This window comes from Scyliorhinus torazame, chromosome 14 (assembly GCF_047496885.1).
Source record: "Scyliorhinus torazame isolate Kashiwa2021f chromosome 14, sScyTor2.1, whole genome shotgun sequence".
Taxonomy (NCBI): Eukaryota; Metazoa; Chordata; class Chondrichthyes; order Carcharhiniformes; family Scyliorhinidae; genus Scyliorhinus; species Scyliorhinus torazame.
Window position 1 is genome coordinate 208119983 of NC_092720.1, and position 65698 is coordinate 208185680.

The following is a 65698-nucleotide window of genomic DNA, read 5'->3' on the forward strand; positions in this document are numbered from 1 at the left end:
GAGAGTGGGAGGAGGTGCTTTTTCCCCTTTTTGTTTTGTTTCCTTTCTTCTTGCTTTGTAACTGTTAATCTGCAGGGAGAGATCCAGAGAAAATCCTGGGAAGGCAAGTGATATAAAGACCTACCTCAGGAATCTTCAGCGAGAAGTGAAGGTAAGAGTTTAATACATTTTCTTCAATAATTTAATTGGTGATAGAAATGTCGGTCAGTGGGATTAAGTGCTGCATTTGTGAGATGTGGGAGATACGTGACGCTCGACTACATCTGCAGGAAGTGCACCCAATTGCAGCTCCTCACAGACCACATGGATAGGTTGGAGCAGCAGTTGGATGCACTTAGAAGCATGAAGGTGGCGCAAAGTGCCATGGAAGGAGTTTTGCGGTGACACCCGAGGTGCAGGCAGATTGATAGGTGACTGCTAGAGGGGACAGGCCGTCAGTTCAGGAATCCCGTGTGGTCGTCCCTCTCTCCAACAAGTATACAGTTTTTGATACAGTTGGGGGGAGGGGGTGGTGGTGGCCTATCAAGGGATAATAGCAGCAGCAGTCAGAGCAGTGGCACCATGGCTGGCTCTGTTGTTAAGCAGGGTGGGGCAAAGAGCAGTAGACCAATCATTATAGGAGACTCTATTGTTAGGGGTACAGAGAGGCGCTTCTGTGGACGTGAAAGAGACTCCATGATGATGTGTTGCCTCCTTGGTGCCTGGGTATCTCTGAACAGGCTGAAAGCATAGGGGAGGCAGTGATGTAGTGGTATTGTTGCTGGTCTAGTAATCCAGACACCCAGAGTCATGCCCTGGGGACCTGGGTTTGAATCCCGCAATGACAGATGGTGAAATTTGAAAACAGGCAGCACAGTACCACAGTGGTTAGCACTGTCACTTCACAGCTCCAGGGTCCTGGGTTTTGATTCCGCCTGGGTCTCTGTCTGTGAGGTGTCTGCACGTTCTCCCTGCGTCTGCGTGGGTTTCCTCCCACAGTCCAAAGATGTGCAGGTTAGGTGGATTGGCCATGCTAAATTGACCCTTGGTGTCCAAAAATGTTGGGTGAAGTTACTGGTTTACGGGGATAGGTTGGAGGTGTGGGCTTAAGTAGGGTGCTCTTTCCAAGGGTCGATGCAGACTCGATGGGCTGAATGGCCTCCTTCTCCACTGTAAATTCTATGGAATCTATGACGGGAGAGGTTGAACAGTCAGAGGTGGTGGTACCTAATGCTACTAAGGACATAGGTAGGAAAAGTGACGAGGTCCTTCAGCGGCAGTTTGGGGAGTTGGTAGAAAGTTAAAAAGCAGGATCTCTTGGGTTGTAATCTCAGGATTACTTCCTGTGCCATGTGCCAGTGAGACTAGAAATAGGAGGATAGTGTAGGTCAACATTTAGCTAAAGAGCTGGTATAGGAGGGAAGATTTCAGATATCTAGACCATTGGGAATTCTTCTGGGTCAGGTGGGACATGTAGTAATCCCTATCAAGGGACAATAGCAGCAGCAGTCAGAGCAGTGGCACCATGGCTGGCTCTGTTGAATCTAAACTGGAGGGGGATAAATATTCTGGCTGGGAGATTTGCTAGTGTCACACGGGAGGATTTAAACTAGTTTGGCGGGGGAGTGGGTACCAAAGTAAAGGTGAATTAACTAAAGGGGAACTAGAGAGTAGGGCCAGTAAGACTCAGAGGAAGAGCAGGCAGGGTGTGGTTGCTGATCAGAGGGTCTGGTGGACTGAAGTGCACTTGTTTGAATGCGAGAAGTGTAACAGGTAAGGCAGATGAATTTAGAGCTTGGATTAGTACTTTGAACTATGATGTTGCCATTACAGAGACTTGGTTAAGGGAAGGACAGGACTGCCACCTTAACGTTCCAGGATAGAGATGTTTCTGGTGGGATAGAGGGGGGATGTAAAAGGAGTGGGGGTGTTGCATTACTGGTTAAGGAGAATATCACAGCTGTGGAGCGGGGTGACTCCTCAGAGGGTTCATACAGCTAGGCAATATGGGTAGAGTTCAGGAATAGGAAGGGTGTAGTCACAATGTTGGGGGTTTACGATAGGCCTTCCAACAGCCAGCGGGAGATAGAGGAACAGATATGTAGGCAGATTTTGGCAAGGTGTAAAAGTAACAGGATTGTTGTGGTGGGTGATTTTTACTTCCCCTTTATTGACTGGGACTCATTTAGTGCTCGGGGTGTGGATGGGGCAGAGACTGTAAGGAGCATCCAGGAGGGCTTCTTGAAACTGTATGTACATAGTCCAACTAGGGAAGGGGCCGTACTGGACCTGGTAGTGGGGAATGAGTCTGGCCAGGTGGTCGACGTTTCAGTAGGGGGGCAGTTTGGGAACAGTGACCACAATTCAGTAAGCTTTAAGGTACTGATGGATAAAGATAAGTGCAGTCCTCAGGTGAAGGTGCTAAATTGGGGTAGGCATTTTGAGATCAAAAAGGAGGAGGTATTGCGGGGTCTTGAAAATCATTAAGTTAGACAAGTCCCCAGGGCCTGATGGGATATACCCCAGAATATAGAGAGAGGTAAGGGAAGTCATTGCTGGGGCCTTGAGAGAAATCTTTGTAACCTCACTGGCTACAGGGGAGGTACCAGAGGATTGGAGAATAGACAATGTTATTCCTTTGTTTAAGAAGGGTAGCAAGGATAATCCAGGTAATTACAGGCCGGTGAGCCTTACGCCAGTGGTAGGGAAATTATTGGAGAGGATTCATCGAGACAGAATTAACTCCCACTTGGAAAAAGTGGACGCATTAGCGAGAGACATGGTTTTGTGAATGGAAGGTCATATCTCACTAACTTGATCAATTTGTCCGAGGAAGTGACGAAGATGATGAATGAGCGTAGTTGTCTACGTGGATTTCAGTAATGAATTTGACAAGATCCCTTATGGCAGACTGGTAAAGAAGGTGAAGTCGCATGGGATCAGAGTAAAGCTGGCAAGATGGATACAAAAATGTCTTATAGAAAACAGGGTAGCAGTGGCAAGGTTTGTTTCTGAATGGAGGGCTGTGACGAGTGGCGTTCCTCAGGGATCCCTGCTGGGATGTTTGCTGTTTGTAATATACATAAATAATTTGGAGGAAAATGTAACTGTTTTGATTAGTACGTTTGTGGATGACCCAAAGGTTGTTGGAATTGTGGAAAGTGATGAGGCCGGTCAGAAGATACAGCAGGATATAGATCAGTTGGCGGCCTGGGTGGAGAGATGGCAGATGGAGTTTAATCCGGACAAATGTGAGGTCATGCATTTTGGAAGGTCTTATACAGATGGGAAATATACAGTAAATGGCAGAACCTTTAAGAGTATTGATAGGCAGATGGATCTGTCTGGACAGGTATATAGGTCACTGAAAGTGGCAACGCAGGTGGAAAAGGTAGTCAAGAAGGCATACGGCATGCTTGCCTTAATTGGTCGGGGCATTGAGTTTAAAAATCGGCAAATCATGTTGCGCTTTTATAGAATCTTAGTTAGGCCACACTTGGAATATAGTGTTCATTTCTGGTCACCACACTACCAGAAGGATATGGAGGCTTTGGAGAGGGTACAGAAAAGATTTATCAGGATGTTGCCTGGTATGGACGGCATTAGCTATGAGGAGAGGTTGGGGAAACTTGGTTTATTCTCACTGGTACGACGGAGGTTGAGGGGCAACCTGATAGAAGTCTACAAGATTATGAGCAGCATGGACAGAGTGGATAGTCAGAAGCTTTTTCCCAGCAAGTGTCAATTACTGGTGGGCATAAGTTCAAGGTGTGAGGGGCAAAGTTCAAAGGAGATGTACGAGGCAATTGGTTTTACACAGATGGTTGTGGGAGCCTGGAACTCACTGCCGGTGGAGGTAGGTGGAAGCAGATACGATAGTGACGTTTAAGGGCATTTCAAAAAATACATGAATAGGATGGAAATAGAGGGATATGGTCCCCGGAAGGGTAGAGCTTTTAGTTCAGACGGGCAGCAGGGTCGATGGAGGACTGAAGGGCCTGTTCCTGTGCTGTGATTTTCTTTGTTCTTTGTTGTGTAGTTTCAAGACGGAATTAGAAATAGCTCTTGGGGCTAAAGGGATCAAGGGATATGGGTGGGGATGGGGGGGTGGAGGCAGGATCAGGGTATTGAACTTGATGATCAGCCATGATCATAATGAATGGCGGAGCAAACTCACAGGGCCGAATGGCCTCCTCCTGCTTCTATTTACAATGCTTGTCTGTGACCATGATCAAACAGAGGGAATACCACAGGGAACTTTCCTGCATCCGTCACTGCATTGGGACTCACATAGAATCATGGAGCATAGGCCATTTGGCCCATCGAGTCTGCAACGGCCTTTGGAAAGAGCACCCTATCTTAACCCAAACCTCCACCCATCCCCGTAACCCAGAAACCCCACCCAAGCTTTTTGGACACTAAAGGCAATTTTGCACGGCCAATCCACCTGACATGCACATCTTTGGACTGTGGGAGGAATGCGGAGCCCCCGGAGGAAACCCACGCAGACATGGGGAGAAAATACAAACTCCGCACAGTGACCCAAGCCGGGAATCGAACCTGGGACCCTGGAGCTGTGAAGCAACTGTGCTAACCACTGTGCTACCCTTACATCCTACCTAGTGCGGGTCTGCATCACAAAGATGGTTCTAATATGATTTTGGTCTCGTCTCTAAACCTCAGAAAAATTAATTTTTGTTTATGGATCAAATTAGGAACATATTTCCTCTTCCCATGTCCTGACTATGTACATAATTACTTTTGGTGACCGGTGATACATGAGGAAATCCAGCACCACCTCAACCTGTGCCCAAATTAATCCAGTAACCATCACATAAAAACTCTGAATGGACACACCCAAACTGAATATTTATGGCAAACATTACAGATTGAATGTACAGACCCAATAATTATAGTAAAAGGAAGAAAACTGATATATCCTGGTAGTTATGGAATGTTGAAGCTTTCTCAGCCTGTAATAACGACAGCTAAAATCTTGTGGGAACAGGTCTTTGCCAGATGTGGCACTCTGAAAAGGTAGAGAGTATTGTTTAGCCCATTTGATTAGCACCACATCTACAAACATTCACTCCCTCCATCACTGCTGCAGAGTGTCAGACGTGTCACTACACTGCAGCAGCACAACAATACTCTTTCAACAGCACCACCTTCCAAAACCATGATTACTACAGTCTAGAAGGCAATGGCAGTAGACACACGAGAACATCAGCACCAAGAAGTTCCTCTCCAAACCCCTCACCATTCTGACTCAGAAATGTATCACCATTCCTGCAATGTCACTGGGTCAGAATCCTGGAACTCCCTCCCTAACAGCACCAAGGGTGTGAAGACACCACATGAACTGCGGCAGTTCCAGAAAGCAGCTCAACAGCACCTTCTCAAGGGCAATTAGGGATGGGCAATAAATGCTGGCCTAGCCAGCAATGCCCACATCCTAGGAATGAGTTCTAAAAAAATCATGGTAGCTGTAACGCAGCAGCTCTGTCAACTTGATGATGGGATTGAAGGCTGATAAATCCCCAGGGCCTGATAATCTACAACCCATGTTACTGAAGGAGGTGGCTCTAGAAATAGTGGATGCATTGGTGGTCATCTTCCAGGTTTCTACAGACTGTGAAACCTTTCCTGCAGATTGGAGTGTGGCTAATGTAACTTTACTATTTAAAAAGGGAGATCGAGAGAAAGCAGGGAATGACAGACCAGTAAGCCTGACGTTATCAGTGGGGAAAATTCTAGAATCCATTATCAAAGATTTTATAGCAGAAAATTTAGAAAACAGTGGCAGGATCGGACAGAGTCAGCATGGATTTATGAAGGGGAAATCATGCTTGTCAAATCTACTGGAATTCTTTGAGGATGCAACCAGTAGAATTGATGAAGGGGAGCCGGTAGATGTGGTGTATTTGGACTTTCAGAAGGCTTTGACAAAGTCCTGCATTAAAGATAAGCATGTAAAATTAAAGCTCATGTGATTGGGGGAAGTGAATTGAGATGGATAGAAAACGGTTTGGCAGACAGGAAACAAAGAGTAGGAATTAACAGGTCTTTTCAAATTGGCAGGCAGTGACTAGTGGGGTACCGCAGGGTTCAGTGCTAGGTCTCCAGCTATTTACAGTATATATTAATGATTTAGACAAGGGTACAAAATGTCACATCTCCAAATTTGCAGACAACATCAAGTTGGGTGGGAGGGTGAGTTGTGAGGAGGATGCAGAGATCCTTCAGTGTGATTTGGATAAGTTGACTGAGTGGGCAAGTGAATGGCAGATGCAGTATAATTTGGATAAATGCGAGGTTATCCACTTTGGTGGCAAAAACAAGGACGCAGTCTATTATCCGAATAGCCGTAAATTAGCAGGGGAACGTGCAACGAGATCTGGGTGTCCTCGTACATCAGTCACGCAACGTAAGCACGCAGGTGGTAAAGAAGGCAAATGGTATCATAGAATTTACAGTGCAGAAGGAAGCCATTCAGCCCATTGAATCTGCACCGGCTCTTTGAAAGAGCACCCTGCACCTCCACCCTACCCCGGTAACCCCACCTAACATTTTTGGACACTAAGGGCAATTTATCATGGCCAATCCACCTAACCTGCACATCTTTGGACTGTGGGAGGAACCCGGAGCACCCGGAGGAAACTCACGCACACACGGGGAGAACGTGCAGACTCCGCACAGACAGTGACCCAAGCCGGGAATCAAATCTGGGACCCTGGAGCTGTGAAGCAACTGTGCTAACCAATGTGCTACCATATGCTGGCCTTCATTGTGAGGGGATTAGAGTACAGGATCAGCAATATCTTGCTCCAATTATACAGGGTCTTGGTGAGGCCACATCTGGAATATTGTGTGCAGTTTTGGTCTCCTTATCTGAGGAAGGATGTTCTAGCTATAGAGGGAGTGCAGTGAAGGTTTATCAGACTGATTCCTGGTATAGCAGGACTGACATACAAGAGATTGAATCAGTAAGGATTGTATTCTATGGCGAATAAAGGGGGGAGGATCTGATTGAAATCTTTTTAAAACTAAATTTAGAGAACCCAATTCTTTTTTCCCCCAATTAAGGGGCAATTTTTTGTTCCCATTCCACCTACCAGGCACATCTTTGGGTTGTAGGGGTGAGACCCACACATACATGGGGAGAATAGCAAACTCCACACAGACAGTATCCCGGGGCCGGGATCAAACCCGGGTCCCCGGCGCCGTGAGGCAGCCGTGCTAGCATCTCATAAAATTCTAACAAGACTGGACAGGGTAGATGCAGGAAGGATGTTCCTGATGGTGTGTGTGTCCAAAACCAGGGGTCACAGTCTGATGATACAGGGTAGACCATTTAGGACAGAGATGAGGAGAAAATTATTCACCCAGAGAATTGTGAGCCTGTGAAATTTGTTACCACAAGAAGCAGTTGAGTCGAAAACATTGTATTATTTCAAGAAGTAATTAGATATCGCACTTAGAGGATCAAAGGATATGGGGGGAAAGCAGGATTAGGCTTTTGAATTGGATGATCAGCCATGATCATAATGGCGGAGTGGACCTGAAGGGCTGAATGGCCTCCTCCTGCTCCTATTCTTTCTATGTTTCTGATCAGTGTGCTAAAACACATCCACATCCCCTACCACCCAGCGTCTAGTGGGATAGTTGATGCTTTAATCATTCTAACTGAGATCTGGTCAAGGCCAATGACTGAGTCACTGCCTTGCCAGTTCTCTAACTGACCATTGGCTCTTCTCACTCTCTCTTACACATATTTCAGATCGTGTCAGTTTATGAAATGTTGGTTGTACATCTCACCAGGATTCCAGCCGCCATTGCTATTTCTCATGACCAGATTGTTCAGAACTTTGAACATATGTCTGCATCCTCCCAACTACCTGCAGCAAAGAAGATGGGTGCTGCACATCTTATCACCTCCAGAGATAAGCACCCTACCCGTTACGTTCATCCTCCATGGAACATTTTAAAAAGGCACTGGCAGTTCAATTGGAAAGATACATATAATGTTCTGAATAAAATGGGAAACACAAAACTACTGTTATTCATAAAAGCTGAGAAATATTACAGTACAGAAAGAGGCCATTCAACCCATCACTGGTGGGAAAAATAAAGACTAGTCGCCCATTCTCATCCACTTTTCAGCATCTGGTCCATAGTCTTGACGATTCCAGCACTTCAGGTGCAGATACATTTTAAATGAGTTGAGGGTTCCTGCCCCCACCAGCAAACCAGGCAATGAATTACAGGCACACAAGACCCTCCAGGAGATGATTTTCCTCATGTCCCTTTTAATCCTTCTTCCAATCACCTAAACCAATCCCCCCTCGTAATTGACCTCTCAGCTAGGGGAATCAAGTATGTGTTCGCTATCCAGTTCAGCCTCTGTTCTAAGGGAAAAAAAACATAACCTATCCAATCTTTCCTCATAGCTGCAATGTCAGCCCTGGCAACATTCTTGAAAAACTCCTCTGTGCTCTCTCCAGAGTAATTCTGTCCTTCCTGTATAATGGTGACCAGAACTGTACACAAATCTCCAGATGTGACCCAACCAGCAATACATCAATGCTTTTGAATTCTATATTTTGTGCAAAGGAGTGAATACCATATACTTTCATCACCTTACCCACCTGTCCTGCCACCTTCAGGGCACTGTGGACATTTATTCTTAAGGTCTCTCACTTCCTCTGTCCCTTTCAATATCCCCCCATTTATTGTGTATTCCCTTGCTTTGTTTGCCCTCTCCAGATGTATTGCCAAATCAATTACACAGCCAACTTTTGCATCATCGGCAAATTTCCAAGTCATGCCTTCCAAATTTATGTTCAAATCATTAATATATCCAACAAAGAGCAAGAGACCCAACACTGAGTCTAGAGGAATGCCACTGGAAGCTGCTTCCCATTCACAAAAATGTCCATCAACCAATGCTTCCTGGTGCAAAGCCAAAATTGGATCCAACTCACCACATTTCCCTCTATCCCACAGGCTTTTACTTTTCTGACTAGTCTGCCATGTGGGCAGCACGATAGCATTGTGGATAGCACAATTGCTTCACAGCTCCAGGGTCCCAGGTTCGATTCCGGCTGGGGTCACTGTCTGTGCGGAGTCTGCACATCCTCCCAGTGTGTGCGTGGGTTTCCTCCGGGTGCTCCGGTTTCCTCCCACAGTCCAAAGATGCGCAGGTTAGGTGGATTGGCCATGATAAATTGCCCTTAGTGTCCAAAATTGCCCTTAGTGTTGGGTGGGGTTACTGGGTTATGGGGATAGGGTGGAGGTGTTGATCTTGGGTAGGGTGCTCTTTCCAAGAGCCGGTGCAGACTCGATGGGCCGAATGGCCTTCTTCGGCACTGTAAATTCTATGATATATGATACATAAAATATATACATACTGTACAAATGAAGAGTCAGATAATTGGATGAAGAATTGTCCACCAGACTGTTCAACCGTATAATCCTCTCTCAGATTGTTCTGAGCTACAGCCAGGTGATGCTAAACACTCAAGTAGGAAAGACAAAAATCGACAAGAATGTTTTTAAAACAAAGCTGCTTTATTTCACATCTGTCCTGAATATTCAATTTCATTTTAGTAGTTCAAGGGGTTCGAAACAGAAACAAATCCCAGCTGGCGTAGTTCAGTCCTGGATGGGATTAACAGCATGGGAATCCAATCCTTGCTGACGCATGTGACATCTCTTGTGTGTCAGTAGGTGGGATGACTGAGTAAATCCCTTCCCACACACAGAGCAGGTGAATGGTCTCTCCCCAGTGTGAACCCGCTGGTGTCTCAGCAGGTGTGAGGTACAGGTAAATCCTCTCCCGCACACAGAGCAGGTGAATGGCCTCTCCCCAGTATGTGTGCGTTGGTGTGTCAGCAGCTGGGATGAATGAGTGAATCCCTTTCCACACATGGAGCAGTGGAATGGTCTCTCTCCGGTGTGACCTCCCTGGTGAGTCAGCAAATCCCTTTTAGATTTAAATCTCTTCTCACAGTCAGAACATTTAAAAGGTCTCTTATCATTGTGAACAAGCTGGTGTGTCAGGAGGTGGGATGACTGAATAAATCTCTTCCCACATACAGTGCAGATGAATGGTCTCTCCCCAGTGTGAACTCGCTGGTGTGTCAATAGGATAGATGACTGTGTGAATCCCTTCCCACATTCAGGGCAGGTGAATGGTCTCTCTCCGTTGTGAACTCGCTGGTGTATCAGGAGGTGGGACGACCGACAGAATCCCTTGCCACAGTCACAGCAGGTGAATGGTCTCTCACCAGTATGATTATGCCGGTGCGTCAGCAGCTCATTTCTGCTTTTGAAGCTCTCCTCACAGTCAGAACATTTAAAAGGTCTCTTATTGGTGTGAATACGTTGGTGTGCAGTGAGGTGCGATGAACAAGTGAATCCCTTATCACATATGGAACAAGTGAACGGTCTCTCCCCAGTGTGACGGCGCTGGTGTACAGTGAGTTGAGACGATCGTGTGAACCCTGTCCTGCAGTGAGAGCACCTGAATGGTCTCTTGTCTGTATGAACACGTTGATGACACGACAGTTCCTCTGAACTTTTATAGCACTTCCCACAGTCCGAGCACTTAAAAGGTCTCTCATCAGTGTGAACTCGCTGGTGTTTCAGCAAGTTGGATGAATTAGTGAATCCCTTCCCACACTTTGAACAGGTGAACGGCCTCTCTCCAGTGTGAGTGTGCTGGTGTCTCAGCAAATCCTGTTTGCTTTTAAAGGTCTTCCCACAGTCAGAACATTGAAAAGGTCTCTTGTCAGTGTGAACATGCTGGTGCCTCCGCAGATGTGATGACTGGGTGAATCCTTTCCCACAAATGGAGCAGCTGAATGGCCTCTCCCCAGTGTGAACTCGCTGATGTCTCAGCAGATGGGATGAATCAGTGAATTCCTTTCTACAAACAGAGCAGGTGAACAGCATCTTCCTGCTGTGAATAAACCTATAAAGTCCCAACTCAATCGGGCAATTCAGTTCTTTGCCACAGTTCCCACATTTACACGGTTATTTGCCGGTGTGACAGTAGTTGTGCATCGACAGGCCCAATGATCAGTTTATGCCCCACCACAGTATAATAAGTCAACAGTACCTCCTCGCTCTGCATGTTACTTTTTGTTTCCATGTTCAAAGGTCAATATCAGTGAATGATCAGGTTTTGAAAATTTTCTCCCTCTGATATCCTGTGAAATAAATTTTAATAAGTAAATGTGAGCGAGAAAGGACTAAAAAGGAAAGATGTGTAATGGAGTTGAATGGATTGGTAGGACCAACTCTAGGAAAACAGGAGCATGAAAACTATTGATTGTCTTAAAATCTCAAGTGGTCCAATTGATATAGGACTACACAACATGCTGAACTCAATGCGAAAAGAGAGTTGGACGTAGCAAGGAATGAAGATGAATTTAATAGATCCTCAATTGAACCAGAATTTTGACAATCTCCCCAAACCATAAACATTAGGAAGATAAGGGAAACAGCTCCAAGGGGAATCATCACCTCCAAATTCTTCTGCATTTCACTCATTTATATGGTGTAGAGATAGTGTGCTTTAGTAACGTATCATCCCCTAGAATCTAGGTTTCTTGACAGTTGCACACTGGATATTCTTGGGTCCCACTGGGTTCAAATGTGCCCTGAGAGAAAACCAGTAGCTTATCCACTGTTGCCAATACAATTCAAAACAGTGCAACAAAAAAAACGACAGACAGGGGACCGAGTCCTACATTCAACACTCTAACTTGATACAAATAGATGCTTAATTGGTCTATATTTGACGACTCAGTTCAGTGGTGACATGTGCATTAACGCTAAGGGAATCAGAATCACAGAATTTAGTGCAGAAGCAGTCCATTCGGCCCATCAAGTCTGCACCAACCCTTGGAAAGAGCACCCTAACTACTCCATCCTATCACCACACTTTCACCCTATCCCCGTAGCCCCACATGACCTTACCTTTTTTGGACACTAAGGGCAATTTAGCACGACCAATCCACCTACCCCTTCACATCTTTGGACTGTGGGAGGAAACCGGAGCACATGGAGACACAGGCAGAACATGCAGACTGCACATATACAGTGACGCAAGCCGGGAATCGAACCTGGGACCCTGGCGCTGTGAAGCCATTTTGCTAACCACAGTGGACAGCAGGTTAGCACAAGTGGCTAGCACTGTTGGCTTCACAGCGCCAGGGTCCTAGGTTCGATTCCCTGCTAGGTCACTGTCTGTGCGGAGTCTGAACATTCTCCCAGTGTTTGCATGGGTTTCCTCCGGGTGCTCCGGTTTCCTCCCACAGTCCAAAGACGTGCAGGTTAGGTGGATTGGCCATGCTAATTTGCCCTTAATGTCCAAAAAAGGTTAGGAGGGGTTATTGGGTTACCCGGATAGGGTGGAAGTGAGGGCTTAAGTGGGTCGGTGCAGACTCGATGGGCCGAATGGCCTCCTTCTACACTGTATGTCTTATGCTACCGTGCTGAAATTAGTAAGGATGCTAGAAATATGAAATAAAAAGAAATAAATTTGGAAACACTCATTACGTCGGATAGCTTTTGTGGAGAGTTGACATTCCCGGCCGGTCAAATACTTACAAAGAAAATCAACAAAGTAATGGAGGCCGTAGTTCCCACAATGCCCTGTGCCCCAGCAATCCCTCTATACAATGCATTCATTTCCGTTTGCAATCACAGTGCGCATGCTCCCCAAGGTCATTGCTGGCGGCTCCTTTGTCCTGAATGAACTCGGGATAAACGGGAGAGGAAACCGGGAATCGTCAGATCGGGTGGGGAGCCGGTGCATCATCGCTTTGATGGCGACCGATCTCCAGAACCTCGCCGCAGGTCCGACGGGCGGCTCGAATTCCGACCCTCCCCAGATTCACTCGCCCCAGCTCAGCTTTGTGCCGCCACCCCGCGCATGCTCCTCGTAGTCACGTGAGCGCTTAGCAGACGGGCCTTAGTACGCATGCGCGTTTCTGTCCTGATGGAAAGAGACCATATTCCCCAATAGTGAGCATTCTGTGTATTCTCGCGCCATTGATGTGGTGCAGAACAAATAGAATTTAAAGTACTGAAGGAGGTCATTCGGCCCATCGAGTCTGCACCGGCCCTTGGAAAGAGCACGCGACCCAAGCCCACACCTCCACCCTATCCCCGTAACCCAGTAACCCCACTTAATCTTTTTTGGACACTAAGGGCAATTTAGCATGGCCAATCCACCTAGTCAACCTATCGTTTAATTTGATCATAGAATCACAGATTCCCTGCACTGCAGAAAGAGGCTCTTCAGCCTACCAAGTCCGCACTGACCCTCCGAATTATCCTCACAACCCCACCTAGCCATTTGTCACAAAGGGAAAATTTACCACTGACCAATCCACCTAACCTGCACATCTGGATTGGGTTTGGGGTGGATTTTTATTATTGTCACATGTACAGAGGTACAGTGAAAAGTATTGTTCTGCGAACAGTCCAGACAGGTCATTCCACAGATGAATAAAAAACATAGGTCATAAATAAATACACAATGTAAAGACATAGGCTTAGGCGACGAGTGAGTATGCGGAGTTCAGTACAACTCAGTAGAGAAGATGTGTGAAGAGAGCAGATCAATCTATACAAGAGTCATTCATGAGTCTGGAGTTTTGGACTGTGGGAGATAACCGGACAGAGGAAACGTATGCAGACACGGGGAGGATGTGAAAACTCCACAAACCCAGGTCCCTAGCGCTGTGAGGCAGCAATGCTAACCATTGTATGATCGTGCCACCCAGTTTAATTTATACTTTAATTAACATTCTAATCTATAAATTGAATTAGGTTTCTTGAATTGTTTTTAAAACTCATATTCCTGGCCCCATTTTCTTTTCTTCCTCTCTGCCTCTACATTTTAAATGACAGTGAACATTGGTGAGTGCTAATTGGTGGCTCTGGGAAATGTCAGGATGACATTCAAAGGCCTGGAGGACGAAGGCAGCAGGATTTGTAAACAAGTACTGTTTTTGAGGGATGGAACCCGACTCGACTGAGGCATGGGTCTGAGTGAATTGTTGTAAAAGAAAATAATTTTTTGAAAGATATTTGAGATTTCTTTTGTCAATAAAGTTGTATAACATGTTTCAAAATATTGTTCACCGGAGGTTCCTAATATGTTTCAGACAATTGGTGACACATTTACCTGGTGTTTACAGCCATAATTTATTTTCATATTCATAGAATCCCAACAATACAGTAGGAGGCCATTTAGCCCATTGATTCTGCACCGAACCTCTAAAAGCGCACCCCTCTTATGAAAATCGCTTATTGTCACAAGTAGGCTTCAAATGAAGTTACTGTGAAAAGCCCCTAGTCGCCACACTCCGGTACCTGTTCGGGGAGGCTGTTACGGGAATCGAACCGTGCTGCTGGCCTGCCTTGGTCTGTTTTCAAAGCCAGCGATTTAGCCCTGTGCTAAACAGCCCCTCTGCTTATTCTCTGCTTATTTGGATCAGTGTCGGTTCTTCAATGATTATGCTCATGTGAAGCCCTTTGGCACATTTTACCGCAATGCTATGTAAATACAAGTTGCTGATGTGAAATCATTAACCTCTGCTTTCCAAGACAGAATCATCCATGGTCTGCAATTTTGCACCTTGCCAATAAGAAAATACTGGAAACTCATTTTGTAAGATCTCAAACTAAGGGTGAGGACTTTTATTAGGTACTATAGGGTAAACAGTGACTGAGATCAACCTCTGCCATCATGCTTCACCTTGAAATGAGATGTAGAGAAATAGATATAGCACTTGGGATGAGTGGGATCAAAGGTTATGGGGGGAAAACAGGATTAGGCTATTGAGTTGGATTATCAGCCACGAACGTGATAAATGGCATAGCAGGCTCGAAGGGCCATAAGGTCTCCTCCTGCTCCTATCTTCTATGTATCTATATATCTGAGTCAATGTGTTGCATCCCTACTAATGTAGATAGGCTGTATTCTACGCTGCAGAGCAGTCTGTATAACAATATTCTCCATTACATTCAGATGACTCATCATTGGCTCACCATGCCTGAGTTCATGCTTAAGAATAGTTATTGATTCGTCTCACTCACCTGTTCTTTACTCAAACCCTTCAATGGCTCCGCAATGTTTTCTTGAATGTCACTGCTGAGTCTGTTTCCATCACCAATACAGACTGTGTGTTCCAGCTCAAAATAATTGAAGACAAATGTCATTTTGGCATCAGCTTCCACCTGTATCCTCCGGATCTTAGGGCCACTAGAAACCACCCTTCCCCTTACTTGGTCTGTCAAACGTACTCACATGCTTCAACATCTGTGTCTCATATCTTCTCATCTTGTCTTTCCTTTAAGATACATAACCGCAACTTTTCCCATCAAACAACATAACTAAAACCCACCAGCCTTGGTACAATTCTGGTAAATGGCTTCTGTCTTCTCTGAAAGGCCGTGACATCTTCCCAGAACTGAACACAGCACTCTAGATGAGATCTTAGCATTGATTTATTTATAAATTCAGCATTAAGTCGATTGATTTAAACATATTTAAAATAAATTGTTTACAGACTACCTTAAAATCAGGTGCACAAATTCACATATGCTTGTAAACAACTGGTACAATTGTGCCATGTGACTCTTCTCTGTATCATTCCAATTTTAATATATGTGCTGCTGAAGTGAGCACCGCTGGTGCAATTGTGTCAGGTAATTTTATCTCAAGATAAAGAAGGCTATGATAGCATAGTGGTTATTCATCAGCAATCCCTAATAATACCATCATTTCTATGCTTGGGTGATGCCACGTTTGGCTGCATGTTCACAGATGGGCCAGAAGGTTTTTCTTAGCTTTGCAGGCTCTTCCACAGTAAAGAAATTAGCTATTGGTTTATTGAGGCAGTGCTTGATTGTCAGCGCGATCATCTGGCCTCTCTTAATCGCGCAGTCGCTGTTCTTGTTGAATAAAAACTGTTGACTCCGTTTTTGAGAATGGCCATTTTAGTCACAAATTGGACCTGCTTTCCAAGTGTTCTGTCAGTAGTGCAGACCGTAACAGAGGTTTTAAGATTATATCTCAAACATTTCCTTTGATCCCAGTATGAACTAATTATCTGGAGTATCTCTGAGTCGATCTGTTTATGCAGCTTTGAGTCGGGAATTCCGATAGCATTTCAGCGCGAAGTGGTTGTTTACTGGATTAGTATTGCATGTATATAAAGCTGACCATATGAGATGCATTCAAGGATAATGAGGGAAGTGAGAATGGAAATTGTGGAGGCACTCGCCATTATTTTCCGTACTTTCTGAGGAGCAGCGGACTGGAAAACTGTTACTGTACAACTGTATAGCTACGTCCGGCAACAGTTTGAGCTTGGTGGTTAGAAAGCTTTAAGAAGCCGGGGTCAGCAGGTGTCAGCTGACTTACGGAAGTGTTATGGGGGGAGCAAAAGAGCAAGATTTGGATCTAGCGGGGGGAGGGGGGTGGGGGGGGGGAAATAGGGTTGCTGCTGCATTGGCCGAGGGGGAACTGAAAACGGAAGAGGTGGTCGGGGCGGGGGTTTCCCGTCTGGGGGACTGGAGGGTGCGGGAGGCGCGGGCACGGGACTGGCCTAAAACAGGAGATGGCTAGTCGGCAGGGGAGGGTGGGAAGCCCCCCAATCCAGCTGATAACGTGGAATGTGAGGGGCCTGAATGGGCCAGTTAAGAGGGCCCGAGTGTTCGCGCACTTGAAGAGACTGAAGGCAGACGTGTTCATGCTTCAGGAGACACATCTGAAGGTGGCAGACCAGGTCAGGTTAAGAAAGGGATGGGTTGGACAGGTATTCCATTCTGGGCTGGATGCGAAGAATAGAGGGGTGGCAATACTGGTGGGGAAGCGGGTGTTGGATCCAGCATTAGATCGTTCCAGATCTAGGACCGGAAAGAGGCCGGCTGCGGCCAAGGTGCTTAGGGGGTTTATGGACCAGATGGGGGGAGTGGATCCGTGGAGATTTGCCAGGCCCTGGCCAGAGAATTTTCTTTTTTCTCCCACGTACACAAAGCCTACTCCCGGATAGATTTTTTTGTTCTGAGCAGGGCGCTGATCCCGAAAGTGGAGGGAACGGAGTACTCGGCCATAGCCATCTCGGACCACGCCCCGCACTGGGTGGAACTGGAGTTGGGAGAGGAGTGGGACCAACGCCCGTTGTGGAGTCTGGATGTGGAACTACTGACAGATGAGGAGGTGTGCGGGAGGGTGCGGGGGTGCACTGGAAGGTATTTGGAGGCCAACGACAACGGGGAGGTGCAGGTGGGTGTAGTATGGGAGGCGCTGAAGGCGGTTGTCAGGGGAGAGTTAACCTCCATCAGGGCTCACAGGGGGAAGAGAGAGGGCAGGGAATGGGAGAGGTTAGTGGGGGAGATTTTAAGGTTGGCAGAAGATATGCAGAGGCCCCTGAAGAGGGACTACTCAGGGAGCAGCGAAGTCTCCAGACGGAGTTTGACCTGTTGACCACAGGGAAGGCAGAGGCACAGTGGAGGAAAGCACAGGGGGCGACATATGAGAATGGGGAGAAGGCGAGCCAGATGCTGGCACATCAGCTCCGTCAGAGGATGGCAGCGAGGGAGATAGGTGGAGTCAAGGATGGCAGGGGAACTACGGTGCGGAGTGCGGTGAAAGTAAATGAGGCATTTAAGGCCTTCTATGAGGAGCTGTACAGATCCCAGCCCCCAGCGGGGGAAGAGGGGATGCGACGTTTTCTGGACCAACTGAGGTTCCCGAGGGTGGAGGAGCAGGAGGTGGCTGGTTTGGGGGCGCCAATTAGGTTGGAGGAGCTGATTAAGGGACTGGGGAGCATGCAGGCGGGGAAGGCCTGTTGAGTTCTACAGGAAGTACGTAGACCTATTAGCCCCGTTGCTGGTGAGGACTTTCAATGAGGCAAGAGAGGGGGGGACCCAGCCCCCGACAATGTCTGAGGCGATGATCTCTTTGATCCTGAAGCAGTATAAGGACCCACTGCAATGTGGGTCATATAGGCCGATTTCGCTTCTTAATGTGGATGCTAAGTTGCTGGCAAACGTGCTGGCTACGAGCATAGAGGACTGTGATTCACGAGGACCAGATGGGATTTGTAAAGTGCAGGCAGCTAAACAGCAATGTGCGGAGGCTCCTAAACGTGATAATGATGCCATCGGTGGAGGGAGAGGCGGAGATAGTGACAGCTATGGACGCGGAGAAGGCCTTTGACCGAGTAGAGTGGAAGTATCTCTGGGAAGTGTTGCGGAGGTTTGGGTTTGGGGAGGGGTTTATCAGTTGGGTTAGGCTCCTATATAGAGCCCCGGTGGCGAGTGTGGTTACGAATCGGCGGAGGTCGGAGTATTTTCGGCTGTATCGAGGGATGAGGCAGGGGTGTCCCCTCTCCCCCCCTGTTGTTTGCATTAGCAATTGAACCTTTGGCCATGGTATTAAGGGAGTCCAGGAAATGGAGGGGGGTGGTCCGAGGAGGAGAGGGGCATCGGGTGTCGCTGTATGCGGACGACCTGTTGCTGTATGTGGCAGATCCAGTGGAGGGGATGGTGGAGGTCATGCAGATCCTAAGGGAGTTTGGGGACTTCTCGGGCTATAAGCTCAATGTAGGGAAAAGTGAGCTCTTCGTGTTGCATCCAGGGGACCAGGGAAGAGGGATCGACGATCTACCGTTGAGGAGGGCGGAAAGGAGCTTTCGGTACTTGGGGATCCAAATAGCTAGGAGTTGGGGGGCCCCTGCACAAACTTAATTTGACGCGGCTGGTGGAGCAGATGGAGGAGGACTTTAAACGATGGGACATGTTGCCACTCTCGCTAGCGGGCAGAGCGCAGTCGATTAAAATGATGGTCCTCCCGAGGTTTCTTTTTGTGTTCCAGTGCCTTCCAATTGTGATCACGAAGGCCTTTTTTAAGAGGGACCTGTTCATCGATGGGACATTTGCGAGCCTAGGGGCGCTGGAGGAGAAGTTTGGGCTACCCCCGGGAAATGCTTTCAGATACATGTAAGTTTGTGAGGCGACAGGTGAGCGAATTCCCGTTGCTCCCGGCACAGGGGATTCAGGACAGGGTGATTTTGGGTATATGGGTCGGAGAGGGCAAGGTGTCGGCAATATACCAGGAGATGAAAGAAGAGGAGGAGGCTTTGGTAGAGGAGCTGAAGGGCAAATGGGAGGAGGAATTGGGGGAGGAGATTGAAGAGGGTCTGTGGGTTGATGCCCTGAGCAGGGTTAATTCCTCATGTGCCATGATACAGTTTAAGGTGATTCACAGAGCGCACATGACAGGGGCGAGGCTGAGTAGGTTCTTTGGGGTGGAGAACAGATGTGGGAGGTGCTCAGGAAGCCCGGCGAACCACGCCCATATGTTCTGGTCGTGCCCGGCACTGGAGGGGTGTTGCGAGGACTATATCTAAGGTGGTGAAAGTCCAGGTCAAGCCAAGTTGGGGGCTAGCACTATTTGGAGTGACGGACGAGCCGGGAGTGCAGGAGGCGAAAGAGGCCGGTATCCTGGCCTTTGCATCCCTGGTAGCCCGGCGGAGTATCTTGCTACTGTGGAAAGAAGCAAAACCCCCCAGTGTGGAAGCCTGGATAAACGACTTGGCAGGGTTCATCAAGCTGGAGATGATAAAGTTTGCCTTGAGAGGGTCTGCGCAGGGGTTCTTCAGGCGGTGGCAACCGTTCCTAGACTATCTCGCGGAGCGTTAGATGGGGGTCGGTCAGCAGCAGCTGCAACCCGGGGGGGGGAAGAGGGGGGGACATCTCTTTCGGGGGTGGTGGAAGGGTGGGCGGGGAAGGTTTTTTTTCCTAAGGGCACTTGAGTAAGGAAATACATAAACATATGGGAAAGTCGATATGTGCAGGAGGAACCCTTTGTACAAAGTTCTGTATTATGTTGAATTGATATGTTTATGTCTTACTCTGCGACTTTTCTTTTTTGTTACGGGGTAGGGGTTTGAATGGTTGAACATTTTTGTTTAAAAATTCTGAATAAACATATTTTTAAAAAAAAGAAAGCTTTAAGAAATGGTAACTTAGGGTAAAAGTAAAGTCATATGGCTAATTCTAGTTAATTAAGGAAAACCAGTACACATTTATTAAATGTAAATTGTATTTACTAACTTTCTGAATTTCTTGGTAATAGAGGGAGTTGACAATTCGCTGTTGTTCTGTATATGGACTTCCAAACTACATCTGATAAGTACAGTAATGTAGACGTCATGGAACAAAGGGGGCAATAGCAACATCGATACAAAACTGGCTGAGTGACAACATACAGAAAAGTCGCGTTTTATGGTTGTTTTTCAAACAAAGGGATTTATTTTCGTGGAGTTCCCAGGAGTTGTTATTACGACCCTGTTCTTCCTAATATATATTAATGTCCCAGGCTTTGGTGAATAAGACACAATTTCAAAATTTCAGGACTAGAATGAAACTTGGAAGTGTTGTGAACTGCGAGGAGGATAGTGTAGGGCATAGACAGGTTGGTGGAATTCAGACAATTTACAGATGAAGTTTAATGTAGAGAAACGCAGAGTGGTTCATTTTGGTTGAAAGAATGGAGAGAGGCAATGTAAAATTCAGGGTACAATTGTAAAGTGGGCGCAGGAAAAATGGGACCGGGATTATGTTTCTGCATAAATAATTGAAAGAGTCAGGACAGATCGAGAGCAGTGAATAAAATATATGATAGTCTGCGATTTTAAATAGGGGGTATAGAATGCCAAAGCAAGGAATTATATTGAATCGGTATAAAGAAAATAGGGTTGGCCTCAAAAATGGAGCAGTGTGCCAGGTTCTGAGCACCACACTTTAGGAAGAATGTGAAGGCATTAGGGAGGGTGCAGAACAGATTGAAGAAAATGGTTACAGGGATGAGAAATATCAGTAATGTACATAGATTTGAGGCAGTTTGCCTGTTCTCTGTGGAGGAGAGAAGGTGGAAATGAGATTTAATAGTGGTGTTCAAAATCATGAGCGGTCTGGTCAGAGTAGGTCAGAAGGACCGTTTCTATTGGTGAACGGGTTGAGAATCAGTGTAAGATTTTTGTCATTCTACAATTGTTCAGAGTGTGCAATAGGTATTTTATTCTCCAACCACAGTCTAAAAGTAGATATTCCTCTTTTGACATTAAGTTGGACAATTAACAATCGAGGAGTTGCAGAGTTGGAAAACAGCGATTTGCGAAGAAACAAAATTGTTTGATTGTTTTATGACAGAACTCCTTTGAGTCTTGAACTGAAGTTGTCTGAAAAATCACAATGTGTCAATCTGAAGGAATGGCTAAAACATTGTGAACCTAAGATGACACAATGTTTAAACCAGTCATTGCTTTAATTGATCTGTACCATTATTATCTGACGTTATAATAGGAAGTGGTCTGAACTGTTGATTTTAACATCTTTATTATGGGGTTTGGGTTAAGATGTGTTGATGAGAGAATATTACTTAATTTATGGCTTCTCTGTATCTGGATTAAACGTGCATTTCTTTGGAATGGAATGTAAACTTCTAGAGTCTATGACCCATAAAGCAGGGGTTGTTGCAAAGATTGGGTGACACATGATGATTTGCATAATCTCCATAAGGAGGAGTGAATTTGGACCATCTCCAAACAATGGAAGGAGGAATGGGAAACTGAGGAAATAGAAGTGGAGAAGTTATAATCCTTGTTTGTAAAGTGGTTTCAGTGGTCTGACTCCTCTGGGCACATTTCAATATAACTTCAAAGACAAAAAGGAAGTATATCGTCCATGCTAACACTAAGAATTCCTGGCATCTTGCGAGATGGAAAACGTCTATGTTGTCTTCACTGTTTCTTGGTCGGCACATGTAATATCCTGCTTAATAAATTCTACATGATTCATCAATTCTAGTTGTCCGTACCCTATAAGCCAATCACAACTGAAGACATAGTGTTCGAAATTAAAAAAAGTCGGAGCTAAGACGTGTTTCTTTAATTCGAAGACTTTTATACATCAAAGTACTAATCCTCACACCAGAGGAAAAGATTGATGGTAATTGGCAAAGGAAGCAATGGTAACATGAGGGAAAAGTATTTCATGCAGCCACTAGTTAGAATCTGGAATGCACGGCCAGGGAGTGTGTGGAAAGGTTGTCCAATTGAAGCATTCGACAGGGAATTGGATAATTATGGGGAAAGAAAAATATGCAGGGATACAGGAAGAAGAAATGGGAAGAGCACGAGATGAATTGCTCCTTCAGATGGCCAAAATAGGCAGTAAGGGGTTCATGGTTTCATGTTGTGCTAGGATCATTCAACAGGAGACCAACCAACTAGAGATTAATATAAACCGAAAATGATGGAAATACTCAGCAGGCCGGGCAGCTCGATAACGGCACTTACTCACTGCCTGAGCCCAAACTGAAGACAGCGAGTATCACAGCAGCAGCTGGTCTCCCACCTCCCCTCCCCTCCCCTCCTACTGAAAGTCAATGTGAGATTCACCGCTGAAAACCATGACAGTGAAATGTCCATCACCATGAAGAAGGGAGAGGATTCGGGAGGTTTGGGGTGGGAATATTGACAGCGGCTCAATGCAGAACCAACACTAACTCCTGGGAAATTTTACAAAGTGGATGTCTTGTCATTCTCCCCCCCCCCCCCCCCACACACACACACACACACTGCCTCTTTCGCGAATGCTCTACTCTATCTCACTCACTCTTTTCCTTCCCCACCTTCTCGGAAAGCTATTTCGGGGACCCTCTGGAAAGACCCCAGTATGAGAATCTGATGAACTGATTCATCTCAAACACAGTGATGTCCCCCCACCTTCTGCCTGTGGAGCAACATTACAGGCAGGAAGGTGACCGGCTTCCTGCAGTTCACAGCTCATTCTACCCAGTAAGTTCCTCGCTACAATTGAGCTTCTATTTGTTTCTTCACTCCCTCTCCTTCTTGCCCCCAGCCCTACAGAGGTCCTTGCTGATCATTCAGTTCCCAGTTCCGATGCAGGGTTAATGTTAACCTAGCTGCTCTCACATCCTGTGGCTGAAACCCACCCATCAGTTTACAGCTGACAGGAGGCAAGGAGGTGGCAGGGAGATGGATCTGCTAATGACTTTTCATCCCGCTGATTGTCAGCGGCGCAGAGTTTCCCCCATCCATTTTCGATCCCGGATTGAAGATGGGAAAGATTATCTCAGTGAAAGTGTCGGTGAAAGTGTGGAGATGAGACATGTTGTCCGCATTGTAAAACGACAGCTGTCCCCCCTCATAGTCCAGGAAAACTCCAATCTTCCGGGGATTCACAATCAGGGTTAGGGGGGTCAGTGATGGGGAGGTAGAGGCAAAATAGACACTTCCGGCAATCAGTCTCACAATCCAGTATCCGTTCTCAGGTTTCGGGTCAATTTCGCTTTTTCTGTCCACTGAGCCCCGAACCACTCCCAGCCGCCATTCAGTCTTGTTCCCCACACCCACCTCCCAGTAATGCCTTCCTGATGTGAATCCCTCTGATCCCAGGACATAGGGCGATAAATCAAACCTCTCCGGGGTGTCAGGAAGCGGCCGCCACATGTCTCCGAGACTCACACTGGTCCGGTCCTCAGACAGGATGAGCCAGGAATTCGCTGTGTTCAGATCCAGAGTCAGAGAGGCTGGAGCTGGGGGAAAGTTAAAATAACACAGTCAGTGATTTAGAGCAGGCATTTTCAAAGTCGGGATCACGACCCTCGGGCGGGTCTCGGGTGGGTGTCGGGAGGGCCGCAGAGCCGGCTGCGAGCGGCCTTCAAGAGGTTCTGCGCATGTGCACCGATGTGCGGACATGCATGCGAATTGTGCACACATTTTTGCATATGGTCCTAGCCGTCATATTGAAGGCCGCTCGCAGCCGGCATTGTTAAAAGCCAGCTGTTGCACGTGGATTTGCGCAATCGAAGATGCAGGAGAAGATTTTTTTAAAAATTCAATATAATCTTCCTGCCTGAAGGGAGGCAAAGAGCAGGTCATGCCCCCCAAACGTCGCTGTCACGTGTTTTGGGCGCAATTGCGATTCCTCCATTTTTTCAGCAGCAAACAAGTAAACGAGAACCAAGGAGGCTCACCTCTCGCATTAAAGGTAAGAGAAAATGGTGGGTCCCAAACGTTGGCTGGCATGGGTCACGAAGGTTGGCCCGCGTGAGTTGCGAAGGTTGACCCACCTGAGTCGTGAAGGTCGGCCAGTATGGGTTGCAAAGATCGGCTGGCATGGGCTGCGAAGGTCAGCCGACATGGTCCCGAAGGTTGGTATAAATGGGTCCCCGGAAAAAAAGTTTGAAAGGCACTGATTTAGACGGATGGGGTTCCCACGGATTTAACAGTGCATAAGGAGAGAGAGAATGCAGAAGGACGGAGAGTAAGTAGAGTAAGAGAGATGAAAAGGAGAACCTGAAGGATAGAGAATTCACAATAACTTCATTGCAGTGTTGATGTAAGCCTACTTGTGACAATAAGAAAGATTATTATTGTTAACCCAAGGGAGCGGAGGAAGACAAAAGGAAAATGTGAGCTGGAGATGGAAGGGACAAAGTCTGGAGGAGGGACTGTGAGTAGGAAGGGTTAAGAGGCAGCAGGAAGCCCAGAGGATGGCAAGAATTTTAGGGAGGAGTGGGGGGTCATCATAGAATTTACAGTGCAGAAGGAGGCCATTCGGCCCATCGAGTCTGCACCGGCTCTTGGAAAGAGCACCCTACCCAAGGTCAACACCTCCACCCTATCCCCATAACCCAGTAACCCCACCCAACATGAAGGGCAATTTTTGGACACTAAGGGCAATTTAGCATGGCCAATCCACCTAACCTGCACATCTTTGGACTGTGGGAGGAAACCGGAGCACCCGGAGGAAACCCACGCAGACACGGGGAGAACGTGCAGACTCCGCACAGACAGTGACCCAAGCCGGAATCGAACCTGGGACCCTGGAGCTGTGAAGCAATTGTGCTATCCGCAATGCTACCGTGCGGGATCAGGAGGGGTTGCAACATATAAGTGAGGGGTAAATAATGAGGGAGGGGGGGCTATCAGGTACAGCTCTGGTGGATATGGAGGAGGTTGAAAGTGGAAGGTGAGGGGTTACTGAGTGGGAAGTTAAGTTATGTGAAGGAAATATTGCGAGTGTGATCAGAGTACATGAAAGCATGGTGTGGAAATTGGGAGATGGAGAGGGAGAGGAGATAGGAAAAAAGATGGAGGGAGATGGAGGGAGAGAGCGAGAAGTGGAGAGGAGTTGAGGATGAGAGAGTGGGAGATGGGAGAGGGAGTTGGAGGGAGAGAATGGGAGGGGAGAGGTGCGAGGCGTCAAAAATAGTGACAGGAAAGGTAGAGAAGGCAGAGGAGCGAAGAGAAGGAGGAGTAGGGATCAACAGGTTGAAATGGAGGAGTGTGGGCTGTCGAGTGCAGAGAGTCTGGGAGGAGTAAGTTCAAATGCAGGAGATGGGATGGAGAGAGTGAGCAGTGGAGGCGGGCAGTGATGTGGGAGAGTGGCAACGGGAGAGTGCAAAGAGAGGCAGTGAAGAAGAGGGCCAGGAGGGGGGATAGAATGGGCGGAGTAGGGGAGTGAGAGGATAGAGGGGCTCAGGATGGGGCGAGAGAACGGTGGGAATGGGAGTGTTGACAGAGAGGTGGGAGGAGTGGGAGGTAATAGAGAGCACAGGAAGGCGAGGGGACAGAGTGAGATTGTTCAAAAGTGAGGAGAAAACGGATGGGAGGGGAAAGTGGAGGCATATGGGGGATTGAAGAAAGCAGGAGAATGCTGAGAAAGAGGAGTGTGTAAGAGATAAAGCACATGTAGGAGGGGAGGGAGGATGGGAAAGGGAGAGCAGAGACAAATAGACAACACATAACAGGGCATGCACAAATATCTATATGTAATGGGAAACTGATGTGGAGAAATGAACGCATGGAGGGGAGAAAGTGTGCACAGGCACATATCTTCGTCTACCCGCGATATTCCTTTGTTAGTCAGAAATATATCTACTTCTGCCTTAAAACTATTCAATTCCCCTGCCGCCAGTCCCCTCTGAGGGAGAGAGTACCCAATATTTATGATCACCTGAGAGCAAACAAGCATTGCTCATCAGTTCCAGTGGGGACAAAAAATGTTTTGGATAATAACACGGCTTAATAATAGGACTACCTTCCAAGATTCTATAGTCTTTGTAACAGTTCCTACGAATTGCAGGGTAGCTAATGTAACCCTGCAAATCCGGGTGAGAGGGTGAGCTGTGAGGATGATGCAGAGATGCTTCAATGTGATTTGGACAAGTTGAGTGAGTGGGCAAATAAATGGCCGAGGTAGGATAGCACATAGAACACAGAACTGTACAGCACAGTACAGGCCCTTCGGCCCGTGATGTTGTGCTGAACTAGTCTGAAATTAAGATCAAATCAACCTACTCCCAATCATTCGAGTGCACTCCATATGCCGATCCAATAACCGCTTGAAAGTTCCTCAAGTTTCCGACTCCACTGCCAGAGCTGGGCGTGCGTTCCACACCCCAACCATTCTCTGAATAAAGAACCTACCTCTGACACCCATCCTACATGAAAGTCAAAGAGATCTAGGAGTACAGGTCCACAGGTCATTGAAAGGGGCAACACAGGTGGAGAAGGTAGTCAAGAAGGCATACGGCATGCTTGCCTTCATTGGCCGGGGCATTGAGTATAAGAATTGGCAAGTCATGTTGCAGCTGTATAGAACCTTAGTTAGGCCACACTTGGAGTATAGTGTTCAATTCTGGTCGCCACACTACCAGAAGATTGTGGAGGCTTTAGAGAGGGTGCAGAAGAGATTTACCAGAATGTTGCCTGGTATGGAGGGCATTAGCTATGAGGAGCGGTTGAATAAACTCGGTTTGTTCCCACTGGAACGAAGGAGGTTGAGGGGAGACCCGATAGAGGTCTACAAAATTATGAGGGGCATAGACAGAGTGGATAGTCAGAGGCTTTTCCCCAGGGTAGAGGGGTCAATTACTAGGGGGCATAAGTTTAAGGTGAGAGGGGCAAGGTTTAGAGTAGATGTACGAGGCAAGTATTTTACGCAGAGGGTAGTGGGTGCCTGGAACTCGCTACCGGAGGAGGTGGTGGAAGCAGGGACGATAATGACATTCAAGGGGCATCTTGACAAATACACGAATAGGATGGGAATAGAGGGATACGGACCCAGGAAGTGTAGAAGATTGTAGTTTAGTCAGGCAGCATGGTCGGCACGGGCTTGGAGGGCCGAAGGGCCTGTTCCTGTGCTGTACATTTCTTTGTTCTTTGTTCTTGTAGATCTTCCATCATGAACCTTATAGTTAATGTGGATAAATATGAGTTTCAGCACTTAGGTGGCAGAAACAGGCAAGATATCATTACCGGAATCGCTGGAGATTGGGGGAGGGAAATATGCAACGAGACCTGGGTGATCCTGTAAGCATGTAGATGCAGGAGGTGGTGAAGAAGACAAATAGTGTTGGACACCAGGTTCCTGAGTTGGATGATCAACCAATGTCATAATGTATGACGGAGCAGGCTTGAAGAGCCGAATGGCCTACCCCTCCTTGTATGTTTCTAATTGGACAATGAGTTGCTGGTCCTTCAGTTTTCGCTGGGCTCCACTGGAACATTACAGCAGGTCAAAAATGGAGATGGTCTGTGAGAAAGATCCCGAGTGTAATGGCAAGCAACAGAAGGTTGGGGGTCATGTCTGCGGACTGAGTGAAGGCGCTGTTTAAAGTGGTCACCCAGCCCGGATTTAGTCTTCCCAATGTAGAGGAGGCCACATTTGGAGCAGCGAATATGGTAGACTAAATTTATCAAAGCGAGGGGGAGTGAGGAGGGGGGAAGGGTCACAGTGGAATGAAACTTGATTTTGTCAAGGACAGCTTGGAATAACTGTAATTAAGTATGTAGATATTCTGTATAGATACGAGTTGATACAGTAGCATCCAGGGGGAAAGCAAAGCTTCTAGAACAAGTGTAGCTGAAGGTCGGAAACATTTGTGGTTGCACAGGATGTGCACTGCCGTACAGAAAGCCTGTGGCGTGAGGAAGTGTACACGCTGCTCTGTGTATCTGTTATAGTGCGGAATGCACTTGTCAGAGTTCCTGCTGCCGCCTTGGACGTCAGAACCCCGTTTGTGTACACTTGAATAATGCTTATGTATGGTGTCCTAGTCTTTGCTGAGTCTTGTTACCCCACAACAGAAAAATACTTGTTGTGTTTCACCAATGAATAAATTCCACGGACAGAGCACATCATTCTAATTTCCAAAAAGTTCTCTCACCCAAACTAAACGATTGCTGTGGGGTAAAGGATATCTCCCTCTCATTCTTCAACATGTGTTTATTTCTTGATTATTGAAAACCACATTGTTTCATTCAATATCTTTTCAATATCTTTGTTAAAAACAGGAGGGAAATTACTCGCCAGATGCAGAATGATGTGTATAACTGCGAAGTTCTCCACGTGGATTGGAAAAACATAATAATAATAATAATTGCTTATTGTCACAAGTAGGCTTCAATGATGTTATTGTGAAAAGCCCCCAGTCGCCACATTCCCGCACCTATTCGGGGAGGCCGGTACGGGAATTGAACCCACGCTGCTGGCATTGTTCTGCATTACAAGCCAGCTGTTTAGCCCACTGTGCTGAACCAGCCCCTAGTTAATGGTGATAGATTGGGAAATATTGATGTACAAAAGGACCTGGATGTCCTAGTGGACCAGCATGCAAATGGAGCAAGCAGTTAGGAAGGTGGTGAGCCTATCGAAATATCTATCACGTAAGCATGTGGAAGCCATATCTTTGAATGCATTTAATAAGAAATAGATTTTAGAAATTAAAAACATAGAATATAGAACACACAATGCAGAAAGAGGCCATTCAGCCCATCGAGTATGCACCAACCCACTTAAGCCCTCACTTCCTCCCTATTCCCCATAACCAATAACCCCACCTAACCTTTTTGGTCCCCAAGCGCAATTTATCATGGCTAATACACCTAACCTGCACTTCTTTGGACTGTGGGTGGAAACCGGAGCATCCGGAGGAAACCCACGCAGACACGGGGAGAACGTGCAGACTCCGCACTGACAGTGATCCAGCGGGGAATCGAACCTGGGACCCTGGCGCTGTGAAGCCACTGTACCATTCATTTGTGCTACTGTGCTGCCCAAAACACCGAGGAGTATGAGGTTGAGCGCGAGTATGGCGTTGGCAGAAAGGGTTCAGGGTAGGAATTTTAAACAGCCGGGGTAAGGAGGCTTGGGGATAAATTCTACTTTGGTCCAACAGCTTGATGACTGTTAATTGGTTACTCCGATTGATTACTTGCACCACGCATGCGTATAATATAAAGAACAATGCAGTGAGAATCTACAACTGATACGAACCCTGTAACCGAGTTTTAAAGTGTTGCTCTTTTTAGCCTTAGTTTATTAGCTCTGATTATGTCACCTTTGCTCACGAGTCGCCAGGTATCTTTCTGATACCGCCACGTGGTTCAAGCTCGAGTTATGATTAATAAGTCAGCACACCGTTTAGTAAGATTGAAATCAACGGCCATTTATTATATACAACAAGTAATGCTTACACAATAATCCTACTATCTATATAGAAACCTATCACTACTGGCCAATACTTAACTTTAGGAAGGGCCCACCAGGTCAGGGAAATGAATGGCTTATCGAATCGGATCTGGCCCGCGGGATTCAAAAAGGCTGATACAGGTTGATGGCTAGGAGTCTTTATCAGGTAGCGATCGCTGGAGTCAAACTTACTGTTTCTGTGTCGATGTTCTTGCGAAGGTCTCAAGCAGGAGAAGAAGGGAGAGAGAGAGCGATCTGAACTTGGCCCCTTACTTTATAGAGCCCAGGGGCTTCCCGCCTCAAGGGCCGCCCAGAGAGGCGGGAAGCCCCTGTGCCCTATAAAGTAAGGGGCCAAGTTCAGATCGCTCTCTCTCTCTCCCTTCTTCTCCTGCTCGAGACCTTCGCAAGAACATCAACAAAGAAACAGTAAGTTTAACTCCAGCGATCGCTACCTGATAAAGACTCCTAGCCATCGACCTGTATCAGCCTTTTTGAATCCCGCGGGCCAGATCCGATTCAATAAGCCATTCGTTTGCCTGACCTGGTGGGCCCTTCCTAAAGTTAATTATTGGCCAGTAGTGATAGGTTTCTATATAGATAGTAGGATTATTGTGTAAGCATTACTTGTTGTATATAATAAATGACCGTTGATTTCAATCTTACTAAGCGGTGTGCTGACTTATTAATCATAACTCGAGCTTGAACCACGTGGCGGTATCAGAAAGATACCTGGCGATTCGTGAGCAAAGGTGACATAATCAGAGCTAATAAACTAAGGCTAAAAAGAGCAACATAATTGGCGACACTACCGGGACCCGACATAGAAGTGGAAAACCACTCCGGGAGAACCCCAACAATTTGAATAGAATCCAATTATAGCACACGTTCCCTCACTCCAAATGTTGACAACTAGACACCGCTAATTGTCAATTGAATCCGAATCCTGAGAATGGTTGGGACCACTAACCATATTCATGGTGTGGAGATGCCAGAGTTGGACTGGGGCAGGCACAGTAAGAAGTCTTACGACACCAGGTTAAAGTCAAACAGGTTTGTTTGGAATCACTAGCTTTCGGAGTGCAGTTCCTTCTTCAGATGAATGACTCGCCTAACGAAGGGGTCACGCTCCAAAAGCTACTGATTAGAAAATAAACCTGTTGGATGTTAACCTGATGTTGTAAGATTTCTTACTGTGCCCCTATTCATGGGGTAAGCAGTGGATACTCTGGCTCAGTGTTCGATCCAAAGGGTCACTCCAAAATCTCAACCTCGTTCACTCTGAACTGCGTTTTCACCCTCGTTTTCTCTAATTTTCAGATTCTCGTTACCTTTTCGTCGATTCCTTCCGTTACCCGATTAAAGCTGTACATGGGTCATCCTCACTGTGCTAGATCTAAGATATCATCCTAAAATCACCCTCATCTCCCCACCATCTACGAATGACGCAGCATTATCGATCATCTGATCTGAGGGCTGGATGGTCGTCTATTCTGAATTTATAAATTCTTACCTGGGTTAATGAAGTCAAACATTTCTCTCCATGCAATGTACTGTAAAGGGCCTTTGACATTCCAAGCATAAATTTTGCCATCTAATACTGGCTGTATTTGATATTCCGCACGAATCCTGTAAATATTAAAGAGTACATGTTAAATATTGACTATAGATTTTGCCATGGTTATTTAAAAACAATATTTGCAGAGAGTTTCAGTAAATTCCACGTCCTACCTTTCTTTCTGCCAAGTGTCCGTCTGCAAGACATGAATAACCAAGTAATGAGGTTCGGAGCAGACTTCAGGAGGACTTACTCGGGTTGGTGAAATCAACAGACAAGGGCAACTGAAATATTTTTGCAGAGACTTGTAAAATGACGCCGTTTCAAATTGGGTGCAGGGACAGAGAGAACTAGGCATCGCATATAGAAATCTTCAATGGCGTTGTTAAAACAAGAGAGTATTTGTTTTAAACAACGACTGGCGATGTGCAATAACATCAGAAAATCCTAGAAATACTCAGTACATCTGGCAACATCGGTTGACAAATCAACGGAGTTAACCTTGCATGTAAAGGAGCTTTCTTCAGAACCAGTGATCTGGAATGATCTCCGTGACACCGTTTTAGGAAATCGGATTGCGCAGACTCACACAGAACCGGAAGGAGGAATGCACAGACTGACACAGTGCCGGAAGTAACAATGGACTGACTGACAGCCCCGGGAGTAAGAAAGCACAGACTGGCACAGTTCCGGAAGTAACAATGGACTGACTGACAGCCCCGGGAGTAAGAAAGCACAGACTGGCACAGTTCCGGAAGTAAGAATGCACAGACTGACACAGTGCCGGAAGTAAGAATGCACTGACTGACACAAAGAATGCACTGACTGTCACAGTGCCAGATGTATTGCCCACAGTAATTTTCAAGAAGGAATTGGATGCATTCTTAAAAAGGGGAATGAAGTGATATGAGCTCCGGGATAATACTAAACTTGCTGAACGTGTAAGCATCGAGATCACGACAAATCCTTCCTAATAGGCGGTATTTTGCAGACCATGTGAGCGTCTGTTAGTATAACAGCAGAACCGACTGGGGATAGGCAAAACAATCAATCTCAATCCGCTTCTATTTTTTTATTTGAATACTATATTAATTTCAAGGTTATTCTTTGTTATGTTTCGATCTGAAGGCCTGAAGATTCATGGCCCGCTATATATTCCGCTATATATGAACTGACCCGCTATGTATTCCCTCACCTTCAGAAATATCAGTTCGTCTTTTTGCTCCTCCTGTCTCTGCAACTTTGAGAATTTCTCCTCCAGAAAATGTAAATTCTCCTGAATCTCTCGAAGGTTTATCTCCATTGGTTCTAGAATGCTCTTCTCTTCTTTCCTGAGATTTTCGAGTAAACGCTGCTCTTTCTCAGTGAGAATCTGATGCATTTTACTGAACTCGGCTGTGATGTGGGTCTGCAGACTGCTCGACTGTTCCTACCAAATGAAATGTGAAACATAATTAATGTCCCGCGATAAAGGGAACAAAACTAACCGAGATCCCAGAAAATCAGCACAGGAAACCTTACCCTAACTTCAGAAATCATCCGTTTCTGTATCAGTTCCGTTTCTTGAACCACAGATATCTTGTCTGTCAGATAATTTAAGGACGATTTGAGCTGATCCTGGCAGTGGGAGAAAACATCACAGAATGTAAGTGTTAGACTATGAAAATATGGAATGAAATAATCAAGAGATCGTCCATGTTCATTTACCTTGTGGATTTCAACAGCTTCTACAATCGGTATGAAGCTGTGGAACTTGTGTTCTCGCGAATCTCTACAAGTGTAACAAATCAATTTCTTGTCAGTTTCACAAAACAGCTTCAGTTCTTCCTGATGTTCCTCACAGCGAAGTTTACGTTCCATCCCTTTCGGATTCGCGTTCAATTTTCGAGCTTTATCGGCCAAATTTGCCAAGGCCCGATTTTCCCTTAACTCTTTTTCCGGAAACGCCTCTTTGCAATCCGGGCAAGTGTTTATCATCTTTTTCCCCCAACGCCGGGTGATACAGGAGCGGCAGAAGTTGTGTCCACAACCCAGTATTACCGGATCGCTGAAGAAATTAAGACAAATGGGACAAATTGTCTCCTCGATCCAACTCTCTGCTTGCTGTCTGGAAGCCATCTTCACACTCAGCGCTTCCCCTGTGTCAAACTGATATTGGTTTCAATGTTACTTCGCTGCCGAACACTATCAGTACAGAGATTTCCTGTTGAAGGTCACTGTACTTCTTAGGAAAACATTAATAGCTGTCGATTTTTGCGGAGGTCGGACAAAAATGACCGTACGTATCATTCGACTTCGAAAGCAGAATCGAGCATCTGAACGCGGGCTGGGAAAGCAAAGTCACAAGGATTGTTGGCAATGGGGAAAAAGGAAAGAGAGGAGGGCGAGGGAGAAATGCGAGAAGGGAGATAAACGGAGACCGAGATTGCATTGCCCTTTACTCCAGACTAAATCTGCTGCCGGATACAAACCTTCTGGTGCAACACGGGGTAAGGTAGCGGTAATCGAATTGTGTTAATGAATCCAGGCGCTCAGCGTTAAAGGCAAGGAGGCAGAATCGGCAAGGAGTCATTATGGATGACAGGTACAGAGAAGATCTTGGCAGGGATTGGAGCGGTGAGATCCTCTCTTCCTGCCAGCAAGCAAAGGAACAAAGATTCTGCATTTTTATGGCGCCTTATACCGCCGCGGGATGGCCCAAAGGGTCTAACATACCACGAAATACGAAGAACCTATAGACATTGATGTGAATTAGAGAAACACATCAGCCAATTTGAGCACAGCAAGCTCCCACAAACAGCTATGAAATCAATGTCCAGGGTAACTGTGATTATGTGCCGGATAAGGGAGAAATATTAGGGAGGATTTCCATGTTCCTCTTGGTGCGATAGAGACACTTACATCCGCCTGAGAGGGAGAACAAAGAGTCTGTTCAACATCTCATCCGAAAAACGGCAACTCTCAATGTACAGCTTCTCCTGCGTCCTGCTCTGGAGTCTCTGCCCAGATCCTGTCAATAGTTTTCTGGGGTGGAACTCGATCTCCAGACGCACTGGGTGACCAAGGGCTGGAGATATAAATCCGGAATTATCTTTCTAGGCCGCCTCCTAGCTCACCAGCCCATAACCCAAGCCTTTGTACTCAATGACTGGTTTAGCACAGTTGGCTAAACAGCTGGCTTGTAATGCAGAACAAGGCCAGCAGCGTGGGTTCAATTCCCGTACCGGCCTCCCCAAACAGGCGCCGGAATGTGGCGACTAGGGGCTTTTCACTGTAACTTCATTGAAGCCCACTTGTAACATTAAGCAATTTTCATTTCAGTGGATCCTACCCAACGACAATGGCCGAGTCAAAATCACATCAACTGATGCTGGATGATCTTGGAGTCGCATCTCTGCTGAAATGTCAGGATTCTCTTGGCATACAGAGAATGTGGAACTCACTGCCACTTGGAGTAATTGAGGTGCAGAACATTGCTATATTGGCAGGGAGGCCTGCATTACAAGCTGCCTTGATGCAATATAAAATGCATTTGGAGCTTGTTTGGTATCTGTTTCGGAAAATTGGGTTTGTTTTCGAAACAGAAAAAAAACACATCTTGAGATACTTGAACTCTGAGCTATAGATTCACATTTCAGACAGTGCTGCTCTCCCACTTACTGATAAACAGGAAGTACTTCACAGGGAGGATGTTAGGACGTACCAATGGGAAAGGGGAAGGGCATTATGCCATCAGACCATAAGACATAGGAGCAGAATTATGCCATTCGGCCCATCGATTCTCCTCCGCCATTCAATCATGGCTGATATTTTTCTCATCCCCAAATCTCCTGCCTTCTCCCCATAACCCCATGTCCCCGAATTAATCAAGAACCTATCTCTCTCTGTCTTAAAGACATTCAGTGATTTGGCCTCCACGGCCTTCAGCGGCAAAGAATTCCACAGATTCAACACCCTCTGGCTGAAGAAATTCCTCTTCATCTATGTTTTAAATCGAGATTGTGTCCTCTGCTTCTAGTTATTCCTACAAGTGGAAACATCCTCTCCACGTGCACTCCATCCAGGCCTCACAGTATCCTATAAGTTTCAATAAGATCCCCCCTCATCCTTCCAACGAGCACAGACCCAGAGTTCTCAACCATTACTCATATGACAAGCTCTTATTTCCAGGGATCATTCTTCTGAATTTCCTCTGGACCCTTTCCAAGGCCAGCACATCCTTCCTTAGATATGGGGCCCAAAACTGCTCCCAATACTCCAAACGTGGTCTAAACAGAGCCTTATATAGCCTCAGAAATACATCCCTGCTCTTGTGTTCTTGCCTTCTCGACATGAATGCTAACATTGCATTTGTCTTCACTGCTGACTGAACCTGCAGGTTAACCTTAAGAGAATCGTGAACAAGGACTCTCAAGTCCGTTTTTGCTTCTGATTTCCTAAGCATCCCCCATGTAGAAAATAGCCAATGCCTCCATTTCTCCTTCCAAAGTGCATAACCTCACACTTTTCCACATTGTATTCTATCTGTCACTTCTTTGCCCACTCTCCTAGCCTGTCCAAGTCCTTCTGCAGCCCGCCTGCTTACTCAATACTACTTGTCCTTCCACAGATCTTTGTATCATCTACAAACGTAGCAACAGTGCCTTGAGTTCCTTCATTCAGATCATTAATGTATATTGTGAAAAGTTGTGGTCACAGCACCGACCCCTGAGGCACATCACTAGTCCATGACTGCCATCCTGAAAAAGACCCATTTGTCCCCACTCTCTGCCTTCTACCAGGCAGCAAACCATCTATCCATGCCAGGATCTTACCCTTAACACCATGGGTTCTTAACTCATTTAACAGTCTCCTATGCAGCACTTTGTCAAAGGCCTTCTGAAAATCTAAATAAATCATGTCTACCAGTTCTCCTTTGTCTAGCTTCCTTGTTACGTCCTGAAAGAACTCTAACAGATTTGTCAGACACGACCTCCCTTTGACAAAGCAGTGCTGGCTCAGCCCTATTTTATCATGCACTTCCAAGTACTCCGCGATCTCATCTTTAATAATGGACTCTAAAATCTTACCAACCACCGAAGTCAGGCCAACCGGCCTATAATTTCTCATCTTCTTTCTCCCTCCCTTCCGAAACAGCGGTGTTACATTAGCCACTTTCCAGTCCTGTGGGACCCTTCCTACCTCCAGTGATTCCTGAAGGATCGCCACCAAAGGCTGCACAGTCTCCCCAGCTTTCTCGTTTAGAACCCTGGGGTGTAGTTCAACCGGTCCAGGTGATTTATCTACCTTCAGCCCTTTCAGTTTCCCCAGAACCTTCTCCTTAGTGATGGTCACTGCACTCACCTCTGCCCCCTGATTCTCCTAGATCTCTGACTTCCCACTGCTGTCTTCCACCGTGAAGACTGATGTAAGGTGACCATCCAGTTCCTCTGCCATTTCTTTGTTTCCTATTATTACTTCTCCAGCCACATTTTCCAGTGGTCCAATGCCTATTTTTGCCTCTCTCTTACCTTTCATATATTGAAAAAAAACTCTTCCTATCTTCCTAGCTTGCACTCATATTTCACCTTCTCATCCATTATTGCTTTTTAATTGTCCTCTGCTCGCTTTTAAAGGCTTCTCAATCCTCTGGCTTCCCACTGATCCTTGCCACTTTGTATGCTTTTTCTTTTTCTTTTATGCTGCCCTTGACTTCCCTCGTCAGTCATGGATGCCTTGTCCTCCCGTCAGCATGTTTCCTTCTCCTTGGGATGAATTCCTGTTGTGCCCCCCGAATAACCGCCCAAATCATCTGCCATTGCTGTTCCACTGTCTTCCCTGCTCGACTCCTTTTCCAATCAACTCTGGACAGCTCCTCCCTCATATCTTTGTAGTTACCCTTATTTAATTGAAGTACTGTTACATCTGATTGCAACTTCTCCCTCGCAAACTGCAGTGTAAATTCTATCATATTGTGGGCACTGCTCCCTCAGGGTTCCTTCACCTTAAGTTCCCGAATCAAGTCAGCCTCATTACACATCACCAAATCCAGAATTGCCTGTTCCCTCGTAGGCTCTGTCACAAGCTGCCCCCAAAAAACATCTCTTAGACATTCCACAAATGCCTTTTCTTGGGATCCACTACCAACCTGATTTTCCCAGTCCACCTGCATATTGCAGTCCCGCATGATTATTGTAATATTGCCTGTTTACATGCCTTTTTTATCTCCTGATTTAATTTCTGCCCACATCCTGGCTACTGCTAGGGAGCCTGTACATAACTCCCATCAGGGTCTATTTACCTTTGCGATTCCTCAACTCTACCCACAGAGATTCTCTGCCTTCTGATCCTATATCACTCCTTGTTATCGATTTAACTTCATTTCTTACTAACAATGTAGCCCCGCCCCCTTTGCCCATCTGCCTGTCCTTTCGATAGGCCACATACCCTAGGATATATAGATCCCAGCCCTAATCCCCTTGCAGCCACGTCTCTGTGATGCCCACAACATTATACCGGCCGATTTCAATGTGTGCAACAAGCTCATTTACCTTTTTCCATATATTGCGCGCATTTAGGTACAATACCCTCAATCCTGCATTGACCACCTCCATTTTCACACTTGTCATTTTTTTTGCTCTGCCTGAGGGTGATGTTGTTCTTTTATTTTTATTCTCTATTTCCCTTTCAGTTATTACACCATCTAAGCTAACCCTCTGGTTCCCATCCCCCTGCCATACTAGTTTAAATCCTCCGGAATGACTATAGCAAACGTCCCAACCAGGATATTTGTGCCCCTCCAATTTAGATGCAACCCATCCTTCTTGCACAGGTCCCACCTGCCCCGGAAGAGATCCCAATAGTACAGAAATCTGAAATCCTCCCTCCTACACCACCGGTTTAGCCACACGTTTAGCTGCACTATCCTCCTATTCCTAGCCTCAGTGGCACGTGGCACAGGGAGTAATCCTGAGATCACAACACTAGAGGTCCTGCTTTTTAGCTTACTGCTTAACTCCCTGAACTCCTTCTGCAAGACCTCATCCCTCTTCCTGCCTACATTGTTAGTAGATAAGTGTACTGCGACCTCTGGCTCTTCACCCCCTTCAGGATGTCCTGTGTTCATCAGAGACATCCTTGACCCTGGCACCAGGGAGACAACACACCATCTTTCACATCCACATCAGCACCTGACTGTGCCCCTTACTATAGAGTCCCATAAATCTATTGCTCTCCTGCACAATGCTCTCCCATGCTGAGCAACAGAACCAGTTGTGGCCACTGTTCTGGCTGCTGTTGTTTCCCCCTGATAGGCTATCCACATCTTACCTGGATTGATCTTGAGGCTCTTCCCCTGCAGCAAGTCACACCTGGTAATCCATCAGGGAGAAAACATAGACTGTGACATTGTGGGATGTTTCCTTGGTTGACCTAAGAAATCAGAAACCGCTTTGGTAAGGTTGGGAATACAGAAAGCAAATTGCAAAGAGAAGAAAGCATGCCTGGTCCAGCACGTCCTCGAATGACAGGCGCTGCCCATACACAAGAGGCCTCAGGGGACACCTCCTTTGACCTCCTCCTCCTCGGTCTGCTGGTCGGGCGCTCCCCATGGTCAGCGGCTGCCTCCTGTTTCTCTGGAGCATGCTCCACTTCTGTGCATTCCGCTGCTGCAACTTCCTCCGTCTCCAGGAACTCCAGCCTGTACAGCCCCAGCGCATTACCCAGGGCTGTGGCGACTAGGAGGAATGCCGCCACTGCTTGAATTCCAATATCCATTGTCTGCAAGGTGTGAAAGGCTGGTGTGTGACAACGGTGCATGATATTATGCCTAACAAGGTCCACCGGGCGACAAGGTGGCCCCGGTTAGCACTGCAGACTCTATCGCATGTGTTTCCTCTTTCCATTCCCCTCTCTGCACCCCTGGCCCCATTGGTGCCCGGCACCATCGGGGCCTCTGGCCCTCGTGCATGGGGTATGGTCCTTAGCCCTATTTCATTGCCCCCCGTTGGGGCTATTATAGAAATTGCCTTGGATGAGCCGTATGTTTCCATGCCAATGGGTGGTTGCCGGTTGGCGGCGTGGTATGTTGGTGCGCGGGTGGTGGGTGGAGAGTGGGGGCTGGGGTGCGAGGGGTGGAATGCGGGGACAAGGGTGTGGAGGGGGTGGAGTGGGGTCACCCATATGGCCGGTTTCACTCTGCAGAACCAGGCACCAAGGTGGGTGGTCAATGGGGTGCAAGATGGCTGCCTTGCAGGCTACTGCAATCGTGATCCCTGCCTGTACTCTGCCCCAGTCCTTTGCAGGGTTACTCCGGCCTACCCAGCCGTGGCGGGCCTCGTCACTCCGCTTGGCCAGTGTCAGAACCAGCAGCCCACACTCGTGCCTCTCCGTGTCCTACCTCCTCTCTCTCCCTCATTAGCCATGGCACCAATTTCTCAACTTTTAAAAGCACAAGTGAACCTCGCCATCGGGAATTCTCCTCAGTGGAGGCGATAAATCGTGGGGCCCCTGGAGAATACTGGGTCAGGCCCGTTAATAATAGGGGAACGCGTTTTCTGTACTGCAGAGTGGAATGCATTGACGTCGCTGTCGAGGCACCGGTGAATTGTGATTTGGCGTAAAACCGGCGCTCGCCATGATTTTGGCATCAAAAGCGATTCTCCGCCCAATCACCTTTCCCAATTCCGGCATCGGCCGATGGATAATCCCCCTGTTTTTGCAAAATGTTGCAGATATTTTGCCATATGGAGCATCCGGGTGTATTTTTATTGTTCATGTTTGGGTGTTAAGCAGCTCCTTGCTGCAGCACAGGAAGGAAAACCTCATGTTTCACAGCCCAGTGGAAATTCCATTTATTTCAACGGAAGGAAATTCTGGGACACTTCTGTCATTGGCGACAATCCTCCCCGTCAGAAATTCTACTTGATTTTGGAAAATGCTCTGACCCATTAGCAGCATTGTCACTATGGGGTGAAATCAGGAAGCACTTTCTCACTGCAAAGCACCTGAGAAAAGGGGAATTTTCTTCCCCCCCCAAAAAAAACAACATTATAGATATTGGGACAGGCAGGGCTTTCTCATGGTATCCAAAGATTTAAGAGGCACACAATTAATTAAGGGTGAGATGTGTCACGATTGATTTGAAAAGTGGAAATAGTTCAAATAGCTGAATTATCCACTCCTTTTCATGTCTTCCTACCATTAGGTCAGTCCTCCCTGTGAGATATTTAAACATAAGCTGTATTTGCATCAAGTGGATGTTTCTCAATCCACAGTAAAGAGGAACAGGGAAGTCTCCCTGTACAACAGGGTGGCATGGTAGCACAGTGGTTAGCACTATTGCTTCACAGCAATACATGTTTCATGGCTATCATTGGGAAAAGTCAGCATAAAAAAACTTTCGAAGCAATGTCCACAATTAGGAAAATATGGACGAATTAAGATTGTCCACCAATTTATAGGATTTGATAGATTCTAGAGTATTTAGCTTGCTCTGATTTACGCTGGATCACATTTACATGTAAACCAATACGCTTTACATCAAGTCAATAATGCTCGAATGGCACAGTACAGAAAAAATTGAAAACAAGTGACTGGCAAACACAGGACATGAATAGAATTGTTGGCGGTCTTTGTCTCAAAACCCTGACATGTTGGAATCACTCCCAATCTGCTACATCCCTTGTGTCAGTCCTTCATGAATATTGTGATTGGAGTGGCTATCCTGAACAAATTCTTCTTACACTTAACTCCTGCTACGTCGTTGGGCACCAAAAAAGATGATACGCAGACAACCTTCGAAAAGGTATCGTACACCCAGTCACATCCACTTAAAATGTATTTGCATATAATCCCTCCACCGGGTTTTTGTTACCTTCTGTTATTTTCTATTTGAAATGGTTGGGAGAATGGGAATAAAAAATACATGCCGACCCAAAGACACCCAGGTGTCCTTTGTATTCCCATCTTTCTGCACACGGTCCATTGCACGGCAGCTTTCAGCATTTAAGGTGTAGATCCAAATATTTTAAAATAGTTTAGGGTCTCTGCCTCCACCACCAACTCAGGCAGCGAATTCCATACACCCACCACCCTCTCTACAAAAACATGTTTCCTCATGTCCCGTCTAATCCTTGTACCATTTAGCTTGAATCTATGCCTAGTGTTTTGTCAAATCTCTGCCGAGGGAAACAGGTTCTTCATATCTATTCGATCTCTGTTCCTCACAGTTTTGTATACCTCAAACATGGTGCGGGATTCGCCTGGTCTGTGAATGACACTCGGGAGGCTGTCAAGCTGCAGCCTCACATTACAATCCACACACACGCTCTTCCCAGCCAACAAGATGGCCCTGGTTGTGCTGGGGCACTCCATACAGCTGATGGTTCGGGTGGGGCCAGAGTGGCATGGGGGACACCTGTACTACCCATGGCACTACGTTCACAGTGGGCAGTCAGCAGCATGCACAGCTGTATGGCTGCTTTGCCAGCTGTGGCAATGTTATTCTGTGTCCGTCCACCCCGACCCAACTGCCCATCTCCCACCCACCCCCCCTCAACCACCACCCCCAGCCTTGGCGGAAGCCCCCCGGCGACCGGCACAACAGTAGGCAAACGATGGCGATGTTAGATACTTTCCGTACCCCCTCTCCATCCCTCGATAGCCACGACGCCAGTTTCATGATTTCTAAAGGCAGAGGTGACCAATGTCGTTGGGAACTGGACCCATGGAAGAATCGCAGCAGCGGATCGGCCCCCTTATGGTATGCAAATGGTCTTTACTGTACGCGCATTCTGGTAAGCATTGATGCCGCTGTTGAGGTGATGGAGAATTGTGATATGGTGTCACATCAGTGCCCACCGCGATTTTAGCGTGGGAACCAATTCTCCGCCCAATCACGTTTCCCGATTTCGTTGTTGGCCAATTGAAAATTCCGCCCCTACCTTTATTTCAGCTAATATATCATACCGGAAAAACAGAAAGCAGGTCTCACTTACCAATCGGCTGATTCCATTGGGATCATTCTTGTTGGAATATCACTGTCATTTTGATACTGAATACAAGTTTATGGGGTGTAGCTGGTTTATTGATATTAGAGACAGGAAGCCCTCCAATGACAAGCATCAGTAACACAGGTGTGAAGCTGAATAGTTTGATATGTTGATGAACAAAAGTTGTGAGGAGAATTTACGGAAGAATTTACATAAGGCAAAGGATAAGAGTGGGTTAAGTTTATCTATTGTTCTTCAGGAGGGAATATGCAATTGGAAGATTGTAAATAAAATAAAAAAAGATCGTGTAAGATATTTTTAAAAACTGCTAAATGTCTGTGTGGTTTTGGTTGGCAATGTCACGGAGTGTGGAGAAGGCCAGACCTGAAAAGCCAGATTTCTGTCATCCTCAGAGAACTACCTAAGATCCTATAGGCGTTGTATGTTAATGTTGCTGGCACACAATAGATCAGAAAAAATATAAGGACTGCAGCCAATGAACGGGAGGCTTCTCTCTGAGCTATTTAAGCCAATAGCTGTTTGGAAATCTTTTTAAAAGTACTTTTAACTATGGCAACGTTTTCTTGTGAGTAAATGCCCATTTTTTGTTTCTTTGTTTAATAAATATTTCACTTTGATATAAAATTATCATAATTGGTCTGTGAAGTTACTTCCTGATTTTGGAAAACCTCCTCGTAATGCATAAATTGCAAAAACCATTCTGACAGCAGTATTTAATTTCGCTTTAGGATTTGGGCAGTCTCGTCTTTGCAGATAGTTCACTGGTTTCAGGAAACAGGGCCTGAGCGAATCCATGAGAGAGAATTCAAAATTCTTCCCTTAGCATTCAATTACATTAACATCGCTGTATCCATCACTATCAACATCCTGGGGGTTACTATTGATCAGAAACTGAACTGCATCAGCCATATAAATATTGCAGCCACAAGAGCAGGTGAGAATCAGACAATTCTACAGAGTAAAGCACCGCCTGACTACCCATGTGTGTCCATGATCTAGAAATGACAACTCGGGGATGTGATTGAATACTCTCCAATTGCCCAGATAGGCACAACTTCAACAATACTCATGAAGCTCTGAATTGTCCAGAAAAAAGAATCCGTTTGATCACACCCCATACATCTCTTTCAAAATTTGCTTCCTTCAGTGCCGAAACACAGTGGCATAGTGCAGCATCTATATCACACACTTACAGACTCATTTGACAGCGCCTTCCAGTGCCACAACTCCTACCACATGCACACACACCGAAACATCACACTTGCAAGTTCTCCTCCAAGCTGCACAAAATCTTGAGTTGCAAGTGTACCATAATTTGTTCACTGCTATCCCACTGGCAGGACCAGCTGAGCAGAGGTGTTCTTGCTATGGTATACATTATGGAGGGAGTGACCTCAAACCTGTGAAGGTTCTAATGAAAGGTGCCTTATAATTTTGCACAATCAGAAGTGGGTCAATGAAGTCACATCTGCGCGTAGGAATGGTGTAAGATATGGTGAGGGCTTGTAGGTTGTGGTCTTCCATGCATCTGCTGGCCTCAGTGCTTCTAGGTGGATATCGAAGGTGGCTATGATGAACTTCATGAATTGTTCCAGTGCATGTTGCAGATGGTACACACTGTTGTCAATGAGCACTTTGGGTGAAGGGAGCCAAGATATTGGTTGCTAGATAAGTTCCGATCAAATAGGCTTCTTTGTCATGAATGTTGTATGGATATTATTTGATGCCTGATTTTGGCCTTATTCTTCCAGTGAAAATACCATTATCCCACCGCCTGCCCTATTTTTGGTAATCAGACAGGGACTGTTGAACACTACAGAATTGTCAGCTTCTGACCTGCTTTAAGCCCGAGTATTTATGTGGCTCGGTTTCTGGTCAATGGTAACACCAGGGTATTAACGACGGACGATTTAGAGATAGACATGCCATTGAATGTTAAGCAGAAATAGTTAAGATCTCTCTTTTCGGAGATGATAATTTCCTGTCACTTACATGGCTTAACTGTTAACTGCCAGCTATCAGCCCAAGCCTGAATGTTATCCAAGTCCTGCAGCTTGTAGAAAATAACTGTTTCACTGTCCGAGGAGTTAGAAATGGTGTGGGGCATTGTTTAATTATCAGCGAACATCCCCACTTCTGACCTTATGATGGAGGGAAGATCAGCTGAAGATGGTTGGATCTAACACATGGCAGATCCCCAGCGGTGATGTCCTGGGATGAGGTCATTGTCTTCCAACAACCAAAACCATCTTCCTTTGTGCTCAGTATGACTCTAACCAGTGGAGAGTTCTTCCCTTGTTTGCCATTGAGTTGGGTATTACTGGGGCTCCTTGATGCCACACTGGGTGAAATGCTGTATTGATGTTCAGGGCAGTCACTCTCACTCCACCTGTGGAATTCAGCTCTTTGCTCCGGCTTGGAGAGATGTTCAGTTTGGTGGATTGGCTTCCGCCGGGAGCACTCGGCTCTAGATCTCATTCAAGTCATAATCCAAACTCTGGCCTGCAATCCTGCTCCACACCTTCTCATGTACTTCCCCTTTGTTAGGAACTAGCTGGCTGCACTCCCTTCGATAAGAATCCACAATGAACAACAATGAAGCACATTGACGCATTCGAATGAGACCTTAACCCAATCTCCAGTTTGCCTGCTGTCTTGGAAATAAATGAATCCTAGGGGCAATTCCATCATGAACAGGGGAATATCATCCCTCCGTCCTGGTCACTAAATATCCCTTTCTAACACCAGACAATGATGTTCTGTCAATTTGTTTCATGTCTGTTTGTGCAAGCATTCTGAGCTGGCATCTGTTATTACATCATACCAGTGTCTACACTTCAAAGTTTCTTCATGGGCTTTCAAGTGGGTTCGAACTTGCCACTGTGGTGTAGGGTGCTATAGAAATTCAAGCCTTTCTTTTTTTCCTAGCAAATAAAAGTGAGCCTCACAGGTCAAGGGAGCGATTCTCCATTCGCCAACGCGGAAATCGGGAAAGGCGATTGGTGGAGAATTGGTTCTGACGCCGAAATCATGATCGGTACCAATTTGATGCCAAATCGCAATGCCTCCCGCACCTCGACAGTGGTGTCAATGCAGTCTGGAAAACACATACAGTAGACACCATTAGCATATCATTAACAGGCCCGATTTGGTATTCTCCATGGCCTCCGCGATCCTACGCCTCCAATGGACTGAGTTCCCATGAATGCCTGGAGTGGCCACACCAGACAACATGGTGCCGGCCGTGCACGCCCTGACTTGCCAGATAGTGCCCCCCTTGCCTACCCCAGGCCACCCTCCCCCACCACCACACGGAAACCCCTGGCCAGCAACATGGCTCTCCCCTGAGTGTGGCGCTGCTGGATACAGTTGGAAGCTGCCACACCTGGTTCTCAAAATCTGACAGCACACTTGTCCCACGCCATCGGGAATGCGGCCCATCAGGGGTGGAGCATCAGGGGAGGGCCTCCAGCAATGTCCTGAAGCGGTCCCAACAGCAAGCAGTACACTCCTCGATGATGCCATTTTGGAGGGGCAGAGCACCCGAGAATAGGCGCCGCCCAGGATTTGGTTGGAAACAGGGATTCGGCCTGATCGCCGATTACAATATCGGCGTCGGGCAATGGAGAATCCCGCCTCAGAATCTGCTTTTTTGACTGAAATTGTTTTGATTGAAATACTAGGGCAGCACGGTAGCATAGTGGTTAGCACTGCGGCTTCACTGCGCTAGGTCCCAGGTTCGATTCCCCGCTGGGTCACTGTCTGTGCGGAGTCTGCACTTTCTCCTCGTGTCTGCGTGGGTTTCCTCCGGGTGCTCCGAGTTCCTCCCACAGTCCAAAGATGTGCAGGTTAGGTGGATTGATCATGATAAATTGCCCTGAATGACCAAAAAGGTTAAGAGGGATTATTGGGTTGCGGGGATAGGGTGGAAGTGAAGGCTTGGCTGGGTCGGTGCAGACTCGATGGGCCGAATGGCCTCCTTCTGCACATTATGTTCTAACATTACAATGTTTGCGTTTTAGGGTGAGCGGCTTCTATCATCACCACAATATAGTTCCTGGATCCAAATAATTCCACGTGTTTTACCAGAGGGTCTACAGTGAGCAGCAAGCTCAGTCTGGAGAAGCGCAACTAAATCTCGATCTCCTGCCCCTATCCTGCTGCCCCTCCCCATGCCCCTCCCCCAACAATTCTTTCCCTTCCCCTGATTTGTTGGGTAAGCTGGGTCTGCGAGGACTGCGTTTACTGTAGGAGCGAGAGAGACAGGCTTCCAACACTTGAAGAAATGCAACTCTATTTTATTAAACTCTTAACTATTAAACATACTTTAAATGTGGGTTGACACTATGCTGAGTTGACTGGGGACCTGAGGCTAACCTGACCAGACTATCTTACTACCACATGGTGGATGATCTAGTTGTTGCTCACAGGCTCTGACTGTCTCAGAGGCTGCATCCCAAGAGAGGGGGAAAACTAGTGCCCTCTGGTTTTATAGTGGCCGTGTCCTGTCTAGTGATTGGCTGCTGTGTTCTGTATGTTCATTGGTCATCCTTTGTGTCAATCAATGTCTGTCTGTGCACCATCATATACTTGTGTGTATATTATGACATCCCCCACTGCCAAAAGATTCATTGGGCTTCACCGTTTGCCTTCTACGCTCACCGTGTTTTCACTTTATACGGCTTCAGTTTGATTCCCGGTAAAAGTGCCGACGAGACGTGGGAAAATGTTGAATAATAATATATTTAATAGTGCGGTGAACGAATGCAGAAATAGCTGAACCGAAATCATTTTGCAAAACTGACAGTCAAATTGAAAGCAGATTGTATCAGGGGAAGTGCTGATTGTGAACATGGCTTCCAGACTGCAGAGCGAGAATTGGACCGAGGACACAATTTGTCCCATTTGCCTTGATTTCTTCAAGGATCCGGTAATACTGGATTGTGGACACAACTTCTGCCGTCCCTGTATCATCCTGTGTTGGGAAAAGAAGCTGAACTCCTGCCCGGAATGCAAAGCGGCGTTCCAGGAAAGAAACATGAAGCACAATCGGGCCTTAGCGAATCTGGCCGAGAAAGCTCGGCAATTAAAGCTGAATCCTAAAGCAGAGGAAAGTGAACTTCGCTGTGAGGAACATCAGGACGAACTGAAGCTGTTTTGTGAAACCGACAAGAAATTGATCTGTTACACTTGCAGAGATTCGCGGGAACACAAATCTCACAACTTCCTGCCGATTAAGGAAGCTGTTGAAATCTGCAAGGTAAAGGAAAAAATATTTTACAACTAGATTATAGTGGCATATTTACATATTCAAAATCGTTTATTCTGCTATTTTCTATCCCAATTCCAGGATCAGCTGAAATCTTTCTTAGATTCTCTCGCATTGAAGAAATCGGCGGTTCTAGAAACGGAACTGAAACAGAAAGGGAAGATTTCTGAAGTTAGGGTAAGGTCTCCCTGTGCTGATCTTCTGGGATCTCGGTTAGTTTTGTTCCCTTTATCGCGGGACATTAATTATGTTTCACATTTCATTTGGTAGGAACAGTCGAGCAGTCTGCAGACCCACATCACAGCCGAGTTCAGTAAAATGCACCAGATTCTCACTGAGAAAGAGCAGCGTTTACTCAGAGATCTCAGGGAAGAAGAGGAGAGGATTCTAGAATCAATGGAGAAAAACCTTCGAGAGATTCAGGAAAAGTTAAATTCGATTGAGGAGAAACGCTTGAAGTTGCGGAAACAGGTGCAGCAAAAAGACGATCTGATATTTCTGAAGGTGAGGGAATATATTGCGGGTCAGTTCAGTGAAACGTCACAGCCACAAAATAACTGATGAAGATTTTGAAATACATGTAAATTTTCTGAAAAGTTGAAGTGACTAAAATGGATTGATCTATTCCGGGTTCGGTTCTGTTGTTCCCATTGAACTGACCGTTCCACACTGTCAGCAGAGTCAAGTTCCCTGAATGTCAAGGGGATAATTTGTGATTTTCTAACTTATTTTGTAACTTGCTTCTGAGCTCAGACAAAGAAGAAAGAAAAGTACAGCACAGGGACAGTCCCTCCGGCCCTCCAAACCTGGGCTGACCAAGCTGCCTGTCTAACCTAAAATCTTCAATACTTCTGAGGTCCGTATCCCTCTTTCCCTATCCCAGTCATGTATTTACCATGATGCCCTTAAACGTCACTAGCGAACATGCTTCCACCACCTCCTCAGCAGCGTGGTCCAGGCTGTTAAAAACGTCTCTGGGAAAGCTCTTTTAAACATCATCTCTCGCACCTAAATCCTATGTCCACGGTTAATTGACTCTTTCACCCTGGGACAAAGTTTCTGATTATCCGCTCTGTCCATGCCCCTCATAATTTTGCAGACTGCTATCAGGCCGGCCTCAACCTCCATCATTCCAGTGTTTCGAGAACCCCAAAGTGTATGATGGAGTTCCCCTGAGCCACAACTTTTAATAGATTGTGGTATGGGGAGCACACGGCCCACTCTACAGGAGTGGTACAGCAGAAATGGAAAAGTATTTTTTAAAGCAAAACAATGTTTATTCTATGAACTCAAGTTAAACGTTTTAAAACATACAATAAAGATCTTAGCAACGAATAATTCAAATACAACCCCCAAAGACTACAACACTAAGTAAACCTTTAAGCTTTCCTTTTTAACATCCATAGGACTTAAAAACAAATCGTTATCAGAAGCACATCAGGTTAAAGTCACTACTGAAAACATTTATAATTCTGAATTTACCAAATGATCAAGAGGTAGCCCTTTGATGGCAGAGAGAACAGCAGTACACCTGCTTGGTCTGGCTTCAGCTCCAACACTCTCTGACATCACTGCAGTAATGAACATCCATTTCTTAAAGGTACTCTCACATGACACCAGTGAGAACAAACTGAGTTCACCCAATCACTCGTCATAGCTATTGCCCTCCATACCAGGCAACATCCTGGTAAACCTCTTCTGTACCTTCGCCAAAGCCTCCACATCCTTCTGGTAGTGTGGCGAACAGAACTGAACACGATATTCCAAGTGGGACCTAACTAAGATTCAATACAGCTGCAGTATGGCTTGCCAATTTTTATACTCAGTGCCCGGACAATGAAGGTGAGCATGTCTATGCGTTCTTGACTACCTTCTCCATCTGCATTGCTACTTTTAGTGACTTGTAGACCTGTACACTCAGATCCCTCTGCCTGTCAATACTTTTATGTGTTCTGCCATTTACTGTCTAGTTCCCACCTGTATTCGACCTTCCAAAATGCATTACCTTGAATTCGTCCGGATTAAACTCCACCTGAAGTTATTTATTTTTTAAGACCTGATATCACTATCCAGTTTAAATTGAATTGGTGAGTGTGCGTGAATGTGACCTTCTGGCTATGGGAATCCATGTTCCTGTCGATGAGATCAATGTTTAATTCCAATATCTGGCACGCAAATCTGAATTTTCAGTTTCAAATCCCCAAAAGGAGGCAGCTTGCCACATTTTGCTCTTGTCAGCTGCCTGCAAGATTTTCCTATTGTCAGCACTATCTTGTCGCTTTGGGGAAATTACCGTGGCACGTGAGGTCCAACACCCTATCAGTCAATGCATTCACACCATCACAAGCCATTGTTTAATTAAAAAAATCCCACTTCATTTCCCATTCATCTTAACATTTTTTGTAAATGATCTATTGTCGCACCCAATTTAAAATGGTCACATTGGTTTTAGGTTGCCTCGCCTTAATGTTCTCTCAAATTGCATAACTTCATTCTTTGCATTAAATTTCCTCATGTCCGTGTCTGCTTATTCCTCCGTAAAATCTGCCGCTGTCCCGCTTACTGTCTGTGTTTGACTTATTTCAGGAGGAGGCGTCTCGGAAGAGAAGGTAGGACAGGCCTTTCCCGTATCTCTGAACAAGTTGGTAAAATAACTCAAAACATTGTTTGTGGTCAGTTTATAACCACAGTTTAATACTGACAGGATTAGTGAGGAACGTCAAACATTAACAGTAAAAGGTGGCGTCCTGTCGATCGTAAAGTTCAACGGCCTTTTACAGTACAGAACGTGGAGGGAGATGATAAACTTCATTAAACCTGGTAATACACGTATCTTATTTTTTCCTGATTGATAAATCGAGATGGCAAAGGTAGAAATCGGTCCTCAGACCCCAAGTTAAACAGTCGCTGATGCCCTTGTCGGATCTCGAATTCGGGAGTCTTTACACTGGATAAGGGAGAGTTTAGTCTTATCTAAGTGAATTTTTCAAGACCTTAATCTCCAGAGAGAAGCTAAATAACTATAGGGTTTATAGCATCATAGCGTGCACAACTTAGCAGCCATAGCTTCAACCTTAGAATGAATGGTGAGGGTGAAAAGGCAGCCTGCAGTGAATGCTGTCCAGCTTTTAATGACCCCATGGACTCAGGCAGGCAGGTAGCTAGTCAACCAATGTTCGCCAAATGAATTTGTTCAGAGACTCAATCTGGTCACCGCGCCGGGCTTCAGTCCAATATTCCGGCGAATTGTTCACAGATTTGGGGTTTGGGCGATGTTGACACCGCAGTGAGAGCGGCGGTGAGAGGCAATATCCGGCCAGGCCTAATCTGAGCAGAAGCTGCTTAGAGGCGAGGGTGAAGTGCAGAGAAATGGAGAATGGGACATGTGGAGAGATGAAAAGTCGAGGGATAGCCAGCAGTAGGGAGAACAAACAATGCACCTCTTCACCATGCCTTTCACAACTAATGATTTTTTTTTTTACAGAGTAGTCACTGTTATATTGCAGAGGATGCATAATCGGTTTGTGCACAGCAAGATCTCACGAAGGCAAATGTGAAAATGACCTGACAATCTGTGTTCCTGATAGTGTTTGAGCGATAAACATTATTCAGAATACCGGGTAGAACTAACTCCTGGCATCATATGATGTCGGGCTTTTCGCGGTCTCTTTTAGAGGCGAGGTTACGGAATTCTACAGGCAGTGCCACTGAACAGGGTTTGCACAGCTCATGAACCATCCGATAGAAGACAACAATTGCGTTGGATTCTCATGTACAATAAATGCTTATGGTTTGTGTGTATTAATGAAACAAGTCGCTGGAGTGAGTGAAGTGATAGTTTCTCAGGATCCTACTGGGAATGAGGGAATTCAATTATGTGGATAGTCTGGAGAAGATAGAATTGCTGAACCGGGTGCAGGGAATGTATGGGGAATTAATAGAAGCATTTAAGGGGTATGGGGATTTTGATTTAGTATGTAGTAGAAGCTCTTTCCTCTGGCAATTCCATCTGTCATTCCTGGAGTGGCAGAAAATTCCACCAATACATACCGGAGCCCGACAGGGCAATTTAAAAAGGCAAGTTCTTGCAATAAAATGGATCGCTGAATGTGCTATTTTAACCTTTCCTCAGCTCCAGCCTCGCTGCTTCTGGATCCAAATACAGCGAACCGCTGGCTCATCCTGTCCAAGGACCTGGCCAGTGTAAGACTCGGAGCCAAACAACAGTCGCTTCCTGACATCCCGGAGAGGTTTGATCAGTGTGCATGCGTCCTGGGGTCTGAGGGTTTTTCATCAGGAAAGCATTATTGGCTGGTGCAGGTGGGAGCGAAAACTCAGTGGCGACTGGGAGTAGCCCGAGGAACTATCAATAGAAAAGGGCCAATTGACCACAGACCTGAAACCGGTTTCTGGATGTTGTGGCTGAAACCAGGGAGCGGATATGTAGCTTGCACATCACCCAACGAGACCCGCCTCACCCAGATAATGAAAGCACAGACCATCGGTGTTTTTCTGGACTATGAGGGGGGACAGGTGTCATTTTACAATGAGGACAACATGACCCATCTCCACACTTTCACCCACACTTTCACTGGGAAACTCTTTCCCATCTTTTATCCAGGTCTTAATATCGACGGGACAAACTCCGCACCATTGAGAATCCACGGGGTTAGACGTCAGTAGCAGATCTATCCCATAATTTCACAGCGTCTGTCTCCTACATGGGCATCGGTCTGAATTGACGAGGCGGGTGGTCCAAATGTTACCTGAAATCAGACAAAGAAGGCCAAGTGGCAATATCTTGTTGGTGATAATGTTAGAAATTACAGCTGGTTTTAAAATATCATATTTGTATTTCATGTATTAGAAATAAGGCATATGATTAAGTTTAAGCTTAATTGGTGTTTCTGTATTTGTGTGCTAAGAAATTGTTAAAACTCAGCTTAGCTTCATGTTAACACGGGTGACTGCAAGCCTGTAGGTTTTCCTTCCACTTTAAATTTTACCTGCATGGTGCTTAAAGATTTAGAACATAAAACAATGTCAGACTTTAAAATAATCTGTTGCATAGAAACCAGGGGCTCACAATCAAAAGCAAAAGCAGCAGTTTTCAGTTTGAACCAGTTAACCGGGAAGAAAGCAGTTCTCACAGAAAGTTCCAATGCAGGCAGGATAATAAAGTAAGGGCAGAAACAAGTCAAAGAAGCTAAATAACAGAACGTTCCCGAAACCAGGGAATGATAAGCGGAATCCCAGGAAGACTGACGTCAAAGGTTCAAAGAAACAGAATGTGGAAAAAGGTATGGTTCATTCATGTTAAAGAGAGGAGCAGCGATGAGCTCGCAGTTAATGACAACTGCAATGTGCCGAACTGGAGGAGTCGGCTAGCGAGAAGCCAGACACCTGAAGGAGTCCTGAGATTGATGACATCTTAGTAAAGCTTGTGAAACAATAGTGTCCTGTTGGTGTAGCTGGGTTACTGCGAAATTATGTGAAAATTTAAATACACGCGTTGATCCAGGACAGAAAGAGTACAGAAAGAACAGTTTGAAATCCTGGATGTGGAGCCTTGATGAAGGGATCGGAGAGAAATCCTTATGTGGGAGCCATGATGTGGAGATGCCGGCGTTGGACTGGGGTGAGCACAGTACGAAGTCTTACAACACCAGGTTAAAGTCCATCAGGTTTGTTTCGATGTCACTAGCTTTCGGAGCGCTGCTCCTTCCTCAGGTGAATGAAGAGGTCTGTTCCAGAAACACATATATAGACAAATTCAAAGATGCCAAACAATGCTTGGAATGCGAGCATTAGCAGGTGATTAAATCTTTACAGATCCGTTTTTTACGGATGTCTTTACGGATCTGTAAAGATTTAATCACCTGCTAATGCTCGCATTCCAAGCATTGTTTGGCATCTTTGAATTTGTCTATATATGTGTTTCTGGAACAGGCCTCTTCATTCACCTGAGGAAGGAGCAGCGCTCCGAAAGCTAGTGACATCGAAACAAACCTGTTGGACTTTAACCTGGTGTTGTAAGATTTCGTACTTATGTGGGAGAACATTTCACGTATGTTTTTCGAGAATGGAGTATGGAAGGACTTGTATGGAAGCCAGAGTTGCAGTCAGATCAGTTGGCTAACAGCATCTGGGAGGATTTGATGGGAAATCCACAGAAGCTTTATTCTGTCACTTGGATTCTGAGTGTCTGCTGCCTGGCCATATCTCGCCTGTTGGTTTTCTTGAGCGCGTACTTACTGAGAACGTTAGAGAATAAGATAAAATGTGTAACTTGTGTTGTTCTTACGAATCTGTATATACCTGTAAAGGTGTATTTGAAGCGAAGGAATTGTGCACGGTAGTTAATCTTTTCATGTTTAATACATGTTTTGTTATGTTAAAAGTCAATCCATAGTCTTGCGACTCTGTTCATCCTTGCTTTGAACAAGAAGCAATACAAGTTACAATCTGCCAAATTGGCATCGTGGCAATGGCTATTTTGTTTGAACTGTTCAGTAAAACATACTCGTGGTGACTCCTCCAGAGACTATTTTAAAATTAAATAAAAGAGCATTGAATGTAATCAAGAAGAACAGAGAGTGGTGAATTTAATAAAAGGTCAGGAAATGAATAAATAACGCGAAGAGAACCATAGGTTCTGGCGGGGGGTTAAAGATAACCAGGAGCAGGGGTAAAGGATCCAGGGTGAGATTAAACACCAGTGGGAAGGACATGACGAAGGAAACCGTCTGAGACACGGCCTAAAATTACTTAATCACCGAGTTATAAAGCTAGAACTGAAACCAAAAGGAGCGAGTATAAGAAACATTACAAAACCCAATGTCTGAAAATCAACAAACATTCATGGTTGTGCAGAATTTCGAATAGAGCGCAGATACAGTCAATTTTGCTATTAAGCAGGGGACAGTACTATGCAACAAATCCCACCTCAGAGCACACTATAAAAGAAGGTGTTAAATAGGATATACCATCACACCAAAACTTTCCTCAATCTTCCTTGCTGCGACACTGAAATTTACAACTGAAAATATCCGCCTCAGGTGTGGTAATACCCTACCACATTGTTGGATAATTCTTCAATCCATCCAATTGAATACCCAAACCAATAAAACAGCCATTTATGTCGTACTACTCCACCATGCTGTTAACCTACAAATTAGTGCCGACACAGAATATCAACAACAGTGGTGTAAAAGTTAATGGAGCGCGGGAGGCTTCCGCTGAACACCAGGAATAACAAACGGATCTGGTAACCAACATGAAATGAATCGAATCCTGCGCGTGGAGGTGACGTGTTCCCCACGCCGCGGAAAGATAGATACAAATACTTCAGATCCCGCTGGATGGCGAATGAAATAGAGAATAATATAAAACGGAAAAGTGCATATGAAAGGTTGATAACACAATTGAGAATTAATCTGAACATCAAAGGTTCAGAAGACTATGAAACAAATAAACTTGTCAAAGAGAGAGTTTGTGAAGAGACCGGTCACTAACATAAAAATAAATCTTAAGGTGCCATTTAGGTAAACTTTACTGTCATTGCCAAGTGATATCTACAAAGAGGACGGTGTGGCGCGGTGGGAGAACCGTTAAACCAGAAGCTCTAGGTTCGAGTCCAACGTCAGGACTTGTTGGCCGCGGTGGGAGAGTTCATAGCACCGTTCAACGAACTGGTAACGAGGGAGGGAATCCTCCCTCTCATATTCCCCAAAGGGCAAAACAGAAGACGGTGTGAAAATATGCTTTAAAATACTATGGGGACGGATAGGTTTTGCAACAATCCTGCGGTGAGTTGGGGAAGCTGAGATACATTTCTGCAATTTAGCTGACTCCGAACCAGTGTTCTTTTTCGGTTCGTGTTTCCCATATGAAATATTTCATTTCTTCCTCTTTCGGAATAAGCAGGGACAATTCCCAGCTTGTTTCAGATGCTAAGTCTCCCAGAATCATGATATCGTACTGCACAGAAGGAGACCATTCAGCTGGAAAGTTCCGCCCCTGTACCAGCTCTTTGAAAGAGCTATCCCATTAATCTCACTCAAGTGCCCTTCCCTTAATGCTCTACAGTTTTTTTTTGTCCTCCAAGTAAACAACGGGTGCCCTTTTCACATTGTTATTGGTGACTCTGCACTCCGCAACGTCTGAGGAAATGCGAGAACAATAGAATATTTTAATCTTGCCTTTGGTCATTTTTGCCTAATATGTTTGGTGGTGTCCACCCTTCTAGATAATAAATCCTTCATGGTTTTGACTATCGCTATTAAATCTCCGCCTATGCTTTTTTGCCTCTATGCCGAACAGCGCCAGTTTTTCAATAAGCGCTGTATGAAGTGTCCTCTGACGGCACCTTCTATAGCCGTGACCTCTACCATCTAGAATGACAAGGGCAGCAGATGCATTGGGGGCACCATCAGCTTGAAGTCACTGAGATCCTGATTTGCAAAGATATTGCTGCTCCGTCACTGATCAAGTTTAGGCAACCCCCTCCCTTACAGCGCTCTGGGTGTACCGGCGACACTTGGACTGCATCGGTTCAAGAAGGCATTTCACCACCATCCTTTCGAGGGTGATTAGGGATGGGCAATAAATACTGGTCTAGACAAGGGCGCCCATATATCAGAAAATAATGATAATGCCAATAATGATTAGTGGAGGAAGAAAATATGATTCTTTTTTCTAAATCTATTTTTCTACTTCTAGTGTATCACTGTCGTTTCCTGTTCTCGCATTTAACTGAAACATTTAGTTAACTTTACTTCAAATTTCCATTCTTCTATCCCGTTCACGATGTCCATCTCTGTGCTTTTTCCATCTCTGGCTTTGTCTCTGTTTCTGGGGTTGGATTCTCAATGAAAATTGACACGAAGATCACGGACACCCATTATTCCCTACGTCTCCAACATGATGCCACCAAGAACACATCTTCCCCTGACCGTCCCCTTCAGCACATGAGAGGGGCTATTCTCTCTGGGCCTTCGTGGTCCACGGCTCAATAACCCCCAGCACACTCTCCCTTCCCTACATCAGCATTCCGTTCAAGTGCAGGAGATGTCACACTTGCGCCTCTACTCATCTCGTCTCATGTTTCACTGTCCAAGGTTCCGGACTTCTGTGACAAGTGAACTAAATTACTTAGTTCAGTTAGTTAGAGTCACATATAGCCAGACAGTAAGGATCTCATATTTCCTTCCCGAAATGACATTGGTGAACCAGATGAGGGTTTTACAACAATCAATAATAGTTTCACGGCCATCATTAGACTTTTAATTCCAGATTTTTATTGAAATCAAATTTCACCTTCTGCCATGGTGATTTCAAACCCGGTTCCGAGAGCATTATCCTGCATCTTTGTTCAGCGACAATACCACTGCGCCCTCCCTCGCCTGCACAGTCACACTCTGCAGCTCTCCACTGGCTGGAGTCATACTTGGCGCAAAGAAAGATTGGTGTGATGATTGGAGGACAATCATTTCAGCTCCAGGATATCACTGCAGGAGTTCCTCTGGGTAGTGTCCTAGGCCCAATCATCTTCAGCTGGTTCAAAAATGACCTGCCTTCCATCATAAGATCAGAAGTGGGGATATTTGCGGATGACTGTATAATCAATGTTCAGCACCATTCACGACTCCTTAGATAATGAAGCTGTCCATGTCCAAATGCAGCAAGACCTGGACAATATCCAAGCCTGGGCTGTTAAGTGGCAAGTAACATTCGCTCCACACAAGTGCCAGACATTGACCATGTCCAACAAAAGATGATCTAGCGATAACCCCATGACATTTAATTGCATTACCATCGTTGAATACCCCATTATTAACACCCTGAGTATTGCCATTGACCAGGAACTCAACTGGAAAATATATATACTGAGGCAGCAAGAACAAGTTAAAGGCTCAGGATCCTGCGGCGAGTAATTCACGCCCTGACCCCCAAAGCCTGTCCGCCATCTACAAGGCAGAAGAAAGGAGTGTAATGAAATGTGTAATGGAATACTTTCCACTTGCCTGGGTGAGGGCAGCTCAATCAACACTCAAGAAGCTCCCACCATCTGGGACAAAGAAGCCCACTTGATCTGCGCCCCTTCCACAACCATTCATATCCGCTACTACCGATGAAGATTGGCAACCTGGTATGCCATCTACAAGATGCAGTGCAGGAAGTCACGGAGAGTCTTGCGGCAGTAACTTCCAAACCGACGACCACTAACACCTAGCACGATAAGAGCAACAGACACATGAGAACAACACCACCTGGAGTTTCCACTCCAACTCAGTCACTATTTTGCTTTCAAAATACTTCAGCTTTTCTTCATTGCAACTGGGCCAAAGCACCGGAATTCCCTCCCGAACAGCATTGCGGAAACACCTACACTATAGAGACTGCAGCGGTTCAAGAAGGCAGCTCACCATCACATTCTGAAGGGTACCTATTGATGGACAATACACCCCGGCCTAGCAAAGGGAGCCCACATCCCATAGTTTTCCCACTCATCACTTTTCAATTCTACTGGAGATTGGATTGGATGGTTTCTTGTAGCCATTTTACACACGCAGCAGTTAACTTTCAGCCTTTATTTGTGTTCCCTTTGTCCTTCTTCTGGTGCTGTATTGTTTAGCTCTTCCCTATTTTGGTAGCGGTCTGCAAATTTTAACATTTCTGCCTGGCTATCTAAACTATGCTTTCACTCAGACTGTGTTCCTTTTTCCTTTACGGCATCTTTTTTGCATATCATGACCTTTTGTATTTATGTGTTCCCATTGCTTTCTCAGTATTATTTTCAATGCTCTATCTCTATCCTATCTTCACTTTCTGACACCATGTTTCGTATGTAAGGATATCTGTACTTGTTCGATGCCTTCTCAGTGGCAGGATTTATTGAGCTGATTTTAAGATGTGTGCCTCCAGAGGTAGCCTTATGGCAGAGTCGTGTGGTGCGATATGTAAATCATGACTGGTTACATCTCAAAATCCAAACAGACGTGGAGAGAAGAAACGGATAGAAACTCGGTTGTAGAGAGGAACTCACGGAGTTGAATTAGCGATGAACTGCAGGAATTTGGGGATCTTTCGGCCTGTGATGTTGCTCCACTGGCGGAAGATGGCGGTATCTATATATATTTGAGCTGAATCCACGCAGTGCTTCTACTGCCCTGAGCTGTTATTAAATTAAATAATTGAAGAATGGACTAACTTTAAGAAAAGCAATCGATGTGTAATTACATCTCAGAGCATAAACTAAATTCGCCGTATATCAGACTATAGTTCACAGACACGCACAACACATTCGTTCAATTTTAAATTCCCCGCGCTGTGTAAACGGAGTGATCGTCACCTGGAAGTTGTACGAAACATTACTCTGGCGCTTCAAATATGCCAAGCTTGGGTATAGTCAGAACATAGGCAGCGGGAACACTCGCATGTCCAGTTAATCATCTCAATACATCAAAGGTGGTCTCTGTCTCAAGGCCTTCGCTTATCTTCGACTGCAATGGTTCAGCTGATGTCGAGACTATAAAATTCAGTTCTCTGAAAAGGTTCATAGGCAAGAACACAAATATGTCTAAGAGAAACTGTCACTGTATGAGTCTCGGCTGCGCGTTCCTTGCTTTAAACCGTATATCAGTGCCAAATTGACATATTCCACTGAATTACACCCAAGGCGAGTTATTCCCATTCCCATCTGACAGTTTTTTCCTTTCTTAACTTCATCTACTACCCTCCATCACTTGGCGAATACCATTTCAGACATTCACTGGGTACCATTCTATCTCATTCATGAGCCCTGGAGAAGTTATACTGTCCAATTAAATGTATTCAGAATATATTTGAAACTGGGATTAAACATTCTCACTTGAGTCTAGACAATACCATGTTTTGCTTGTTTGTTCTATTTTAAACCACGTTTTATTTTCTCAAAAATAATCTGCTGTATCACTTCTGTCTTGCCTTCCAAATTAGTCAAAATTCTCATGACAAGGTTGTTGGTTTGACAAGTCTTGTACTGTTCCAAAATTAAACGTTCTTTTTTTAATATTATAGATAACACACCGAGAGTGGCTTACCATTGTTTTTTTTAATGGAATTAGTTTATCCCTTTAAACTTCAGTGAAATTTTTCTTTGAATGTTTTAAATAACTTGATATGTGTTGTAATAATTTCCGAAATAATTATGCTCAGGCTTGGTGGGTTGGAGTACTATTCCCATCAGAAAAAAGTGCTTGCATCAGTTTAATGTAACTCCCATGTCTTCCACATTCCAGCAGGTTGTTTTGAAAGGTAACAAAGGGTAATTCCCAGCCCGAATGGATAAAGTTAAATCCTTGAAAAGCAACGTCTGTAGTCCATGTTTGTCACCATGCTATCCATTAATACTCAAAACTGTGAGGTTCACACTCAGATGGAAATAGTTATCACCTGCTTAAAGAAAAGCCAAATGACCCGCTGTGGGCAGAGCAAGAGCTCAGTGAATTAATATGTCTAGTCACATCTGTAAATTTGGAAATCTAAAATCTAATAATGCGGAATATACATTTAGTAATGTGAATGTTGGGCGACGAATTAAACACGATCAATTTTCAGGAGAATGGGTTAAACCCGTGTTTTTTTTATTGGGTGGGAAGGGCGCGAAAACATAGGATGCACTTAGTTCACTTAACGTAATTTTGAAAACAAACTCTCCCAAATCAAAAGGACCAAACCGATTTTAAAATTACTTTATAAAATTATTTGGTTATCTCTTCATCAACTTTCAGAAAAAAAATACATACTAAATTCACCAACTCATTTACTGAGGGGATGGATCGATCCCCAATCAGTCCTACGTCTTTTGGGACACTTTCAAGTGGTTGTCTTGCCTCTGTTGCTCTGATCTACGGCTCTTCAACTGGGTATAGCATTGTCAGCACGTCTGCCTGTCTGGGAACTCCCCATCAAACCTTAAAAATAAGTCTCTGCAATTCAGGAAAATGTTCCTCAATATTTATCTTTCATGATTTAACTATTTGATATTCCGCCAAGGAATTATATCATGACCCCTTTTCAACTCGACAGGCCTGGTCTCTGCTTTTTAAACTCAAGTGGTTATTCCTGAACATACTTCACCCCTCATGGTTCCAATGTTTGGTTCAGCTTTCCCCTCGTATAATGAGACCTAGCCTGTGCCTCCTGTTGTCAGCATGACTGAGTGTGTAGGAATGCAATGCTCTACTGCCAGCTATCACATTCCTGTTGCAATTTATTGAGTTAACTGCTCATACTTTTTGTTCAGTTGCAAGTTAAACGCACGTACACCGTCGATCAAACCTAATATTTCCTTTGTGAACCTTTTTAGAAAGCTTGCCATTTATAATCGGCTTTACAGTCTTCTATAGCTTCCAGGATATCTATCGCCCCTGGCACGGTTTTTCTTCTTCTCAGTCAGGCTCTTCATCAGTCGCCCATGTCACTGTGACTCCTGGCTTCACTTGATAATCACTGCACACTCATTGCGTGGAGCAGCAATGCTCTCGTCAGCAGCAATGGATCCCACTCCTGGCACCAATCTGTTGGGTTCAGCAGCCACAGATAGCTAATACATGCTTTCGAGCATTGGGAAATAATTTTAAGATCGGTTACCAATTTTGTTCAGAAACAACAGTTTAGATATAATGCATGAGCGAAATACAATAGAACATTATGTGGCCCCTGGCAGTTGGGAAGGGGTGACTGATCCGTGCGTTCGAACAGAGACAGTGTACTGCTCTCCGCATCTTGTGATGGCAGCATTCTGCTCTTCAGCTGAAGTGTTAGCGAGCTCTTCCCCTTTTGGCCTTTATCGTGCCTGGTTCATCTTCTACCTGCACAGGTAGGTTGCATTACGCGGACTGCCAGCTGATGAGGGCGGTCCCATCCGAATACTCATTAATATATTTTATTTCTATGGGCTGGTAGATTATTATTTATTAAAAAAATTAAAGTATCCATTATTTTTTTCCAATTAAGGGGCAATTTAGCGTGGCCAATCCACCTACCCTGCCATCTTTGGGTTGTGGGGGTGAGACCCACGCAGACACGGGGAGAATGTGCAAACTCCACACGGACAGTGACCCAGCGACGGGAACGAACCTGGGACCTCGGCGCAGGCTGGTAAATTAGCCTATGTCAATCAGTTGTTTGAACCTTTCTAATAAATGATGCAGGACAGTATGTAAGTTATCAGGATGGTTAGTTCCCCACTGCCCATCATAAACATTTTTGGTCATGTTCACAGAATTACAGATTTTTTGCAGTGCAGAAAGAGACCACTCGTCCAGTCAAATCTGCAAGAACATTTCACCCAATCCCACTCCCGTTCCCTAACCCGAAACATTGCGTTTAGCAATAAAGCTCCATTTTTAGTACCTCGACCTAATTAGCCTCTGTCAGCTCCTCGGGAAGTTCTTTCCATATTCCAACTGCACTGTGAGTGAAAAGAAAACCCTCAAATCACTTTTACTCTTTTTGCACATTAAAAAAAAACCTGTGTCCTCCAATCCTTGACGTATTCTTGGCAGTGAACAGTCCCACTCCATAACCCTCGTGATCTTAAAAACCTCTGTCAAGTACCCACTTGGGCTTCGTTCCTCCAAGGAGAGCAGTCCCAACCTATCAAATCTATCCTGACAGCTACAGTTCTTTATCCCCAGATTCATTCTTGTGAATATCCTCAACAACCTCTCCAATAGATTCCCCATCCTTCTCACGTACAGCACTCCAGATGAGTCCCAACTCATGGATCATACAACTTCTGCATAGCCGCTTTACTTTGTGCTTAATGCCCGTAGTAGAAAAATGTAGGCTTCTTTACTTGCATTCTCAACATGCCCTGCAACGTCAATGACTCGCATACACATACACCAAGGTCCCTCTATTCCTGCATATATTTAAGCCTTTCTTTCTTTGTTTTAATGCTGTCTCGCCACATTCATCCTGCCGAATTGAATCACCTCCTGCAAAGTACTCACTGCTACGTTACTGTCCCCACCTGCAAGTTTATTTGTTTATCCCTAATCGCCCCTCATCGTTGTTTTGCCACCCGTTTCTTACTTACGTGCTTATATAAGATCTTGGGATTCCATTTTATGTTAGCTGCGAGTCCTTGAAATAAGTTTCCATAAACGTCCTGCATTTACCAGACACTCATATTGTTAAAAGAGTGCAGAAAGTGCAAGATAACTTCTTGCCACTAGTTCGGGAATGTGTACATATTTATTTTGCCTCAGTCTCTAGCTGCCAAGATTATATTTTTTCCAGATGACAGACAAAAACAGAAAGCATACAGCCTTCTGCGAAGAATTTCCAATAGGATGCCTGCTAATTCGATGATATTCTTAAGGACACAATTTTTAACGTCCCAGAGAGTATATGCCCAATTTATTCATGCAGCCATCATAGGATAACCATCTCACTACAGCAGCAAAACCTTATGAATCATCACTGTCTGATTGCCTCTGAAATTGTTTTTTCTTTCAAATTGTTTTCATGATCAAAGAACAAACAAAGAACAAAGAAATGTACAGCACAGGAACAGGCCCTTCGGCCCTCCAAGCCCGTGCCGACCATACTGCCCGACTAAACTACAATCTTCTACACTTCCTGGGTCCGTATCCTTCTATTCCCATCCTATTCATATATTTGTCAAGATGCCCCTTAAATGTCCCTATCGTCCCTGCCTCCACTACCTCCTCCGGTAGTGAGTTCCAGGCACCCACTACCCTCTGCGTAAAAAACTTGCCTCGTACATCTACTCTAAACTTTGCCCCTCTCACCTTAAACCTATGCCCCCTAGTAATTGACCCCTCTACCCTGGGGAAAAGCCTCTGACTATCCACTCTGTCTATGCCCCTCATAATTTTGTATACCTCTATCAGGTCGCCCCTCAACCTCCTTCGTTCCAGTGAGAACAAACCGAGTTTATTCAATCGCTCCTCATAGCTTATGCCCTCCATACCAGGCAACATTCTGGTAAATCTCTTCTGCACCCTCTCTAAAGCCTCCACATCCTTCTGGTAGTGTGGCGACCAGAATTGAACACTATACTCCAAGTGTGGCCTAACTAAGGTTCTATACAGCTGCAACATGACTTGCCAATTCTTATACTCAATGCCCCGGCCAATGAAGGCAAGCATGCCGTATGCCTTCTTGACTACCTTCTCCACCTGTGTAGCCCCTTTCAGTGATCTGTGGACCTGTACTCCTAGATCTCTTTGACTTTCAATACTCTTGAGGGTTCTACCATTCACTGTATATTCCCTACCTGCATTAGCCCTTCCAAAATGCATTACCTCACATTTGTCCAGGTTAAACTCCATCTGCCATCTCTCCGCCCAAGTCTCCAGACAATCTAAATCCTGCTGTATCCTCAGACAGTCCTCATCGCTATCCGCAATTCCACCAACCTTTGTGTCGTCTGCAAACTTACTAATCAGACCAGTTACATTTTCCTCCAAATCATTTATATATACTACAAAGAGCAAAGGTCCCAGCACTGATCCCTGTGGAACACCACTGGTCACAGCCCTCCAATTAGAAAAGCATCCCTCCATTGCTACCCTCTGCCTTCTATGGCCTAGCCAGTTCTGTATCCACCTTGCCAGTTCACCCCTGATCCCGTGTGACTTCACCTTTTGTACTAGTCTACCATGAGGGACCTTGTCAAAGGCCTTACTGAAGTCCATATAGACAACATCTACTGCCCTACCTGCATCAATCATCTTAGTGACCTCCTCGAAAAACTCTATCAAGTTAGTGAGACACGACCTCCCCTTCACAAAACCGTGCTGCCTCTCACTAATACGTCCATTTGCTTCCAAATGGGAGTAGATCCTGTCTCGAAGAATTCTCTCCAGTAATTTCCCTACCACTGAAGTAAGGCTCACTGGCCTGTAGTTCCCGGGATTATCCCTGCCACCCTTCTTAAACAGAGGAACAACATTGGCTATTCTCCAGTCCTCCGGGACATCCCCTGAAGACAGCGAGGATCCAAAGATTTCTGTCAAGGCCTCAGCAATTTCCTCTCCAGCCTCATTCGGATTCAAAACGATCAATCAGGCATATAACACGCACCCATTCATTTTTTATTGAAATTAGTATGAATAATACTTACTTTGTCTATTATTCAGAAATGTGAACACTTGGAGGATTTTACTGGTTCAATAAGAAGACAGGAGAAGATCCATGCATCAGAGATGAGGACATCTATAACATGTCTCCATACTCTATACTGGCTGCGTCTTTTAAATGATCCCGAATCAGAATACCTTCCTCTGTGCTTGACTGATACCCTTCTTCGCCGGCAATGTAAATATGAAATATTTAATAGCAGAATATAAACAGAGCTTTAATATTCTACTTTATAATTTTTCTCAGCTATTTCTACACGGTGGCACAGTGGTTAGCATTGCTGCCTCATAACAACCGACATTATACACCAGATACATCAATGACATTTTTTTCCTTTGGACCCACGGCGAAGAATCACTGAAACGACTACACGATGACATTAATAAGTTCCATCCAACCATCAGACTCACCATGGACTACTCTCCAAAATCAGTTGCATTCTTGGACACATTCGTCTCCATCAAGGATGATCACCTCAGCACTTCGCTTTACGCAAACCCACGGATAACCTCACGATGCTCCACTTCTCCAGCTTCCACCCTAAACACATTAAAGAAGCCATCCCCTATGGACAAGCGCTCCGTATACACAGGATCTGCTCAGACGTGGAGGAGCGTAACAGACATCTACAGACGTTGAAAGATGCCCTCGTACAAACTGGATATGGCACTCGACTCATCGATCGACAGTTCCAATGCGCCACAGCGAAAAACCGCACCGACCTCCTCAGAAGACAAACATGGGACACAACTGACAGAATACCCTTCGTCGTCCAGTACTTCCCCGGAGCGGAGAAACTACATCATCTTCTTCACAGCCTTAAACACGTCATTGATGACGATGAACATCTTGCCAAGGTCATCCCCACACCCCCACTACTTGCCTTCAAACAACCGCACAACCTCAAACAAACCATTGTTTGCAGCAAACTACCCAGTCTTCAGAACAGTGACCACGACACCACACAACCCTGCCATGGCAATCCCTGCAAGACATGCCAGATCATCGACATGGATACCACTATTACACGTGAGAACACCACCCACCAGGTATGCGGTACATACTCGTGCGACTCGGCCAACGCTGTCTACCTCATATGCTGCAGGAAAGGATGTCCCGAAGCGTGGTGCATTGGCGAGACCATGC

The 65698-nt window shown here is 45.5% G+C and overlaps 3 protein-coding genes across 3 annotated transcripts; 1 reads left to right on the forward strand and 2 right to left on the reverse strand.

Annotated features, from left to right (window-relative positions):
* Window positions 1-9528: 9528 nt before the first annotated feature.
* LOC140390408 (uncharacterized) lies at window positions 9529-12915 on the reverse strand. The gene is made up of 2 exons (XM_072475556.1): window positions 12598-12915; window positions 9529-11192 (listed from the first exon to the last, which is right to left on the reverse strand). The coding sequence occupies exon 2, from the start codon at window positions 10933-10935 to the stop codon at window positions 9634-9636; it is 1302 nt and encodes a 433-aa protein (XP_072331657.1). The 5' UTR covers window positions 10936-11192; window positions 12598-12915; the 3' UTR covers window positions 9529-9633.
* A 9715-nt stretch (window positions 12916-22630) lies between these two features.
* Window positions 22631-33257, reverse strand: LOC140389143 (zinc-binding protein A33-like). The gene is made up of 7 exons (XM_072473300.1): window positions 32840-33257; window positions 32654-32749; window positions 32309-32561; window positions 32091-32160; window positions 31306-31503; window positions 31088-31203; window positions 22631-23632 (listed from the first exon to the last, which is right to left on the reverse strand). Exons 1-7 carry the CDS (start codon window positions 33248-33250, stop codon window positions 23082-23084), a joined length of 1695 nt encoding a protein of 564 aa, XP_072329401.1. The 5' UTR covers window positions 33251-33257; the 3' UTR covers window positions 22631-23081.
* A 13628-nt stretch (window positions 33258-46885) lies between these two features.
* LOC140389144 (zinc-binding protein A33-like) lies at window positions 46886-52261 on the forward strand. Its single transcript, XM_072473302.1, has 6 exons — window positions 46886-47383; window positions 47474-47569; window positions 47663-47896; window positions 49979-50001; window positions 50097-50212; window positions 51525-52261. Exons 1-6 carry the CDS (start codon window positions 46976-46978, stop codon window positions 52073-52075), a joined length of 1428 nt encoding a protein of 475 aa, XP_072329403.1. The 5' UTR covers window positions 46886-46975; the 3' UTR covers window positions 52076-52261.
* Window positions 52262-65698: the final 13437 nt, after the last annotated feature.

Coding starts and splice junctions, on each gene's coding strand:
- LOC140390408 (XM_072475556.1), bottom strand. CDS start 10,935: ATGCTGTTCACCTGCTCTGTTTGTAGAAAGGAATTCACTGATTCATCC.
- LOC140389143 (XM_072473300.1), bottom strand. CDS start 33,250: ATGGCTTCCAGACAGCAAGCAGAGAGTTGGATCGAGGAGACAATTTGT. Junction 31,504..32,090: donor CCTATTAGGAAGGATTTGTC/GTGATCTCGATG, acceptor ACGCCATTGAAG/ATTTCTATATGCGATGCCTA. Junction 31,204..31,305: donor GACACTTGGCAGAAAGAAAG/GTAGGACGTGGA, acceptor TAATATTTACAG/GATTCGTGCGGAATATCAAA.
- LOC140389144 (XM_072473302.1), top strand. CDS start 46,976: ATGGCTTCCAGACTGCAGAGCGAGAATTGGACCGAGGACACAATTTGT. Junction 47,384..47,473: donor AAGCTGTTGAAATCTGCAAG/GTAAAGGAAAAA, acceptor TCCCAATTCCAG/GATCAGCTGAAATCTTTCTT. Junction 50,213..51,524: donor GATAAACTTCATTAAACCTG/GTAATACACGTA, acceptor ACCTTTCCTCAG/CTCCAGCCTCGCTGCTTCTG.